At 37.4% G+C, this 72089-nt stretch overlaps 3 protein-coding genes across 3 annotated transcripts in view; all 3 read left to right on the forward strand.

Annotated features, from left to right (window-relative positions):
• The first annotated feature begins 4122 nt into the window (after positions 1-4122).
• On the forward strand, positions 4123-28058 carry CSDE1 (cold shock domain containing E1). Its single transcript, XM_007948844.2, has 19 exons — positions 4123-4260; positions 5784-5982; positions 7227-7336; positions 7738-7830; positions 8477-8574; positions 11840-11921; positions 12274-12402; positions 12693-12818; positions 13420-13632; positions 15362-15502; positions 15594-15758; positions 20048-20155; positions 20784-20959; positions 21575-21687; positions 22752-22871; positions 25507-25685; positions 26613-26776; positions 27528-27660; positions 28011-28058. Exons 1-19 carry the CDS (start codon positions 4123-4125, stop codon positions 28056-28058), a joined length of 2535 nt encoding a protein of 844 aa, XP_007947035.1.
• Positions 28059-30118: 2060 nt separating this feature from the next.
• On the forward strand, positions 30119-36948 carry NRAS (NRAS proto-oncogene, GTPase). The gene is made up of 4 exons (XM_007948879.1): positions 30119-30229; positions 33776-33954; positions 35907-36066; positions 36829-36948. The coding sequence occupies exons 1-4, from the start codon at positions 30119-30121 to the stop codon at positions 36946-36948; spliced, it is 570 nt and encodes a 189-aa protein (XP_007947070.1).
• A 27298-nt stretch (positions 36949-64246) lies between these two features.
• AMPD1 (adenosine monophosphate deaminase 1) overlaps positions 64247-72089 on the forward strand; it is a 27122-nt gene continuing 19279 nt past the window's right edge. The window contains 4 exon segments of the mRNA XM_007948887.2: positions 64247-64346; positions 66099-66110; positions 69524-69704; positions 71274-71439. Coding sequence (XP_007947078.1) covers positions 64247-64346; positions 66099-66110; positions 69524-69704; positions 71274-71439 — 459 coding nt within the window.

Genomic DNA, 72089 nt, shown 5'->3' on the forward strand with positions numbered 1-72089 from the left:
GTCTCCTTCCTTGCTGTTTCCCATCCTAGTCATGGGCCACCAGCGCAGTTGTCCCTGAAGCCCTTGGTGACCAGGGCTGATCTTTAGGTCACTCCTTAGATCCCAACACCACTTGGAAATATTCAGGCTGTTGGTCCTGTCAGCTGACAGTCCGCAGCTCTGACCGTCTCTGTACTCAATTTTTTCGTTCAGATTTTTCCACTAGTTGGTGCCTAATCCACTTCTGTATAGTTCCTTTCAAAGCTCAGGGCTCCAGGATTATCTTCTGTATCTCTGTCAGTTGGTTTTTCTTTTCTTTGTTGAAGGGGGTCTGTCACTTGTCTGCCTATTCCTCCATCTTATCGGAAGTTCCCCAGGATGCCTTTTAAAAGGTAATTCCTTGTTAGAATAAATCAAGCAGAAAGTAGATTTAAAAGGAAAAATAAAAAAAATCTCAAGGTTTTTAAGAAGAAACTGCAAATCATGGAATTTTGATTTTCCAAGAAAACTTAGAAACCACTTAGGCCCTCACTTTTTTTTTAGAGGAAATTATCCCAGAGAAGTTAAAAGCTTAAGATCATACATCAATGGAAGAACCAGTTCAGGAAACTTTGGTTTTTTTTTTTCTAAGAAGAATAATTCAGATTTTACCTGGAATTCTTTCCAGTTCAGCTTTTATTAAAAGGCATTAGCTTTATTAATTACTTTCTTCCCCCTCAATTTTAAAAGTAAGTATGTAGGAAAAAAAGGAAACTCTAGTTAAAGTTCTGTGAGGTTACTGACTTTTGCCTGTTTTGTTCCCTACTATATCAGCAGAATCTAGAATAGTGATGAGATACAGTGGGCATGTGAGTACTAGTGAAATGAATAAGGCAATGATTATTATCATTGTGCGCATAGAATAAGAACTGGATTCCCTACCCATATTTACCATTTTAGCTGTGTGTCCCTACACACATTCTGAGTGTAAATTCTTATCTATTAGCATTAAATGAGACTTTTCTGGTCTGTTTAAAATAAGAGTTGAAATCATACTGTATAAATAATAATATTCTTTTTTATTTCACATTACAGTATAAGCATTTTCAAGCATCTTTCTAATGACTGCATAATATTGTATTTGTAACTTGTTAAGCCATGGTTAAATGTTAGGTTCCTGTTTCCAGAAATTTGTTATTAAAATGTTACTGTGAATATGTTGTGCATGGAGCCTTGCCCACATTGCCAGTTTCCCCAAGATAGATTTCCACCAGTGGAATTATTATGCAGAAGATTTACACATTTTGATACATGTTGGTAACTGCATTTCAGAAAGGTTGTACCGTACAGTTTACCATAGAAGTATATAAGGATATTGTTTTTATCGCACTTACTCAGTATTTTTTAAGTCTTTTATTGTTCCTTATTTGACATATGAGTAATACTGATCTAGTTTATATGTTTTATTATTGCCAAAATTTAATTTTTTCAAATGTTTTGTATTTAATGAATGATTTTAAAGACTAATTTGTTTACTTTTTCTCATCTGTGTCTTACTGTCTTTCAATAATTAAACAAATTCGTGCCTAGTATGTGCAGCTACTGTTCTATCTAGACTGTAGGGATTTAGCTTTGAACAAAAAGTCCTTGCCCTTATGTGACTTATATTCTGGTGATTTAGTTCTTACTGATTTACTTAAATTCTTTAATAATACACTGATGTATTTGTTTTCTTTAGGTTAAAGTAGAAAAGTTTGTACGTTTTATGTAATCAAATATTGATCCTTTCCTTTGAAGTTTTTTCAATTGAATTCAAACCTAGAAAGCTGCCCTTCAAAAATTTTTCTAAATATAAACATCTGTTTTTTAATATTTAAGAATTTAACTCAACCCATCTGGATTCTATTTTTTTATATTCTTTTTATTAAGGGGCTAAACTGACACCACCACTACCACCACCACCCTCCATTTTAAAAAAAAAAGGAAATTTATATGCTGGTCCTTCCCACCACCCCTTTTTTGGTATTACCTTCTTTATTTTAAGGAGCTCTGGTGGCACAGTGTTTAACGCATTTGCTAACCAGAAGGTTGTCAGTTTAAACCTACTAGCCACTCCACAGAAGGACGATGGGGTGATGTCCTTGTGTAAAGATTTACCTCCTCGGAAACCCAATGGGGGGGGGGTCACTATGAGTTGGAGTCAACTCAGTGACAGTTTCCTTATCTTAATTTTTTATAAATAGGGATCTTTGTTGAGCTGTCTGCTTTTTCTGTTGTACTTCTATTTTCATATTATTTTTGTAATAAACTTCTGTTTTGTTTAATACTGCTTAAAAGTTTTTTGGTACTGCTTTACTTAAAAATCACATGACATGTGACCATATGAAGTAATTGATAATATCACCAAAAAAAAACGTAGTTAATCCACATCATTAGGAATTCTTTAAATGAAAAGGTGTTAGTGTATTGTCTTACTTAAAGTTGAGTGGTATGTGTTTTTACTTTGGCTGTTAGGGAGGAACGCTCCAAATGGGTGAAGGCTGGGGAAAGAGTTCTTATGTCAGCAAAGTTTCTGAGAGAAGGGGGAAAATCTTTTTCAGCAGTGTTTTGATACATATTTAGGAATTGAGAGGCTCAAGAGCAGCAATACAGTTTATATTCCAGCACCTCTTTTAGGGAATAAATTAGAACCTTAGAAAGAAATGCTTGTTGTATTCCATTCTGATTCATTTTTCATTAAAAGTGAGAAAAACAGCATCCTTATTTCTTACTGCATGCATGTGTGATAGAACTGAATACTTGAGAATACAGGGTTTTTTGTTTTTTGTTTGTTTTATTTTTGCAGCTTTCTGGCTTATGTGTACTATATGTCATCCTGTGTTCTTGTTAGTACTCTTACAACTACAGTCTAAACCTGAAAGAATATAGCTTAAAAGTCAGCATCTAAGTGTTCTAGAATAGTAGCCTTCAAATTAATTTGATCGTACTGCTTGTCAGTAAAAAGTTGAGCATGTACTGCCACTATGTGTTTATAAATTATTTAATTACACTACTGCATTTGTATTGTGAAACTGGTGCAAATGAAGAGGATAAAGGTAAAATAAGCAATATTACAAAAATGGTTTACCTGTTAACAGTACAGAATCCACCCTCACTAGAAATATGTTCTGAATATTTAGTTTTTTAAAATGTTTAACAAAACTTCATACTACCATGAGTTAGTATCTCAAGGGACAGTATATTTAGTGTGGTTTATTTCTCTTAATAAAAAAATTCATATCATAGTCTTGAGCTTAACTTTTTGGCATACTTGTCATATCTGATTAGATGGTTGGTTATTTCATAATGTGGAAGTTGAATAACTAGTACTAGGGATAGAAGTGTCATCTCTCCCAGGCACTTCTTTACATGTGCTTAACATTACCAATCATTTAACGTTCTTCATGAGTCAGAATCAACTTGATGGCACACAACAAAAAAAAAGTTCTTCTGTGAAAACCTTTTTCAACCATTTGTCTGTGAGGAGTGTTGAGTTAAATTAGATAACTAATTTGTTACATACACTTAAAGTGGATATATCAACTAAAATATGTTGACAGCAAATGAATGAGGGCATCACAGTCAGCTTCTTGTGGAGTTTTCCACTCTTCCCTCCGAATACCTGAATATCATGTGACACATGATCATATGATACAATAATTAAGTGAGGCTGCTCCTATAAAAATTTATATATATTTGTAAAAGCTAGTTTTTATCTCTGGGTAAGAAAAAATAGTTGTAATGTTTACTTCCCACACTCATATGGATTCTTACATGTGTCCTCTACTTTAGGGAGACTACTGATCGAGAATTATTGAACTTTATTTAAGATTGCTACATATTGAGAAACAGTTGGGCCTTTCCCAAAGAGTCCTTGTTTTTGAAATTATAAATATTAAGGGTTAGGGATTGTATAAGGGCTTCACAAAATGTTTCAGTATGAACTTTTAATGTTAATGCCATAACATTTCCTATGTCAGTGGAAACCTGATTGAGTGGATCATATTTTGCTAAACTGACCTAATAGTAAATCTGAAAAGATTCACAGGTTGTCTCTAAAGTGTGTGTTAAATTGTTATTGATCATAGTTGTAAACATTATGCTATATTATCACAGCTGTTTGAGATGGAGAACATTTTTACTGTGTCATCAGATCCTCATCCCCCTTCTGCAGCCCCTCCTCCACTTTCTTTACCTTTATCTTCATCTTCTACCTCATCTGGAACTAAAAAACAAAAGAGGACCCCTGCGTATCAGAGATCTGTAAGTCAGGGAAGCAGTCATTCCAACTTAATTTGGTTTGTGTTACAAGCATGATTAACAAAGGTCATTCAGTTTGGTTGAAATACCCTGCAAACTCACTTTCTAACTTCCCTAAGCATTTCACCTTGAATCTTAAGAGGTAACATTAGTAATTTAGAGCCTTTGCCCCTTAAATTGTGTCCAATAATCAGAAGCATTGTTACCACTTTAGAGCTTCTTTATAAATAGAGAATCTCAGATTCCCGCACTTCAATTAACCATTTTAATTCCTTTGTCCAGATCTCCAGGTAACTTATTTTTGAGAAACCCTGGTTGAGAGCCCAGATTACAGATGCAAACCTTCTTGGTTTAAATCCTGGCTCTACCATTTGACTTTGGCAAGTCATTTGATCTTCTTGTTTCCTCCGTAGTGAAATGGAGATAATATTACTTCCTTTTGGGCTTTTGTGGAAATTAAATGAATCAATATATGTCAGATACAGAATAGTGTCTAACTTGACAGAACTAGAACGTAACAGACGTGGGTCTAATGTTCATAATTTGGCCATTTCACATATTGTTTAGCTACTCATATTTGGGTTTATCGATCTAAAATGTCCTCCCCCTGCAAATGAAATACTCTTTTTTTATAATATTCAAATTCTCACTTAAATGAAGATGCATATAAGTCACATTTTCAGTGAAAAGGTCTAAAACTAGTTGTAAAGACCTAGCGTTTGTGATAGATTTTGTCCTATTTTATGTTTCACTTAAGCTTATGAAACTTGGTTTACTCAGATAAAATGTGACACAATATTTGAAGACCTAAGCCCATTCCATTGCAGTGCATTTAAATGGCTTCCTCTTTCACCAAAGAGTAGGTTTTTGTGTGCTTTATCCGATTATGGAAACAACTGTTAAGAGATTTCATCAGTGTCTGAATTGGGTCAAAAGATTTCTTTTAATATACTTGTGTTGTTAGTGAAATTTTTTATTAAAGTGGAAGAGCTTTTGCTGTCTTGGAATTTTGTCTTAGAAAAGTATTGTTTTCTAAATAATTTATTTTGAATTGTCTTCCATTAAAAAACTTACATGTGTATCACTATGAAGTGTTCTCGTTTGAATTAAGTATTCATAAACAATTACTTTTGTTGTGGTAGTTTGGTTTCCCATCTCGTTAATATTGGTAACCTTTGCTCTGAAATTGCTGTTTCAGTAATTTAAACTTAACATAAAGGCAACTTTTCCTTATGTAATTGATTTATGTTTAATATTACACTCCAGAAATCCTATTTCATCTGGTAAGTGAAAATTTTACTTTAAATTAGCATTTCCCCCAAAATACTTTATTTTCTGTGAAATGACTTATTAGCTAAACTAACATTGCAGTAATAAAACCCTATAATCTTCCATTTGCCTATTTTGCCCTTTTTTTGGCCTTTTTATACTAATGATTTAGTGGTTTGTTAATTAACCTTACTGTGCTGGTGTTGTGGAGATAATGTTCAGGTATATATATTGAGTTCTTTTTCTTTTTAAAACAGATGAGCTTTGATCCAAACCTTCTCCACAACAATGGACACAATGGGTACCCCAATGGTACTTCAGCAGCACTGCGTGAAACTGGGGTTATTGAAAAACTGCTAACCTCTTATGGATTTATTCAGTGTTCAGAACGTCAAGCTAGACTTTTCTTCCACTGTTCACAGTATAATGGCAACCTGCAGGACTTAAAAGTAGGAGGTAATCTGTCAATTCCCCCTTTTCAAAAGAACCTCATAACAAGTTTCTCTTAACTTGTTCATGAAAGTGTTCTAGTTTTGGCCTCTGTCAGTTCTAAGCTACTGAAGTATGTCTGTGTAAACTAGCAGAATTCTAGTTTCTGTTGTGGTGGTATCTCTGAGAAATTAATAGACTGAAAGTTATCTTTGACCTTCAAGCCTGGAACCAAACTCAATCCCATGGCTCAACTTTCAGCCAAACAATAGACCTATAAAGGTGAATAGTAACACCAGGGATGTATGCACTCATTTGGACAATCAAGCATATGAGATCAAAAGGGCAACATTTGCCCCGGGATAAAGTTCAGAAAGCAGAAAGGGATAAGTTAGAAGGACAAATGGAAATGGTAAACACAGGGAAGAAGTGGAAAGGGTGCTGTTACATTGTGGGGATTGCAGTGAAGATATGAAACAAAATATGTATGAATTGTTGAATAGAAAACCAACTTGCTCTGTAAACTTTGACCCAAACCACAATAAAATGTAGTTATGATTATTTTACTACGTCCTGATTTTCGTACTTGAAAAAGGTAACTCTTAGAATGTCACCACTTAGACTCTATGCAAATTCATCTTGGATGACACCATAAGTAACATTTTCACACATGAAAATGTTTGGTTGTTAAAGGACTGAAGTTAGTAAGGTAGCATGTGTGTTTTTAGATTATCTTTGAGAAGGAAAATAGTGTAATAGCTAGTGTGTGCTTACTGTACACCAAATACTCTTAAGTACAATAGGAGCCACTGTTTTTTCCTCATAGCAGTCCTGTTAGGAAATCTCTTATATTACAGATGAGGAAATTGAGGTATAGGAAGGTTAAGAAAAAAACTTGCCAAAGGTCATGATTATTATATCACATCATTTGCAGTATCTATAAAATGTAAAAACTAAGATAAGGAGAGACTAAGTTGGTCATAAAGCAGTAGTTCTCAAACATTAGTGTGCATCAGAATTCTCTGGGAGGCCTGGTAAAGTTCAGATTGCTGTGCCTATTCCCCAGAGTTTCTCTTTGATCAGGCTTGAATGGAGTCCAAGAATTTGCATTTCTACTAAGTTCCCAAGTAATGCTGATGCTGCTGGTCCAGGGAGTACACTTTGAGAACCAGTGGTCTAAGGCAACTCAAATGGAACCTTAAGTTTAAGTTAGAAGTAAGATAATATTTTGCCAAAATTAGTCCCCAAAACATGCATGTTCTTTGTTTTAGATGATGTTGAATTTGAAGTATCATCTGATCGGCGGACTGGGAAACCCATTGCTGTTAAACTGGTGAAGATAAAACCAGAAATCCTCCCTGAAGAACGAATGAATGGACAGGTTAGTGACTTTAATGCTTTATGTTTTCTTAGGGCCCTGCATTTGCATATCTTTCACATTAGAAAAGGAAGATTTTCCCTATCACCTCAGTTTGCACGTAAGACAGCAATAGTGTATAAAGATTACTACTTTAAAATTATATCAGAAGCACTGGCATTTCTTGACCTGATACATAATTATGGTCAAGGCTCAATTTGGGTTTTTACATATAACCCTAAATCTGTGCTTACAGTCAGTTTATGTACTGTAAGTTTGAAACATGGCAGCATGACATCCTCTTGTGGATCATACTAAAATGCATCCCTATGTATAGTATAGAGGATATTAAAATTCAGTTTATATTGCACAGTGCTGCTCCTGAAATGATTAGCAATGGAAATTTTTTTTTTTTTGACTGGTAGGTTGTGTGCGCTGTTCCTCACAACTTAGAGAGTAAATCTCCAGCTGCCCCGGGTCAGAGTCCAACAGGGAGTGTATGCTACGAACGTAATGGGGTAAACTTGTGTATTTTTCTTAAACCTTTGCCTGATCCACCATGTGATCTATAAGCGTACTTTAAAACTCAAAATAGAAAACGTAAGCTGCAGTTGGTAAAATAGTTTTAAATTTGGTTTCTAAAAGACTTTGAGTGCAGCTTAAGAAAATTTAAAAAGAAAAAGAATCCTTAGGACTTCCAAGTGTCTTAGCTTGCCCAAGTGTGACCTTAGTTAGAATATTAAGGTAAAATGCTCCTTTAATCACTTTTTTTGGGGGGTGGGTGGTCTTTTTTTCTTTCTTTCTTTCTTTTTTATTCCCTCCCCCCCTTCTGATTCCTTTTAAGCACTAACTCCAGCTTTTTTGTTTGGAATGCCTTACATAAAAATGTTTTTTTGAAATGTAACTACAGTCTCTGGGCAAATGCTTCCACGTGTGTAAGCTTTTTGAAGTTGAATTTGCTGTTCAGCTGTGGGCTCGCAGAAGTCATCAGGACCATGGAGGGGAAGTGTGTGTTAATATGAATGAAATAACTTGTCATAAAGCATTTAATTTTAAGAAATTTGGCTTAAAATGCCCATATAAGAGTTATTTAAGTAAGTAAATCACAGTAAACAGTGAATATGCATCCTGCCAGTACAGTAATAATAACTTATTAATTCACAGGAGGTATTTTATCTGACTTACACCCCTGAAGATGTTGAAGGGAACGTTCAGCTGGAAACAGGAGATAAAATAAACTTTGTAATTGATAACAATAAACAGTAAGTTTTTTATTACATATTCCCACCTATGTGATTCGTTTTGGTATTTTTGCATTAAGAAATTTGAAGCTAGTTAAAAATCTAATTTGTAAATCTATATAGTTTTCAGAATCTTGTATGCTTTTCATCAGCTAAGCATTAGGGTCTCTTCTGTAACAGATACCGTTCAGGGTAGGGTATCAGAAAATAGGAAGATAAAATATGGTCACAGCTTTCAAGGGACTCTTGTAGAAATTATTGAAGGTTTTGCAAAAGCAGCAGTACTTGAGGTTAGTTTTGAAGGGTGGGTGTGAAATTCCTAGGGAGATTGAGGAAGTATCACAGCATGGTTAGAGAAATGGCGAAAAGTTTCAGTTCTTGAATTGACCAGATCTCAGGAATCTGATGTTTGAACTTTACCCTGTGGTCAAAGGAAACTTGGAAGGATTTCAAATTGGAGAGAAATGATGAGTTTAAATCTTTGCAAGTGGTAGAGATGGGTCTAAACTAGAAGATGTGATAACCAGTGTTTACATGAATGATGGGAGCCTAACATAGGTTGGCCAAGAGTGGTGGAATGGAGAAGTCTCATTGAGAAGATAAAATTATCAAGCTTCATAATAGTTTAGTAGATCCGTGTATGGTAATTTGAGAGAAGGAAATCCTAAAAGTTGTACTTTTGACTTCAGCCACCATTGTCTTCCTACTGGATGATGGTACCATTAACTCTACTAAGGAGATGTTGTAAAAGTATTAGGGATGGGAAAAGAATTGCAAACTTAGTTTGACTCTTTGAATGTAAGGTGTCTATGGTTGTATCTGGGAGCTCTGGTAGCATAGTGCCTAAGGCACTTGACTGCTGATCAGAAGGCTAGCGGTTCAAACCCACCAGCCACTCCTCGGAAGGAAGATGGGGCAATCTACTTCCGTAGTGATAACTGCCTCGGAAACCCAAGGAAGGGTCGCTATGAGTCGGGCCCAACTCGACGGCACATAACAACAACAACAACATGGTTGTATCTTGGTGGAGATACTGAATATGTAGTTAGTTGAATATAGGTCTGAGATGTAGAAGCTGTAATGGGCAGAAGCACAATGACCAAGGACCACGTAGTTATGAAAAGAAGACTTATTTTGGGATGGGAGAGACTGGAGGAATGGAAGTATAGAGAGGTTATAAACAGGAAGTTGGAAAGAGTACTAGGCATCATAAGAAAGGAAAAGAAACACAAAAAAGCAAATATTTCATGATGAACCTCTTGTAAAACTAGAAGGAAGCAGATTGAGGTGTTTTTCAATTGTCTTTGAGAAAGGAATCAGAACAATAACATGAGTGGTATTGGTTGGTTATGTTTGTTCACTCTTAAGGCCTCTATTTAATCTGAAGTAGGAAACTAGGGGATAAGGCTTGAGTTTGAGGGGGAAGCCACTGTGAAGGACTTTTATTTAACCTTTACTAAGTTGTTTTTTTATTGTGTTGTTTTTTAACTTTCTATTTTGATTTGGGTGAAAGTTTACAGAACAAATTCATTTTCCATTCAACAGTTCATATAAGTTTTGTTTCATGACATTGATTGCTATCCCCACAGTGTAAAAGTTATTTCCCTCCTTCTTGCCTGTGGTTACCTTTTTCCTTGCGTTCTTCTTTCCCATGCATTCCTGCCCTCTGAGCTATATCCCAGTGCAAATACTGCCCTTCTGATCTCCCATGGTTGATTGTTCTAAGGAGTGCACCTCCCTGGTATGATTGTTCACCTTGTATGCCTGTCTATTGTTTGCTGAAATGTTAAGCCATGAGAATGAGTTCAATTCCAGGTCAAAGCGTATCTAGGAGCCATAGTCTCAGAAGTTTCACCAGTCTCTGTCAGACTGATAAACCTGTTTTGTTCCACATTTTTCTCCCGCCCTCCAATTTTGGTCTCTTTCTGAGTGGTTGGTTGGCAGTGATAGCTGGGCACTATCTAGTTCTTCTGGTCTTGGGGTCTACTAGTCCCTTGAACTAATTGTTTCCATGCAGCTTTGATTTTCTTCACTCTTCTTTGCTCTGGATGAGGAGAGACCAGTTGTCCTTCATTAACTTTTTATATGTGCCAAGTACTTGTACTATATATATGGTTGCTACTCTTTAGAAGAGCTTTACCTGATAAGTTTCTTCATCTGTGAAATGAGGTATAAATTCTCACAGAGTAACTTCTCTAAAGTCATACAACTTTTTAAATAGACATTTAAATCCCAATCTGCTTCTTAAAGCCTTTTCATAACAAGTTGCAAAAGGCAAGTAATGTTTTTTCAGTGTCTTTGATAATAAACTAAACTTTTAAATTAAAAGAACACTGTTCCGCATACAGCAGTTAGGTTATCATCTGTCCATGAAGAACTAAGAAAAATAATGGATCTATAGATTTTCTCGTTAACAACTACAGTAATAATACTGCATCTTGTACAGTTTCATACTACCTTTAAAACAAAATTGAATTTACATTGCTGTTGCTCAAAGATGGAGACAGTGTAGCAACATGTAGTAACTCTAACTGATTTAAATTCTTCAGTGGAGGTGAATATTGATATTTTGAAAAGCATACCAGATTTTTCCTACAATCAGTACATTTACTCAGCTGTGTTTCATGGCTGTTAATCAGAAATAATTGACAGGATAGGTATCAAAGTCAGCACTCGTTGAAAATAGGATGATTTCTTCTTAATCTCTCTTTGCCCAGTACCTTAGTTTGTAGCACATAATAATATCTGTTCAAATGTTTGTTCAGTGAACGACCCCTCTAAAACTTTGATTTTCATTGTTAAAGCTGTTTTTCTTTTCATTCTTCAAGTAATACCTCTCTAACACTTTAGCATTCCTTACTTTTGGTTGCATTCACAGCTTTGATTTCGCAACTTTCGGTTCTTTTGTCAGACTAGACAAGGCCATATATAAGTTTGTGGGGGAAACAAAAAGAATTTCAACAGTTTAAGAGAAAACATGATCTATATTTGTCAGTTTAGAAACAAAAAGAATTTCAACAGTTTAAGAGAAAACATGATCTATATTTGTCAGTTTAGAAGGGGGGGGGTAGGGATTGAGTCATGAAAAAGATCAGGTGTCATAAACCTACATTTACTGTTAGTGATGGTGTAGGGTTCTTAAAGACCCCCCAAAATAGGGTGGGTGGGTTGGTTGGTTGGTTGGTTTATTCTAGATTCATATCTAATCGAGCCAATACATTTTTTCATCCTTTTTTGATCCTACCCCTCCTCTCACCCCCCACCAAATCCCTCTGTTCCTTTCTAGTACTGGTGCTGTAAGTGCTCGTAATATTATGCTGTTGAAAAAGAAACAAGCTCGCTGTCAGGGAGTGGTTTGTGCCATGAAGGTAAGAGTCATCAAATTTGAGGCACTTGAATTTATTCTTTGACAAAGTCTTAATGGTTCAAACCTAAGCATTTTGCTTTTCCGCTTTGTCTTCTCCTTTAAAATTACTTCAGTGTTAATAAATGTTAACCTTAAAAGTAATCTCTTAAAATTTCTTGGTTGCTAATTATGTTCTTTAAAATTAGCAATTTAATTGCTGATATTAATGTAATATTAGACTTTACCAAACTATATCATTTCCATTGCAGTATAATTTTTGGAAAAGCTTATTGATTATAAATTGTAATAAACAATGTTATGTACACTGAATGGTTTGTCATGTACCCACCTCCTCCTTTTTCTTCGGGTTTTAGGAGGCGTTTGGCTTTATTGAAAGAGGTGATGTTGTAAAAGAGATATTCTTTCACTACAGTGAATTTAAGGGTGACCTAGAAGCCTTACAGCCTGGAGATGACGTGGAGTTCACAATCAAGGACAGAAATGTAAGCTAGTTGACTAACTTGATCTTTGGTCTTTTGAAAACAAAACCCAGACCCACTGCCATTGAGTTGATTCTGACTAATAATGACCCCTATTGTTTCTGAGGCTATAAATTTTTTATAAAAGTAGATTGCCTTCATCTTCCTTCTGCAGATCAGCTGGTGGGTTTGAACCGCTGACCTGGTTAGCATCCAAATGCCTTATCCACTATGCCACCAGAGCTCCTCTTTGGACTTTAAGCATTTTTAGGAAACACTTAAAAGTTACATGACTTTATCCGCTTCTGATTCAGGGTAAAGAAGTTGCAACAGATGTCAGACTATTGCCTCAAGGGACAGTCATATTTGAAGATATCAGCATTGAACATTTTGAAGGAACTGTAACCAAAGTTATCCCAAAAGTACCCAGTAAAAACCAGGTAAATAGTCTTTTTTAGTAGTAGTGTTCTCTCTTCCCTCATCCATGGTAGAATAATACGGTGTGGTATTGAGAAATTTTATTCCATTTGATTAGTGCAGTTGTGTGATAGTGGAATAGTTCGTTATTTCTTTATGTGTATAATTAAACTAAATGAGAAACCACTGGCTAACATATACATAAATGTGTATTGAAAAAAAAAAGTGGTGATAGAGAAGACAGAAAAAATGCTGATTATATTGGAAAAAACTCATTTGGATTAGACTGTAGTTTGGGTGTGTGTTTGTACTCCCACCTCCATTTATTTCTGGATGGGGGATATAAAGAGACAAGTGACATCATTGCTGGGGAAATGTGAAACCTAAAAGACTGAAATTCTTTCTTTAAATAAAATCTCTTGATACCAGAGTACAGAGTTTTAATTGCAATGGTTCTATTATATGACCACAGACCCTGAAGCAGTTAAATTGGACTTACATTATTAACACCTTCAGGAAACTGTCTTACTATAAATAACATGGGTTTGGTGTGTGTTGTTCTTCTTTGACTTAGAACTAGGAAGGATGAGATCTCCAGCTAAAATCATTTTTCTTTCTCATCAGAATGACCCATTGCCAGGACGCATCAAAGTTGATTTTGTGATTCCTAAAGAACTTCCCTTTGGAGACAAAGATACAAAATCCAAGGTGACCCTACTGGAAGGTGACCATGTTAGGTTTAATATTTCAACAGACCGACGTGACAAATTAGAACGAGCAACCAATATAGAAGTTCTATCAAATACATTTCAGTTCACTAATGAAGCCAGAGAAATGGTAAGTGTTAGAAGGTACTAGATATATAGTCAACATGAAGGCAATGTTAATTCAAGATTGTGTTACTAAATTGAAAATCCTTAAATTTAAATTAATGACCAAGTTGCATATTTACCTTGTAAGGTGATTAAGAGCGTAAATATTTGAATAAATCTGGGTTTGATTGCTATCTGCAGGTTTTTTGCAAAAATGCAGTGTGAAAAAGATTTTTAGAATGGAAATTAGGACAGGATGAATTTTGAGGTCTGAGAGGCACTGGTTCTCTGGTGATCTTTAAATATTAAGAAGATTCGTGTCCATCATTCTGGAAAACAGATTTTCCCAAACTGCTTCATAAGAAGTTTAGTGAACACTAGAGTAAACTAAGTTAAAATTCTTAAAGATATATATCCAAGAGGGGCATGTACTAGAATTGCTAACCAAACATATTTTTCAAATTCAATTTCATGAGTTAACTCTATGTAAACTAACTTTCCCATAGTTTACATTTAGTTCTGCTTAGGATCTTAACATCTGTATATATCTTGGTGGAACTGGATGCAGTCCATGAAATTTTAACATTTTCAGACTTTTTTTTTTAACCTTTACCTTGAGAATTGATTGTATTTGATATTTGCATTATATTGTTAACTTTAAAAGTTTGGAATTATGAAAGTGTGATATTAAAAATAAACATTAAACTTCTTAGGCAGTCTTATTTTATAATACATAGAATGCAGTTTTGAATAGCTTGACCACCATCTACCATCAGGACTTGCAGTGAGTATCAGGATATTGTTTAGGCCATATTCATAACTGGATATAGAACAGTCATCTCTAAATATGTAATATGTAAGTCCTTGATAGGTTGAAAATTTGTTCATTGTTTCAGGAAACATTTGTTTGCCTACCCATGTGCCAAGTAATCTGGATTCAATGCCATCAGAGAGCTGATAATTTAATAGGAAGGGAAATACAGGATGGGGAAAAGGTTTTCAGTATTTATTCTTCAGACCTAAACTCACTTGAATTTTTGAGGTAGAGACTAGAGAATTACCTTTTGTTGAAGACTTCTGAAATGTTGGTTTGTAGATTTTTGAAATTTCCAGAAGTTACATTGCCATAAGGCTTGCACTTTAGAGCCTAACATAGTAGAATTCTGGTTCAACCAGTTATTAGCACTGTACTTTAGTCATGTTATTAACCTATCTCAGCCTCGGTGTCCTCATCTTATAAACCAGGGATAAATATTACCAAGTTAGCTGAATTCTGAATTAAATGAAATATAGTAAAACCTGGGAGAATTAAATGAAATATAGTAAAACCTGGGAGAGCCAGAACTTGACAAGACTGCCTTGCTTTGCCAGGTCTTGTAAGTTTTCCACTTTTGACAGGGTTTACTCTTACCGCTTTTCTGTTGCTCTCTATCAGAGTTTTCCTTCTCTGACAGGTTTCCACCATATATAGATTCTGCTTTTGCACATTTTGTTGTACATTATGTATGTGTGTTTCTGCTCAGATATGGTAATATATGCCGAGGAGTAGCATCTGGAAGGTCTCAGAAAATTGCTTTGCGGTTAAATTACTTTACTGAAAGCAGCAAATTCGTATTTTAATGAAGGAAAAGAATGAAAATGTGGATACAGTGTTTGGAAATTCCTAATGAATTTAGCTGGTATGATGCTTCCTAACTTGAGTGTTCTTTTACTTGCTAAGTTTCACAGCCAGTGAAAATACTCTTTGGTTTCAGGGTGTGATTGCTGCCATGAGAGATGGTTTTGGTTTCATCAAGTGTGTGGATCGTGATGCTCGTATGTTCTTCCACTTCAGTGAAATTTTGGATGGGAACCAGCTCCATATTGCAGATGAAGTAGAATTTACTGTAGTTCCTGTGAGTAGTTTTTAAGAAAAGTATGAGCTTTTTGTTTTTTTCCCAATGCTTCCTTTTTCAATTTAAAGTTAATATTGTTTATCATTTGTAGGATATGCTCTCTGCCCAAAGAAATCATGCTATTAGGATTAAAAAACTTCCCAAGGGCACGGTTTCATTCCATTCCCATTCAGATCATCGTTTTCTGGGCACTGTAGAAAAAGAAGCCACTTTTTCCAATCCCAAAACCACTAGCCCAAATAAAGGCAAAGAGAAGGTAAGTTTATATGATTAAAATTATTTTCTTGATCTGCTTAACAGCAACTACTGCCACGTAATAATACAGTATTGTCTCTTTCAAAAGAATATCCTGCTACTTTAATGGTGAATTTAATCTAAAGCACGATTTCTAAATGACAGCATTATTAACATTTTGGGCTGTATAAGGGTTGTCCTGTGCATTGCAGGATGTTTAGCAGCATCCCTGGCTTCTACTCACTGGATGACAGTATCAGCTCCCTCTTGCTTCCTGATTGTTGACTGCCAAAAGCATCTCCAGACATTGCCAAAAATCCCTTGGGGAACAAAATCACCCCTAATTGGGAACTGCTTATTTAAGATGAAAGTGCTTGTCTTTTAAACCATTAAAATGTTCAAAATTGGGTAGGCTCAGTTCATGCATTCGAAGGCTATTTATTAAAAGAATCTAATAGCTAAGAAATACAAAAATGTCTAAGATCACTTCTCTTAAGTAAACAGATTGAGAGTTGTGTAGAAATAATTTATAGAGAAGATAAAATGCTATAATAAAGGGTCAGTGAAAATGCTCTGGTGAAATGAATTCTTACTGCAGGATCTGGGATGATTTCACTGAAGCATTGCCATTTAATAGGGGAAGATAAGTGAAGAAAGAACATTTTTTACAGTGTAATGGTTACATATGAGAAAAAAAATTGTGAGGGAGCAGTGAGTTAAGTAGTTTGACAGGAACGAGGAATTTCCTTTTTTTGTAGGAGAAGTAGAGGAAATAGGGATGGAAAATCAAGGTGCAGCTAGATAAGGAGGGTGTTGATTGCCATGTTAAAGAGTTTAGATCTTCACTCTAGGTAGAGAAAAAAATTATTTTGGGAAGTAACATCAGGTATATGATTCAGGAGAATAATGGGAGTAGCATAAAGACTAAATGAAAGTGTTGAAAAACAAGGTGAAGAGTCTTGATAGGAATTTAATATTTTAGTAGTACTTGAACCTAGGGGCAGAGATAATGGATGTAGACAAGAAAAGAGGTACTTGAGAAACACTTTATAGCTTGAGAAAATTACTTCACCTCTGAGGCTCAGTTTTTAAACTTAGAAAGGATAGTTCTCTGTTTTGTGTCGTTGCACATTGTTGTTCTGTGCTGTCGAGTTGGCCCCGACTCACAGCGACCCCTCCTTGGGTTTCTGAGGTGGTATTACTACAGAAGTAGATTGCCCAACCTTCCTTCCAATGAGTGGCTGGTGGGTTTGAACCGCCAGGCTTCTGGATAGCAGTCAGATGCCTTAGGCACTATGCTACCACTTAGAAGACGAAGGTTCTCTGTTTGGCTTAGTTGCATAGAATTGTATTTAAAAAACCCTCATAGTGGCTAGCCCACACTAGTAATTTAATAAGTGGCAGATGATACTATTAACAACAATAATAAAACGGAAAGTTAAATGTAGCTTACTTAATAGTTTTTAGCTCCTGGAAAACTCTGCTTCCCATTGTTTTTGGCAAAACTAGCATTCATGTGATACTTTTCCTGCCCTTTATTTTTGTCAGAGGCCAACACTGTATACTATGGTATCCTCCTGTCATTGTGCTTATTTCTGTGTATTACATCTGTCTCTCTGAATTTATGACTTTCTCTCCCCTAATAGTCTGGGTTATTCAGGGGCTGTGTCTAAAATCTGTTTAATATGCTTGGTATATGGTATATTGTCAGATGTTGGCTGGATATTGAGTATTGAGGGTGAATAAAATTGAAAGCAAAAATGAATGCTGGGATTTGAGTTTAGTTGACTTGCAAAAGAGTTGATGCCATTGGGCTTAAGACTTTAATTCAGTGGTATGATTGCTTCAACCAAAGTCAACTCCTTAGGATCAACTTGTACCAGATGTGTGACCTTTATCAAGTTATTTGACCTTTAAGACTTTTTCTCTTGTTTGTAAAATGAAATCAGGAGTAACTATAGGTATAGTTATCATAACACTAAGTTTGATAATATAAAAGACCTAAAATACTGCCTAGCATGTAGCAAATCCTCAAAGAATATTTATTGTATAGTGGTTGTAGGCAGTCACCAAAGAGAATATACAAATAACCAACAAGCACATGAAAAGATGTTCAACATCTTTAGTCTTTAGGGAAGTGTGACTCAAGACCACAGTGAGATATCACTTCATACTCACTATCAAACCAAAACCAAACCTACCACCATTGAGTTGCCTCCAATTCATAGTGACCCTAAAGGACAGAATAGAACTGGCCCATGTGATTTCAAGATTGTAAATTTTACTGGAAGCAGACTGCCTTATCTTTGTTCTGTGGAGCAGATGGTGGGCTCAAACCACTAGGAAGAGCTAATTTTAAAAACAAATCAACAGGTGTTGGTGACGATATGGATACGAAATCCTCATCTGTTGTTGGTGGGATTGTAAAAGGGTACAGCTGCAGTAGAAAACAGTTTGATAGTTCCTCAAGAAGTTAAGCATAAAATTGCCATATATTCCAGCAATTCCATTCCTAGGTATATATCCAAAAGAGTTGAAAACAGGATCAGAAACAAATGCTTGTATCTCCATGTTCATCGTGGCACTGTTCACTGTAGCCGAAAGGGTGGAAACATCTCATTGCCCATCACCAGATGAATGAATTTAAAAACAAATGTGGTACATACATGCAATGGAATATTACTCAGCCATGAAGAAAAAGAAGTCCTGATACTTGCTGTAACATGGATGAGCCTTGAAAACGTGCTGAGTGAAATTGATTACAAAAGGACAGTTATTTTATGTTCCCAATTACCTGAAATATCTAGAATAGGCAATTGTATGGAGACCTAAGTTTATTAGTGGTTAGCAGGGGAGTACCTAGAGCTAGGGGAAAAGGGAAACTCACTGCTTAGGAGATACTGGGGAGCTCTGGTAGCATAGTGGCTAAAGCACTTGACTGCTAACCAGAAGGCTGGTGATTCAAACCCACCAGCCACTCCTCGGAAGGAAGATCGGGCAATCTACTTCCGTAGTGATACTGCCTTGGAAACCGAAGGAGGGGTTGCTATGAGTCGGGTCTGACTCAACGACACATAACAACAACAGGAGATACTGAGCTGCTTCTGTTAATGGCAGTGGTATAATTTGGCAATGTATAAAAGTGACAGTTGAACAACAGATGAACATAATTCATCTTACTGAACTGTACATTTGAATTGTTGGAAAGTATTTTGTTACATACATATTTACCACAATAAAATAATTTAAAATATAGTGGTTCTAGAAGAAGTATGAATGATGAAAAGGTAGAAATGGTTTTGAATATGGAATGCTTGATACTAAGATCTGGAGCTTCAGAAAGATGTCAGAACTAGATTAGGGCTCTGGGCATTATACACATAGAAATTCTAGTTGTAACCATGAAAATAGGCATTATAATTTATGTAGCTGCTCTACAGTGTCATTACTAAAATTTAACTTAACTGAAATTTTTTTATGGTTCTAAGGCCCTAATTTTTCTTGGATAAGGCAGTGGTTTGAAAGCTGATTGTAGAACTTCATAAGTTTTAATTTTCATGCATTAGTGAATGATTTAACATTAATTATGTACAAAACACTGTTGAGGGGCTATGGGACATTAAAAATAGGGGATACAAAAGCTTTCCCTACAGAATTTCCTTTTGGAGGTACATAGTTTAATTTCTGATTGGCTACAATGTGTATACGGAGTTCTGGTGGTGCAGTGCCTAAGGCATTTGACTGCTAACCAAAGGCTGGCATTCAAACCTACTAGCCACTCCACGGAAGATGTGACAGTTTGCGTCCATAAAGATTTACTGCCTTGGAAACCCAGTGAGGGTTGCTATGAGGTGGAATTGACTCGGTGGCAGTGGGTTTGTGTTTTTTTTTTGGTTTGTTTGTTTTTTTGATATGTGTATAAGGAGCCCTGGTGGTGCAGTGGTTGAGTGCTTGGGTACTTACCGAAAGGTTGGCATTTGGAACCCTAACTGCTCCATGAAGAAAGATGGGGCAGTTCTGCATAGTGTTACTATGTATGACATGTTTTAAATTTTCAGTAAGCTTTTGCTATTCAACAACAAAAGCTAAGCTCTTAAAACTAAAAGACCCTCTGCACCAGGCTGTCTGTACTATGTTAAGATGAAACTATTTTTTATTCATAGGGAAAATCTGTGATATTAAAAACCCTGGAGTTCTACAGCTATGCCAATTCTTTGGCTCAAGGATCTGTAGGAATTGTAGTTGCTAATTAATACTGCTTTTTTTTTGTGGTTGAATTTTTTTCATTGCATTTTGACTTTCTCTTTCTAGGAGGCTGAAGATGGCATTATTGCTTATGATGATTGTGGGGTGAAACTGACTATTGCTTTTCAAGCGAAGGATGTAGAAGGATCTACTTCTCCTCAAATAGGAGATAAGGCAAGATAATTCTGCTTATTTGATGAAGGGGTAGTGTAAAAGATTGTCATCTTAATCGTAAGTCTTCCAAATTGGTGTCTTTAAATTTTATCATGTTTGGTGGGCTATTTTTTTTGTGTCTAAAAAGTTAAATATTTGAAGATGTTTTTATTTAAAACAAACTTAATTCAGTTAGAACAAACCTTGGCAAATTCTTCCTTAAAGTTTTTTGAGGAATAAGTATGTAAGCATTAAATAAGATATACTTAAATCTGTTAGATTACATAAAATTGATAATATTGGTCAGAAAGTTAAAATGGTTACTGAAACATCATCAGAGTAAAATCACACCAAAGATGTCATATTGCTGTTTATTTTTTCCTTATACTTAGTATGTCTGGTTTCCTCCTAAGCCTACTTTAGAGGAATTAAGAATTACGCAGAACATACATTGAAGGACAAAACAAAGCATCCTTTGTAAAATGGAATAAAAATGAAAAGTGTTAGTTTTGGGTGAAAATCTATCTCATCAGCATAATTACAAAGGATGTTTGAAGTGGAAAACATATCTGGAGAAGTTGTACCTCTCATTCTCTTGCGTTTGGCCTGGAAATGGCATGATATTAACAAGCATCCTTGTTTTTCACAGGTTGAATTTAGTATTAGTGACAAACAGAGGCCTGGTCAGCAGATTGCAACTTGTGTGCGACTTTTAGGTCGTAATTCCAACTCCAAGAGGCTTTTGGGTTATGTGGCAACGTTAAAGGATAATTTTGGATTTATTGAAACAGCCAATCATGATAAGGAAATCTTCTTCCATTACAGGTGAGAAATGCGTTTTAAGCACTTAACAGCTCGTCAGACTTTTTGTTTTGAAGTTAAAACATTTAATGTTGGTTGATTATATTTTTTGAATCCCAGGTTCCATATTGGTAAAAATATGGCAAGGTATAAACTGAGGTTAATCATCTGTTGTAGAAAGCATATGGCCAGGCATTAAAGAAAGGCCTGTGCTTGCTTTGAACCTTGGTAGGAAACTTTCTGCTTCCGTGAAAGAATCTTGTTTAATTTTATATGTTGGTACCATGACACCAGAGAGTTGTACATTTGGTGTATAATACAACATTGTGGTAATAGGCTCTAGCATCACATGGTTTGGATTTGAATCCAAGCTCTACCATTTACCACCTGTGTATTTTTTATCATATAAATTAACCTCTTTGTATCTTGGTATCTTTCATTGTCTTGAAACTAGGCATAATGGTACTTTCTCTTTTCAGAGTATTCTTGAGAATTAAATGAGTCAATATGAAGTACTTAAAACTTTACAGCATAAGTAAGCACTTAATGAATGTTGTTATTGAAGAAATAAAGGCTACTTGCTACTGTTGATTTTTATGGTAGTGGTATATTCAAAATACCTTTTTCTTTCCTCCCCAGTGAGTTCTCTGGTGATGTTGATAGCCTAGAATTGGGGGACATGGTTGAGTATAGCTTGTCCAAAGGCAAAGGCAACAAAGTCAGCGCAGAAAAAGTGAATAAAACACACTCAGGTAATGAACTATGACTTCTACGTATTCAACCTATGTTTGGGGTGGGAAATGAAGGACAGGGTTGGAGAGGGAGAGAAGACCAAGTTATTCTTGATTGTTGATGCTCAAGGTGTGATCCCGGGATCAGCAGCATTACCTGCCATTTGTTCCAAATATAAATTCTTGGACCCTACCCCAGGCCTTTATTGAAACTCTGGGAGTGGGCAATCTCTTTTAACAAATTCTTCAAGTGACTCTGATAGACACTAAATTTTAAAATCTACTATTAGATGTATTTAGGTCATTTGCTTTAAGTTTTTTTTTTTTTTTTTTAATTCAGTATCTCTTTTTCAAAAGTAACCCCAAAATGTATATCCCATTGAGTTGAGAGACTACATCCCTAGAAGACTGTTTTGAAACAGATTGAGTTGAAATATGAAAAATAATTAGAAATCAAGAAAATCATTGCCACTTAAGATCTTCAATACTTTTGTTTGAGCCCTGAGGCATGATAGTTGAGACCATTAGTTTAAATTCAGTAAATATCTAAATGCATTATATGTTCTAGACATGAGGTGGTACAGCAGTTAACAAAACAGATCTCTGTCTTCATTGAGCTTATTTTTAGTGCTAACTATGGGCACACAGGTAAACTATTGTAGATAGTATGTTTCTTGAAGAGAGGAATACATGCTGTTGTGATTAACTCAATCAGGGAAGGGACATAAGGAATATTGAGGGTTGCTATTTTATAGACCAGGGAAGGCCTGGCTAAAAAAGTGACATTTGGTTACCTGGAAAAAATGACAGTCAAGACATATTTTAAATATGAATATTTTAATTCTTTAAACAAGGTGCATGTATTTCATGAAAGGAGATAATTTTCATGATAGTGTAGACGTATTCAAGATCAAGTGACAGACCTGGCAATAAATTTGACTTTAGGTTCCTTGCCTTATTTCAACAATAGCAGGCAACCAACCAACCCAGGAATAACTCTTTCCTCTTTTTTGCTCACTCTTTTCTTATGGTGTAGAGTTTACATAAGCTTTTTGAAGAGAGATGTCCTTGGTTTTGTTTTGCAGTGAATGGTATTACTGAGGAAGCTGATCCCACCATTTACTCTGGTAAAGTCATTCGCCCCCTGAGGAGTGTTGATCCAACACAGACTGAGTACCAAGGAATGATTGAGATTGTGGAAGAGGGTAAGAGCATCCCTATCAGATTGTTTCAGATTTGCCATACAAGTGACAAATCAGTCTTCAAACAATGGTTGGTTTTTACATTCCATGAAAATGCTGTCAGCCTGGGTTTAAGTTGTGAAAAAATGATTGCAGCGTGAGCATTATGACTGAGACAGAGCAGTAACTCTTTGAGTTATGTTGAAATTGATGGAGAAAAAAATCTTACACAAAAATAGTCATTTAATGCTGATAATCAAAATATTCTCAATTGAATGGGCTTAGTATAATCTTTGTAATTTTCCTATATTAACATTTTTTTTCTAATACCATTCAGTTCTGCAAATGGTCTTACATTCTGTAAAAGTTTACTACTACTATTTCTTAATAGCTAGGGTTCCACGGGAACCCTACGTTTCTACAGGCAAGGTTCCCTGTATTTTTCACTTTTCTACATTTTTCTCCCATCTTTGAAGTTCAGATGACACTCCTTTCCCCTTACAGTCAACATCAGAAAAAACAACTTTTTATGGTCTGTTTTTATAAAACAAGTTTGCAGTAGAAATGGACAGAGAGAACAGTGGGTGATTGGGGGAATAGAACTCCCCATAAGTAAGTGGGTAGATGAGAGAGTTTGAAATTCCAACCAAAGGTAATGGCTTGGCTTACCAAGATAGTAAGCCTTTGTGTCATCTAGGGCACGTAGGGTAAAAATCATGTGGCGAAAAAGGAGGGCATTTGAGAGAAGGAAAGAACTGTTCCTTTACCACATTAGGTTCTTAGAAATTTCTGTTTTACATAGAATTATGATCCCCCAGTTGCAAAGATCAACTTGACTTTGTAACAAATGAGTCTTTTAAAGTTATGCCATGATGATACCACACCACTAAAAGGGGAAGTATGGGCAACTAACTTTAACTGTTGAAAACTGAAACCAAACCAAACCTACTATCATCAAGTCATTTCTAATTCATAGCTGCCCCCATTGGGTTTCCAAAGCTATAAATCTTTATAGAAGTTGATTTCCTCATGTTCTTCCTGCGGATCAACTGGTGGGTTTGAACCACCAACCTTCTGGTTAGCAGCCAGATACCTTACCCACTGTGCTAGCAGAGCTCCTTTTAACCAGTGAAGTAGTATCAATTCTCCCCTCTTCTGTAACTGCCACTTTACTTTCTTTTGCACTCCCACCTCATAGTCCTCTTACTCAACATTGACTAGGATACAACCCAAAGCATAGACTTTATGGAAAAGGAAACTTTTTAGAAATCTCTAAGCCCATCTAGAGTTTTCAAGAACTAGATGGATGACATTTTCCCACCTGGTAGCAACAAGTACCATATCTTACACACACACACACACACACACAACACAATAACGTGAACATTATATAGCACACATAGGAAACTAATGCAGAGGACGGTTGAATGGTTTTCAAAAAAAAAGTATACTGCATGCATTTTGTGTTTTAAAAAGAAAGAAGTTACAGGAGCACAACTCCAGTGAATTTAAGAGCATGAGCTTTGGAGTTGGGCAGACCTAGATCTGCATGCCAGCTCTTGCAATTCCTAGCTTTATAACGTTGGACAAATATCTTAAATCTTTCCAAGCTCAATGTATTCATCTTTCAAATAGGGAGATTATTTTTACCCTTAGAAAGTTTTATGATGATTAAATGTGAATCAATATAAGTGCTTTAATAAATAGTAATTATTATCTGGCTAGGTCAGTCTAACTGTCTGTAATCACTCTTCTGAATGATTTAATCTGCTAGAAGGATCTCCCTTCACTTTTTGGTTCCTGTGGGGGGCAGGGGTGGAATTCCCTTACCCCTATCATCATTAGGAGGATGGTGGAAAGCATTTCCACTTCTGAAGCTTCCCACTTTGGCCTGATGTTTTTCTGCTCTTCCCCACGTTGAATGATTCAGTGGATTCCCATGGATACTGAACTGTTAAGCATGTGATGTCTTTGCTCCAGGTTTTAATTGTAGCCTGCCCTGACCTTCAACCAGCTTTTTACCTCTGAGTTAGGACTTGGCAAATACTATAGCCTGTTTTCATGGAAAACGGCCACAGCCAAATTGTCCTTGGCTGCTTTCTTACTACAACAGTATAGTTGAGTGGTTGTGACAGAGCTTAAAATATTTTTTCTGGCCCTTGAAAAAGTTTGCTGACCCCTGATGAAGAGGAATGGAGCCCTTTGGTTTATGGGAAGCACTTTCAGAACAAAGACGGGAGGTGGGATACCAAGGAAACGTAGCTACATTGTTTTTGCCTATATCTGTCTTGCTGTTTAACCAGGTAGGGTATGGGGCAGAAATATTTTTGGGTGGTTGGTTTACATTGTGAACTTGGTAAGAAGATAATTTAATGAGTAACATTAGCCACCCATAGTGCTTAAAATGCTCAATACTTAGAGTAGTAGGATTGTCAGTGATAGTGTTACTTTCTAAAATCATAAATACAGTTTAAAGCTCTTCATCAAGTAGGCCAGGTTCTAATGAGCTATCACATTCTCATTTGTTTCATGGTAAGTAGTTAGCATTCAGAATTATTTTCAAGGAACATCATGCATTTTAAGCAACTATATTTATAAACATAATAGGATAATCAGCAGAGCACTATGATGAAATATTTGTACCTGTTTTTCCTTACAGGGGATATGAAAGGTGAGGTGTATCCATTTGGCATAGTTGGAATGGCCAACAAAGGGGATTGCCTGCAGAAAGGGGAGAGTGTCAAGTTCCAGTTGTGTGTCCTGGGCCAAAATGCACAGACTATGGCCTATAACATCACACCACTGCGTAGGGCCACAGTGGAGTGTGTGAAAGATCAGGTGAGTGAAAATATTTTTAGATCTAAATTTGTTCTTTTTTGTGAGTTAAAAGACTTTCTTTATTTATTTATTTTGCCAAATAGTAACAAAACCCCCAAATTTTTTCAGGCAAGAGGGAACCATCAACATTAGTTTGATTTTTATTTCTGCTTTACCTTTTTCAGTAATTTGAGGTAGTTTATTAAAAAATACATGAAGAGCAAAAAAAGTAAGTGACGATATTGGCAAAGAGAAAATAAGAGTGCTATTAATAACTGGCATTACATGCTACGGGAAGGAAGTCTGGAGTGAGATTCCAGAATACAAAGGCTGTGGGGTTTTTTGTGCTTTAGTTCAGAGCTGCTTTTGCACATGACACAAGGAAAGGAACTATAATTGTGTAGGTGCTTATAAAGTAGGCTTAGGGCAAACAAAATGATCCCTGGTACCGAGACCTGAGGGAAATTTCCCTATGAGTCCTAAGAGAGGACATTTTCAACATAAAGATGGTGAATATAACATTTTATAGGGCTGTTTCTTAATATCAAAGCCCAGTTGAATAATTCTAGAAGGGGTCAAAATGATAACATGTTCGAGTAACAGCTCCCTGATGATTTTGATTAATTGTAAAACATAAACATAGTTCATAATATATGAAGGAACAAAACAATCTTTTCTTTGTTTCATTCCATCTTAGAGTGAATGGCAGTGATACCAAGGCAGTTTCTTCCTGACAAATTTTGCTGCCCCATAAATATTATTGATTAAAGAGCATCACCATAAGCTGCTCCAGGCAGCTGAAGTGAAGCATCAGTATTATTAGCATGCTTTATAAATACTCTGCTAGTTACTCAAGCATTGTGCTTCATTCATAGTGAGGTGCTTTCTCCTCCTGTTGTATGTCCCTTTTTTAGCTTTTTTTTTTTTTTTTATTTTTTTAAATTTCAGTTTGGCTTCATTAACTATGAAGTAGGAGATAGCAAGAAGCTTTTTTTCCACGTGAAAGAAGTTCAGGATGGCATTGAGCTACAGGCAGGAGATGAGGTGGAGTTCTCGGTGATTCTTAATCAACGCACTGGCAAGTGCAGTGCCTGTAATGTTTGGCGAGTCTGGTGAGTTTTATTTTTCTTGGATCAGTAACCACCCTGGACTGGCTCTTTTAACTTTTGGAGTGTTCTCTGCTTTATCACATTTCTTAGTTTTCCTTCGCTGTTTTTTCTTTCTTTCCTGTACTCTTTGGTGGTTTCTTGATACTTCCTATGTCTTTTTTATTTGTAATCTTCATTATCTAACCTTTAGTATCATAAACTTGTCCTGATGGAACATTATTTGGGTACTTTCTGTATGCAAGATCTTAAAAATAAAAAAAAAAACCTATATTATGTAGTTCGTATTCTGCCTAGCTCCTTTTCTTAAGCCTTTTCTAGGTTATATTCTACTTAAAATGTTAATTCTATAGCTTAGCAGTTAAAAGAAGTATCTCAGTAACTTTATTACTTTTAGAAGAGCTGAGAGTCCATAAAAATATTTCTTCATATTTAACTATTTGAAGATTTTTCATATCCACTACTTTGTTTTATTCATCTGTGGAACTGGTCTCTCTGGTTGCAGACAAGTCTAAGGATGACCCTCACCCAAATGACTTTTCCAGCTCCTACACAGTAATAAACTTTGAATTGAGGGGGTGGAAAAAAATACAAACAAACTTGTCTGTCCTGTCTTGCTAGCTGGCTGGGTAAGGCAGGAGTCCCCTCATTAAAAGTGAGTCATTTGAATAGTTAGATAGAAAACACACTCCTCTGCAAGTATTTGCTTCCTTCCCACCAGATTGTTGCTTCCTCTGACCTCCTGACTTTATTACAGTGAAGGCCCCAAGGCTGTTGCAGCTCCAAGACCTGATCGATTGGTCAATCGCTTGAAAAGCATCACTCTGGATGATGCCAGTGCTCCTCGCCTAATGGTTCTTCGTCAGCCAAGGGGACCAGATAACTCAATGGTATGAGGCCATACTAACCTTGGGGGAGACCAACTGACCATCAGATTGCTGAATTCTTATTTCAGCATAGATCAGAGAAATTAATGAAAAAAAAAATAAAACTATATTACTTGTATGTATTGGTTGAGCCCCTAACTTAATGGTTGTTCATATTTCTTACTTTCTGCTGATAGTTTGAACATGGGTAAGGTAATGGGACCAAAGGGATTACTACAGATTTTCTCCTCTAGGAAGAAATTGTTGGTTGCTAAGATGATTAAAAATAATGTTTTTGTACTCGTTTGAGAATTGTGACAGTGCTGTGATTGCCATGTATGCAGGTCATTAACTTCAATTTTATTTCTTCACAGGGATTTGGTGCCGAAAGAAAGATCCGTCAAGCTGGTGTCATTGACTAATCACATCCACAAAGCACATCATTAATCCACTATGATCAAGTTGGGGGGATTTTGGTGAAGGGTTCTGAATATCTCCCTCTTCATCCCTCCCAAAATCTGGAATACTTATTCTATTGAGCTATTACACCAGTTTTAACACCTTCCTCGTGTTATGTTTAAAAAAATAAAGAAATTTAAGAAAACCATTTTAAAATTATGCACAGTTGCAGCCTGGAAAACTTAAAGGTGGCGCCTTCTAGTATCAATTTTAGGAGCTTTATTTGGTGCATTTAACGCAACTGGTAATTGCAAAATCCACTTTGCCTGTGTGATAAATATAGACTGTTATCTTGTTGGCCCTGTGAAATTCTGCACTTGATATTTAGTGTCTACCTTTATTACTTCTGGCAAGATGTTCTGCCTTAGCACTCAGTTGCATTCTTTTCCTTTTCTTTCCTGTTCATTATGATTTAATTCTGAGGACCATATGAGGGGTAGACTTTAAAATTACAAAAATTTATATAGGCAAACCATTTCCTTAAGTTGATGGCCAAATGTTAAAATGTTATTTTTCATATCATTTATAATCTCGTCACAGTCCACTTTACAGAATTTGGTTAGATTTCCATGAAAATTATCTTCCAGAGTAGGTTTTTTTTTCCTTCTGGGATAGGGGGTAACTTACTATAATTAGTATATATGGTGCAGAATTTCATGCAAATGAGATTGCCAGCAGTGTGATAATTTAAACATATTTAAACAAAAACAAAAGGACAAATGCACAAACTTGCTGCTACTTAGATCACTGCAGCTTCTAGGACCCAGTTTCTTTTACTGATTTAAAAACAAAAAAAAAAAAAAAAAAAAAAGTTGTGCCTGAAATGAATCTTGGGTTTTTTTTTTTGTTTTTTTTTTTTCCTTTTAAATTTAAAAGGTAGCCACCTGGTTCCTGTGTCTTGTGAAATACAGGCACTGGAGCCTTGGTGTCTCCTGTTCAACCTTGTATCACGGGAATAGATTGGTCTGATTTCTTGGCCCTCATCTTGAATTGGCCACATACAGGGTCCCTGGCCAGTGGACTGAAAGCTTTGTCTAAGATGACAAGGGTCAGCTCAGGGGGAATGGGGGAGGGCACTCTATCTTCCCCGTTGTCGTTGGAGGTTTTGATCTCTGAGTAAAAAGGCCATTTATCTTTGTAAACACACATTTTTTGCTTTCTCCAGTTTTCTGTTAATGGCGAAAGAAGAAGCGAATAAAGTTTTACTGATTTTTGAGAACACTAGCACCCAGCGCTTTTCATTATCCGGACGTCCCGTGTGGGAGGGGCGGCTCTGGGTGGGGCCTGCCGCGTGACTACTGGGTCGGAGGCCCACGTGGCCGGGGCGGAGCTCGAGCGCCCGGGGCGCTAAGTGATTGCGTAGCGGGCGGGGCCGGAAGTGCCGCTCCCTGGTGGGGGCTGTTCATGGCGGTTCCGGGGTCTCTAACATTTTTTCCTCTGGTGGTTCTGAATCCGTCTGAAGCGGAGGCAGTAGAGCTTGAGGTGAGGCTTGGGCTTGTGTTGCTTTCGGCTTTTGAGCGTAGAGGCGTCTCAGTGTGGCCAGGGTTCGGGCGGAATCAGCGAGCTGGAGACAAAGGCCTTGGGTGGGGGTCCTTGGTTTTGAACTCTACGTGGGGAGTTCTTTGGAGACAGCGGGGGAGGGGGCTTGAAAAAAGGGGAGCGGCTTAAAGGCTGCCCCACCACAGGTAGAATTGGCGGGGAGAGTAGGAAGGGAGGGGGTTTCCTTTACCGTAGGCTGAGGGCGGGGCCCAAGGATTGTTGAAAAATAGACCTGGGTGGGGGTAGTTAAAGAACCAGAATCCAAAAATTCTGAGGCCCGGACCAACCTATAGGTGCTTTTGCTGTCCTGGGTCAGTTTAAAAAAAAAACAAAAAAAACAGCGGAGGGTCACATGTATGGAACCGATACATTTAAAACTCTGGTTTTAGTAACTATTGGTAATAAAAAGCTTTTGAAATACCGTGGTTGTGGCTCCCCAGTTAACACTGATTGTTGCTTTTCCACAGGTTCTTGCTGGTGTGAAATGACTGAGTACAAACTGGTGGTGGTTGGAGCAGGTGGTGTTGGGAAAAGTGCGCTCACAATCCAGCTAATCCAGAACCATTTTGTAGATGAGTATGATCCCACCATAGAGGTGAGGCCTAGTGATAATCTCTTAACCTTAGCTTTCATTTTCAGTTTACCAGTTAAAAGCTAAAGGAATTAGTAGAGAAAATATAGAGTTGTTTTGTATTCTCATTCAGTAATACACCATGTAAAGCTTTCTGTGCTTGTGGAGTTCATTTTTATTACCTGCTGAAAATTTTCTCAAAAGTTCACAATTTTTAAAAGCTCTGAAAAAGGTTGCAAATTCAATGTTGAACACACTCAATTTCTTCGTATATGACAGCTCTATCAAGTAGGATCTCAGGCCTAGCTAGAGCTATTGGCCTGCTTGTGTAGCAGAATAGAGGTGAAGGATTCAGAGATTTGGCTAGTTCTGGCAGCTGAGACTATAACGTGGAGTAGAAAGAACATAAGATTTTGAGTCAGTATGCCTAGGATTCGGGAGCTCTGGTAGCATAGTGGCTAAGACACTTGCCTGCTAACCAGCTGGCTGGCAGTTCAAACCCACCAGCCACTCCTCGGAAGGAAGGTTGGGCAATCCTACTTCCGTAGTGATACTGCCTCAGAAACCCAAGGAGGGGTCGCTAGGAGTCGGGTTTGACTCCACGGCACATAACAACAACAACATGCCTAGGATTCAGGTCTCTTGTTTTGTGGCTACTTTAGTTATGTGAGCAAGTCATTTAACCTCTCTGAGCCTCATTTTCCTCATCTGTTAAATTACCTAAACATATCCTGCTAGGGATGCTGTGAAAATCAAATAAGGGAATATGCTTAAATTTGTGTGTATGGTAATACTAATCAGTTGCTGTCAGACTCATGCATAAATAGTACCTATTCCAAAGATTCTGTTGCTGTTGTGGGAGTTCATGCTATAGATTGGCTTCTAGGAGTGACTTCTAAATCCCTTTAAATAAAAAGTTTTATAATTTTACTTAATTTAAAAATGGCTAGTTCTAGGGATTGTTTTGCATACTTTATTTCATTATTTCAATTACTTGTTTTACTTATTTTCTACAATCTGGCCTCCCTATAGGGAGCTCTGGTGGTACAGTGCCTAAGGCATTTGACTGCTAACCAGAAGGTTGATGGTTCAAACCCACCACGTGCTCTGTTAAAGGAAGATAGAGCAATCTACTTCTGTAAAAATTGACTGCCTGAGAACCCTAGTGGGGATTGCTGTGAGTCAGAATCAAGTTGATGACAGTGAATTTGGTTTTATTGGTTGGCCTCCCAGCCATCCAGCTACTCAAAAGTTTAATTGATGCAAACCAATTTTAATATAAAACAAAAAAACAAACTCATTGCCATAAGTCAATTCTAACTCTTAGTGAATTTAGCGTAGAGCTGCCCCATTGGGTTTCCAGGATTATGACTCTTTAGAGAAGCAGACTGCCATATCTTTCTCCCACAGAGCAGCTGGTGGGTTTGAACCACTGACCTTTCAGTTAGCAGCTAAGCACTTTAACTGTGTCACCAGGGCTCCTAACTGTAATACATCTGCTCTTAAAAATTGGTTATAATTCTTCACCAAATCTTTATTTCAGGCTTTACAACTTTAATAGCAATAATTAGAACATTTAAAATTTTTTATTTGTGAAGATGTAATTTATATAGAGTAAAATACATAAATCTTATGTGTAAGGTAGGTGACTTTTCATCTTTTTTTTTTTTACTTTTTTATACCAACTTTATTGATGTTTATTTTTTCAGTTTACTTACATCCCATACAATTCACACATTCAAAGTGTACAGTTCAATGGCATACTCAGGGTTGTATAACCATAACTACAATCAATTTTAGAACTTTTATCACCCCAAAAAGAAATCTCATATTAATTTACAGTCATTCTCCACCCCCTTCCCCCTTGGCCATTTCTTGTAAATGAAACCATACAATATGTGGCTGTTTTGTGTCTGGCTTCTTTCACTGGGCATAATGTTTTCAAGGTTCATTCATGTTGTAGCATGTTAATGATACTTTTTCCTTTTTAAGAGCAATTAAGATTTCATTAAGAAGACTTGCTGGCAGAGTAGTTAAGTGCTCAACCACTAACTGATAGGTTAGCTGTTTCAATTCATCAGCTGCACCTCAGGAGAAAGATGTGGCAGTTTGGGAAACTTTGTGGGACAGTTCTACCTTGTTCTAGGGTCTCTATGAATTGGAATTGACTAAATGACGGGTTAATATTTCATTGTCTGGATATACCACATTTCATTTATCCATTCATCAGTTGATGGAGATTTTGTTTCCATATTTTGGTTATTTTGAATACTACTTCTGTAAATGTGTACAAGTATTTGTGCAAGCATATGTTTTCATTTCTCTTGAGTATAACCTAGGAGTAGAATTTTTCTGGTTCCTGTGGTAACTCTCTGTTTAATCTTTGGAGGAACAGTTAGACTGTTTCCCAAATCAGCTGCACCATTTTACATTCCACATCTTCAACAACACTTATTAGTTGTCTTATAGCCATCCTACTGGGTCTTGACAATGTTCCTCTGTTATCCATAAGGTTTTAATTGGTCTTTTTTTTTTTTCCCAGAAGTAGATTGCTAGGTCCTTTTTGACTTCACATCTTTATGTACCCATATAACCACCACCCAGATCAAAGTAAAAAACATTTCCATTACCCCCAAAGAGTTCTTCCATGTCCTTCTTCAGTTAGTAACTTCCCCTTCCCCACTAGGAAATAACTACTTGTCTGATTTTTATTACTATAATTTGTTTTCCCTAGAATCTCTTTGTGTAATTATAATTTTGTTCATTTTCTCAGAACACTTAACCATCTTTCTTACTTGAAGAAAGCTTTGATAAAGTAAATTCTATATTGACTTGAGTGATAATATATATTAGAGTCCCATTTTGAAGTGAGTTACAGAGGAATGATCAATGGGCCAGGAAACTAGGTCACATTCTGTTCTTAGAGCCAGATCTTTACCAAATATGATATTATTTTTTTTTAACTGAATTCCCAGAATATAGGTAGCAAAATTTTTGTCTTAAAGAAGGAATTTTTGTTTGGAACCTTCAGAAATTTGATTCTGGAATATTTCCCCAAGGTACAATCTGGCATTATGAGAACAAAAGAAAAATTGGCCTTGAAACTGGGAACAAAAGGTATTTGTGTTATTTAGTCGTAAACATAAATAACAGTATAACCAAGACTAGGTTATCATTGGAGGTATATTTAAAACTTTTAAAGTAGAATAAATAGCTCGAATAAGAATAGTCAAGATAATACTTTAGTAAAATACGTTTGAACTTAATCTCTAGTTTGCTAACTGCAGTAGATCCCTCTTTTAAATTACCCTGTTTTTTCATTTTTCCAAAAACAAAATGACAATATTTACTTTCTACAGACATACAGGATTTGGGGCTTTTTTCCTAGGGTGATGTTAAGTGCTTTCTGTTTGTGAATATATATGAGCAGTTTGAGGAGCAACCCAGATAAATGGAAATGGACTTGCATATCAGGAGATTATTTAACCTTGTCAATAGCATTGCTTTCTCTGAGGTTCTTAATAAAATTTTATGTTCTCCTCTCCCCACCCCCTCCCTCCACAACCTCAGGATTCATACCGAAAACAAGTGGTTATAGATGGTGAAACCTGTCTGTTGGACATACTGGATACAGCTGGACAAGAGGAGTACAGTGCCATGAGAGACCAATACATGAGGACAGGCGAAGGTTTCCTCTGTGTGTTTGCCATCAATAATAGCAAATCATTTGCAGATATTAACCTCTACAGGTACTAGGAGCAATATTTTTTCCTGGAATGATGTTCCTTAAGTGCGTTCTGAAGCCTTGTGGGATATGAGGTTGCCACATGGGGAAAGCTAGAGCTTTGTTAATGGAGAGTTGGTTTTAAGTTGCTTGACATTGAGAATCAGGTTATTATTGAAAGTTAATATTGGAATTTATTTTATTTGATACATTGTTGCTAGGATGTGTGATAATGCATACATGAAGCTTGGTAGTGGGAAAGATTGAGAACTAGAGGTGTTGTAATGAGAGATCGTGAAGGAATTTCAGAGAGGAAAACATCTCTGAGAAACATTTTCAGTAAGTAATAGAAAAGATGGTAAGAAACAGATGGGGTGAAAGCAGGGCAAAGGAACATATAAATGGTCTCTCTCCATAGAGCCATCAAGTTTCAAAGCTAGATAGGGCCATAAAAAATTCTAGTATAATGTTATTTTACAGAATCAGAAACTAGAGTTCAGAAAGTGGTTTGTTAGATTTTTGGAGTTGTGATTGTTACTAGTAGCAGAGCCAGGACCAAAACCCACAGTGACCGTTTTCTTAGCTCAGAGCTCTTTTGCAGCGTATCATAATGTCTCAGAACATGACCTCTGCCTGGATTGAAACTTGGCTCCATCATTTACTAGCTGTTTGACTTCTGGGCAGAGTACTAAATCTTTGTACTTCAGTTTCCTTATCTCTAAAGCAGTCTATACATTCAGTGCATTCCCAATCCAGATCCCATCAACATTCTTTAAGGATATGGAAAAAGCAATCATTAACTTTATATGGAAAGGAAAGAGTCCTTGGATAACAAAAATACTATTGAAGAAGAACAAAGTAGGAGGTCTCATACTCCTGGATCTTAAAACCTAGTAGCATAGTGCCTAAGGCACTTGACTGCTAACCAGAAGGCTGGTGGTTCAAACCCACCAGCCACTCCTTGGAAGGAAGATGGGGCAATCTACTTCCATAGTGATACTGACTCGGAAACCCAGGGAGGGGTCGCTATGAGTCGGGTCCGACTCTGCGGCACTTAACACCACCACCACCACCACCAGTAACATGGTTCGAGTTCATTAGGACCTTTTGCAGTATCCCTTAACATAGCTTACTGCCATCATAACAAAGCATAGTTCAGCAGATGACCAATGTAGTGCAGTTCACGACATAGCTTTGTATGTAATCCAAGAGTAGAGTCTGGAACTGTGTTGTGCAGTGTAGTAACCACAAACTATATATGGCTATTTAAGGTCATTATAATTAAATAAAATGTAACAGTCATTTCCTCAGTTAGACTAGCAGCTTTTCTAGTGCTCAAATGCTAGATGCTACCCTATTGGACCACACAGATCTAAGACATTTCTTTCATCACAGAAAATTCTATTGGACAGTGCTGTTCTAGAGAATCTGGACATGCTCTGGGTTATGTCTTATATATTATTGAAGAGGGTGCTGATCATCTGGGAGTTCCTGATCCTTCTATCTCCCTATCCCCCCTTTTATTTCTAGTCCCCTTTTAGTTAGAACAGCTTTGATGTTTTATATCTTGGACTTCAAATTATAATTTTGTTTAAATAAATTATTGGATACCACCCTTCTGGAGAAGTGGGTAAACTGTGTTCTGTTAAATAACTATCACTTATTCTGAAAGGTTTTAGAGTTTTTTACTTTAATCTAGAGAACAATTTTAAGTTGCCAGTTAAATCCAGAGCTTTTTTTTTTTTTTTTTAAACCAATCCACTTCCATTAGGAGGTGAACTGACATTTGGCTTTGCTATGGCTGTTGTATCAAGTCTACACAGTCTCCTTACCTCTTCTATAACTAGTAGGAAAGTGAAATTCAATGCTAGAAGCTAGTAAGATTAGTTAAAATCTGTCTGTTTCTCTTTTCCGTAACTGTTAATCCTGAAAACTTGATTGTTCTTAAGTCCTTGATAACATTATTTTTTTTTTTAGGGAGCAGATTAAACGAGTAAAAGACTCAGATGATGTACCTATGGTGCTGGTAGGAAACAAGTGTGATTTGCCAACAAGGACAGTTGACACAAAACAAGCGCATGAACTAGCCAAGAGTTACGGGATTCCATTCATTGAAACCTCAGCCAAGACCAGACAGGTATCTTTTAGTATCTGAGCAGGCGTTTGTTTAAGGCAGAAAAGTGTGATTGACTCTTTGCTAGAAATATGACCAACACTCTTCTTACAGATTTTTAACAGTGTTCTGTTTCCCTCACTGTAACCTCAAAATGAACTTAATATTATTCAGGTGTGGCATTTTTTGCTTCCACATTAACAAACAAACATTTCTGCAATGAAAGCCATTGATTAAAAATGTTTATAAACATTAGTTATTTCTCCCGTTAACACAACTCACTGTTTAGGGTTTAAATCTTCCTGAATGGAATCTTTAGGTCTCATAGTTCTCTGTGACCCACATTACCCATTTTCCTTTGCTTGATTTTTTTTTTTTTAATATGCCATTTGTGTATCAATCTCTTAATGTAATTCAGTAGGATGCTAAACCTTGAGAGGCAGTGAGTTTTAGAGTTCCTATTTACTTAACTCTGATAGCGTAGTGCCTGAGGCACTTGACTGCTAACCAGAAGGTTGGTGGTTCAAACCCACCACCCACTCCTTGGAAGGAAGGTTGGACAATCTACTTCCGTAGTGATACCGCCTCGAAAACCCAAGGATGGGTCGCTATGAGTTGGTTCCGACTCGAAAGCACATTACAACATTTATTTAACAGTTTAGAATTCCTGTTAATTTAGTAATGAGAATTTAAAATCCACATGAAGAAGTACAAATGAGAGAGAACTTACAGCTTGTGTCAGTCGAGCTGTCTATTATTTTCTTTCTTTTGCTGATTTTTTTATAGGGTGTTGAAGATGCCTTTTACACACTGGTAAGAGAAATACGTCAGTACCGGATGAAAAAGCTCAACAGCAGTGATGATGGGACTCAAGGTTGTATGGGGTTGCCATGTGTGATGATGTAACAAAGGTGGGCATTGTGGTGTCTCGACATAAATCTTATCATTTAGTATCAGGCAATTTGGCAGTGTTGCCTATATTTTTATAGTGCTATTTAACTGACGATCTCACTTAGAACTATAAAATATTTTTCTTACGGAACCTTTTCTGAGAATAATGAAGCCTGAGCTATTTTTAAAATCATACAGTTAATCTACAGACATCTTTACATTTTTTATAATATTAGAAATTAAAAGAGATTATTTATGAAATATATGTATCCCATATTCTTCACACTGGCCAGGAATTTGAAGGATCACTACATCAAAACTAGATGACAATGACATGATGCGTTTGTTTTTTTACAGTTACATACAAAGTTCTGTCATCAGAAAAGAGCCACTTTCAAGGTAGGAAAAATTGGGAATGTATTATCATTCAGGTTGTGTTGTTTTTTAAACTTATTTTTCATGTACTCTGTCTGTGCCACTTACATGAATTCTATCTTTATTTCAGCTGCACTGACACCTGGTCCTGACTTCCCTGGAGGAGAAGTATTCCTGTTGCCTATCTTCAGTCTCACAGAGAAACTCATGTACTTCCCCCACTCTCAGTATATCAGAAAAAAAATTCTCTATTTGAGAAGTTCTCAGAATAACTACCTCCTCACGTGGTTGTCTGACCAGAGAAATGCACCTCTTGTTACTGCCCAGTATTTGTCCTCCCTGGGTTTTTTTTCCCCTTATACACATACACCTCCGCCACCCCAAGTTTTTCATCAGAAAAGCAATTCATGCTCTGAAACAGAGAACCAAACTGTAGATGTGAAATTCTGTTGAAAACTATCTTGAGCTCTAAAGTAGCAACTGCTGGTGATTTTTTTTTTTTTTCCTTTTTACTGTTGAACTTGGAACTATGTTGGTTTTTGGAGAAATGTCATAATTACCATTTCCAGAGAATATAGTTAATGTTGCTGTTTGGTTTGTAATGTCATTGGCTACATTCTATGAACTGGCATCTGCTCCGTATTTATAAATACAAAAATGAATACTGACCTTTGAGTCTATCCTAGTCTTCTCAACTTTCCTTTAATTAATTCCCATTCTCAGTGAAGTGCCTTTTTCCTGGAAGTGGTTTGTAGACTTTGTTTAACATACTTCAGTGATGTAGATGTTTCAAAAATCATTATATATGAAAATGAGTATCTAAAATATATCTACAGCCTCTCTACCTTTGAGAAAAAGATACACCTATGTAACAGCAGATGCCATTTCTTGCACGTATGAAGTTGGTTTTCCAGAGGCCTGTTTTTGGGCGCTACAAGGAGAAGGATGAAACAGAAAATAATTAGGATTAATTTCACTTAATTTTTACCTAATCACATTTTTGTGTAGGTTACTACCTATAAAATATATGTAATTTGTTTCTTACACTTAACTGATAATCTAGTGCTCAATGAACTTCCACTTGTATTCAAATTTGGGTCATACCAGAGAGCTCTGTATTTGCAAGGTTCAAATATTGTAAAAAAATTCTATTTAAGAGCTATTATCAATGATTTTCAAGCCTCATATACAGTATAATAACAGACATACTACATTTCATTGTATATTGTGATACTTTAATTATGTATATAATTATTGCTCTTAGTCCCTTCTCATCCCATCTTCTGCCCCTAATACTGCAGCAACAGGGGCTTGATGAGTTTCAGTTGGTCAGAGCATGGTGCTAAAAGACCATGGTCACAGTTTCAAAACTTGAATGAGCCAGTTAGCATCACACAGAGAGAGATTCTTCACATTTGCACATTGTGCCAGTAACTCCAGCTGGTAGTTTTGCCAGATGTGTGCTTTTGGTCCTGCAAGGAAAGAAGAGGTCAGCATCAATCTTCACCATGACTGGAAAAACTTGGTATCCTAAGGAGAATCAGGTTAGCAGTCTTTAAAGTATTTAGACATTTTTACGCCGCTTGAAACTAAGCCAATATGTTTTCTAGTTAGATATTCTTTGAGAATAAGGGTGCCTTGAATCCAAACTGAAAAGTTTTTCTTTATTCACAATGTTCTTTGAAGGATTTAAAATGGATTTTTATTAATTAGTCCATACACACCAGACAATAAGAAGAGCTGATGTGTTTGTTCAAGACGAGAGGTACTCTCTGAATTGAAATTACAGTTTGAGAAAAGAATAGAAAATAAAATTCATCATTAGTTACAAGGATTTGAAAGCTTAGCTGTTCCATTAGCAGATAATAATGCCCTGGTAATTGTAATGAAAAATAGATTTGGATAACTTTGGTAACAGGAGCTCTGGTAGCATAGTGCCTAAGGCACTCGACTGCTAACCAGAAGCTGGTGGTTCAAACCCACCAGCCACTCCTCGGAAGGAAGATGGGGCAATCTACTTCCGTAGTGATACTGTCTCAGAAACCCAAAGAGGGGTCACTATGAGTCGGGTTCTACTTGACGGCAAATAACAGCAACAACTTTGATAACAAGAATAATTCCAAAATGATCACTTTGTGTTGATCCTTAAATATCTTAATTATTTATGAGATAGGTCCTCCATCTTCTAGTATGAATTTTCATTTGTCAGGCAGACTCCACATTACCTTGAAAGGAGTTCACAAGTGGGGGAGAACCATATACCATGCCCTGTAAACCCAGAGACTTGTCCTCTTCAGCGCCAATTCGGGAGCTTTCCCAGTACTGTCATCACATGTAAACAAGCTCTTGCTGCTTTGTTTCTGCTCCTTTGGAGCACTGCTTTGTAACTTTTCTGAGGCTAGGTTTAGGCTTATCACCTCAGCCTGTCATTATCATCTAGAATTCTTTTTGTGTCTGTGACTGGCAGTGTGACTCTTAAAAAAGTCTGTTAAATTTAATGTTAATTTAGGGAGAAAAGATAATTACTCATCTCAGGCTCTTGTGCCCGTAGCCCTCTTATGTACCTATGGTTTTCTCAAGTATATTCTAAGCACAGAAGTATCTAAAAACAGGGCCAAAATTGAGTCTTGAAAATGTTCTTTTATTCATTTCTTAAGAAGTTAAACTTAGGTGTGAGTTTTGGTACAATAAGATAACAAACTTACAGTTTTTGAAAACTGAATAACTTAGTGTGGTATACAGTGTGGTTTTTAGAATATGTTTGTGAGTGCTGAAAATAATTCTAAGTTACCTCAAAATCTGAAAGTATCTTTTCCCAAGTTAAGTGCCTGGCCAGCTGTCATAAATTATATATTCCTTTATATTCGTATATTTTTTTTAATGTTGCAAGTTCAAGAGTGAAAATAAGGTGCTGTCTAAAGGCAGCCATGCATAATCTGTAAATGAATCTGTTAAATGCTATATTTGCTCAAACAGCTTACTATAGAATGTTACTATAGAATATATACTTAATACTTACACTTTAGGAGTGTAATAGTAAGATTAGTTACAGTTTTATTTTAATGGGCCCCATTCTTTAAAGTGCTGTGAATTTTTTTGTTTTGACTTGAAGACAGGACAGAGAAACACTTTAAAGAGTTTTTTTTTTTTTCTTTTTCTTTTTTTCCCGTTCCAGAACTTGTTAGCATAATCATACTTTGCTTTGTATTTTCCATCATGATCTCTTAAGCTGGCAGCTACAACCCAGAAACACCCCCCCCCCAAAAAAAAATAAATGGTGCATTTTGCTTCTTATGATTCACCTCTGCTAACAAATTATAAGAAGCCAGGATAATTGATTAGGGAAAATCTTTTATTTGGGTGGTTTCTATAAATAAGAGACTGTAATTTTTGTATATTATTTTTCATCCTTTGTTTCTTCAAGCTATCTAACATGCCACAAAATTATGTTAAGATATTTACTCTCTATGAGAATTGTTTTAAAAGTGTTCTCTTTATCAGAGTAGTTGCAGATATATTTCAAAATATAACTGGTGATTTTAAAAAGCCTTAGTACTGACCTAAGAAACAACTGCAAATTCTATTCTTGGGGGGAGAGAGGGTCTTAATGGAAGTTGTATGACTTGTATTTCTGTACCATCAAGTATAGGTAAAATATCAATTGTGCGATTCTGCTGTTTAAATGGGAACTTTGGCATCCTTGACCCTAAATAAAGGGGTTGTTATTTTAAGTTGACTATTTTATTGTAATTTAATCCCTCCTAATCTTTTTTTTTTTAATTTGGTTAAATATTTTTCTTGTTAAATGATTGTTAAAAAATAAAAACTGGAAGTTCTTTGCTTAGTCATAATTATTTTCTCTCCTGAAGTTCCTTTATTGAAAGTTAATATTAATTTTAGACATTTGAACGTGAAACATTTGAATATGACATTTGAAGATGTTGAAAGGTCTGAGTTCCTCAATTTATTGCAATAGAAAATATAGTGAAGACTACTTTAAACTATTGTTTTGGGGGTAATTAATAGTTATCTGTCAGATTCTCATACATTAATATGAAGTACCTGTCATTGGAAGTGGGAGCTCTGGTGGCGTAATGCCTAAGGCATTTGACTGCTAACCAGATGACTGGCAGTTCAAACCCACCAGCCACTCCTTGGAAGGGAGATCGGACAGTCTACTTCCGTAGAAATACCGCCTCAGAAACCCAAGGAGGGGTCAACTATGAGTCAGATTGACTTGATGGCAGGGAGTTTGGTTTTTGGTTTTGTCATTGAAAGTCTTCCTATTTTTGCATTACTGCACCACCAAGCATTCTCAATATAGTGAGAGACACGTTGGTATAGGAGCCAGAGAACCTGAGTTCCAACTATAATTTTACTACTCTGGCTCAGTTTCCTTGTTTGCAAAATAAGGTAGTTTAATTTAGAGGTCTCAGATTTCCTGACCCCAATTATGGATAGACAGTAGAGTGATTTTAAACATCAACTTTTCCATATAACTCTGGAATACTTTGATGATAGGGACCATCGTTTGTTCTACTGAGACTGAAAACTTACTAAATTTTTTTCTTAAAAGGGGCAAGGGCATCATTAATATTTGGCTGAATTGAGCCAAATTTAAGTGACAAAATACTGTTTGTAGATAGGACTACTACGAGTGTTTATGAATATTTTAGCTTGTAAAATGTGTATTCAAAAGAAACAATTGTGGGCTTGCTATATTGATAACATATTTTTTCCCTTAAAACTATCACCTAGGCCTCATGAGATATTTTGTTAGACTAATAATATTTGACTTTCCAATAAATGAGAAGTGGAAGGAGGAAAGGATGTCTTAGCCATTGCTACTTTGAGAATTAGCACAAGTGAATGACCTTAACATTTATTTTCTCACAGTTTAGGAGGCTACTCTGAATTCAGGTCACCATCTCAAGGAGAATGCTTTCTCTGTGGCTCTGGAGAAAGGTCCTGTCTCTTCAGCTTCTGCTTCCTGGTTCATTGGAAATTTCCATGTGTCTTGTCATCTGTCTTACCCCATCTCTCTTTGCTCCTTGTTTAATCTCTTCTCATACCTCAAAAGAGACTACCTCAAGATATGCCCTACATTAATCCTGCGTCATTAACATAAAGGCAGCCCATTCCCAAATAGGATTACACCTAGTCCTCACTATCATTATCCAACATTTCACTTTTACAACAATAGTTTAAAAACCTATCCAACTATTTATACATTAATAACGTACATCTGGCAGTTATGGATGCTGATACGCTGGGCATGATGGTTGTCTGTCCACTTGGCTGGGCCATGCTTCTCGGTAGTTTGGCAATTATGTAATGATGTAATTTGGCAGTGATGTAACAATGTAATCATCCTCCATTTTCTGATCTGATGTGGTCATCTTTCATTTTCACATAATGCCAATTTTCACATAATGACCTGGTCTTTGGAACCCAATGAAGTAGGTAAGTGAGGAATGGGTACATAACCACAGGCATAAAGGTTAGGATTTACAACACATTTTGGGGGGACATAATTCATAACATGTTTTCTTTCTTCTAGTAGTAACTGCTATTTAACAAAATGAATCTACAGAATGGCAAAGGATGAAAAAGTAGCTAAAGAAGCTTGCTTATTTGGAGTATGAAGGGACCCCTGTCCATCACTACTGTTAAGGTTTATGGTCTCATAACAAGCAGTACTCTAGGTTATTAAAAGGCCAACACATATAAATATATGTCAAAGGGCCTTTTATCATTTTGCAAAACTCATTAAAAGATGTTCTAGAGAATGTGCAGCTCCATGACTTGAAAGTGTGGAGAGAATCAATGTCCATTATCCAAAGGGAAGGGTATGACTTGTAAAATACCTCTTGGTGATGAAATGTAGTCCTATACCTTAATAATTAACAGGAACTCTAGAAACTTAGGAATACAGATAACAAATGCTTTTTCCAGTGCCAAAAAGGAGCATTAAAAGGTTCAGAGTCATGGACCTGAAGTAGATCTAGTGAACTGATAATCTTTATTTGGAGACTATATTTTACCACATGATTTATTTTGCACTTTAACCAAAATAGTTTATTAACCTACTGGTGGGTGGTGGTCAGGGAGAGTGAGATAAGAGGAAATAATGGCTTTATTCAATATAAAAGAATGTGCTTGGTATCTTAACTGGAATAAATAGAGTTTACCATCAACTTACAGAAGCCACATAAAAAAATGAAACCAAGGTACAGTGCCTGCAACATTACACTTTAAAGGACTATAAGTATTTCTAAAGATAGAGGCAGCTGCATGCCTGATGAGGGAGCATCTCGTTGGAATTGAGCAGTTGTCCACTGGAACCTGTAGAAGTAGGAGCCTGGAAATATTATCCAGGTTAGGAAAAGCAATCTCCCAGAATGGCTGCTGTTGAAGTTGGCATGATTCACACTTTCTGAAGGAGCTTGAGATGTGTGGAAATCTGAAGGAAAACTTGCACATTATTTAAAAAAAAAAAATTTTGTATAAATCAATTCTGTATATCCACAATTGAGACCCTATTATAATATGAATGCTTCTTTATCAATGCAATGAATTCCATATATCTTGAAGATTAGGTAAGAGATGTTTATGCCTTTGAATTTGAGGAGTTTGACATTTAATATAAAAGTTCAAAATGAAACTCTAGCATGGCATAGCACTTAAATTACCAAGACTGGTGCCACATCACCCATCATTCTGTAGCTGGTGTGACATTTCCTCTGAGCACCATATTGGGATCCCGCCGTGAGTTATAGCCACAAACCCTAACAAAATTTTTTACTAGATTAGCTCAATCTTAAGATGCCTGCCTAATTCATTTAGTAAGTTTTTTATCAAGCACCTACTATGTGCCTAGGCACTGACCTGCCCTGGGGACACGCAGATAACCAAACAAATGGGTTCCTGTCCTCATTAGTCATTTATACTCTGTTGGGGAGGAATCTCTAAAACAAAAACTTAATTGCAATTTGGTGAATGCAGCAAAGAAAGTGTTTATTATGAGATATGATTAGCTTAACTTCAACCTTCCAACTCTTTGTCTCTTGACAATGCCCACGTTCACCTCCTTCCCTGATTTTTCTGAGAATATTCCAGTTTACCCAAGATGCACCAGATTCTGTCCCATACCTCATTGTCACTTGGGTCTCTCTTTTTCAAGTCAATTTGTAGAAGCAAAAACTAATACTTGCATGTTGTTGTTGTTAAGTGCCGTTGAGTCGGACCCGACTCATAGCGACTCCTCCTTGGGTTTCCAAAGCAGTATCACTATGGAAGTAGATTGCCCCATCTTCCTTCCAAGGAGTGGCTGGTGGGTTTGAACCGCCAGCCTTCTGGTTAGCAGTCAAGTGCCTTAGGCACTAATCTACCAGAGTTCCCTAATACTTGCATATTGCTTCACAATTTCAAAATACTCTTACATATCATTTAATTCTCCATGTGAAGTTGTAATGATTTCCATTTTACTGATAAGAGAACTGAATCCCCTAAAAATTGATTGACTTCTAATATCTGTACTCAGGTCCTCTGATTCCAGATCCTGTGCTCTTTCTTGGTTTACTAATAGTTTTCCCCAAGCTGCTCAAAGCCCTTGAAGTATCATAAAACCTCCACCAGACCTACTGCTGTCAAATTGATTCTGACTCGGCAACCATATAGGACAGAGTAGAACTGCCCCCACAGAACCCAAGGCTGTAAATCTTTACCGGAGTAAACAGTTGCATCTTTCTCTTGCAGAGTAGTTAGTGGGTTTGAACTGCCAGCCTTTCCTTTAGCAGCCGAGTGCTTGACCATTGCATCCTCAGGGCTCCTGAAGTATCAGAAAGACTTGTGAAAAAGGCTCACTGGGTGAGTTTATGCTCTTCCTCCTCTCCTCACTACTTCAACCGGAGAGTTCCACCTGATTTGCATTGTAGGCTTCCATCCAAGATTTGGTTTGAAGAAATTTTCATAAGTAAAAGTTTGAAAAGCACTTGAACTTCATCAATCTACTACAACCACATAGCAAGCTGAGGATCTCTAGGTCATGTCTAGTCCAGACCCAGTATCCTCTGGATAAGCCATGCTTACTGCACAACTAGGCAAGAGTGAGGCAGTATATAACAGTCATTCAGAGCCTCCATTCTCAAGTCAGAATACCTGGCCTTAAATCTCACCACTACCACTTAGCTGTGTGACCTTGGGCAAGGCAACCTCTTTGTATCTCAATTTCTTCAACTGCAGAATGGAAGTAATACTAATTACTCAAAAGATTATTGTGAAAATTAAATCAGTGTTTATGTGTAAAAGAACTTAGAACAATACCTAGCACTGTGACTGTTGCAGGGACCCCATAGCATAGCCCCCTCTCTTCTCTAACAGAACACAGTTCACTGTTGAAATTCAGATTGGTTTTGTTAAAAACAAATTGCTGAATTTCAGTTCCACTCAAGAGACAGGAAATAAAGTCAGTTTTTCTCATGGAAAAGGATGAGTCTTGTAAATTTGATTTCTTTATTTTTAAGCTTGTATGGAAAATTATTACTGACAGGAAAATAAGACTGAATGCATTAAAATACCATGAAATTCCTCACCATTCTCCAGGTTTGGTTTTGCTCCAAACCAAAACACATTCCTTACGTATAAGGTAACTGTCATATGCCCCTCTCGGGTAACAAAGAAAGCCCATAGTTGCTGCTGGCAAAAAGGTTGTATTCCCACATTGGAAGTTGTAGTGAACTCAGAACTGCTCCCATTGAAACAATGTAACAAAAGATTAAGGCAGTTTGGAAAGTTGACTGCTGGTAACAGCCCCATAGAACCCTTTGGTATGCTGTGGTTTCTGAACCTCAAATCTCAGAGGCACCTTGGGCATCGTGAAGCATGGGGTGAAAAGCAGGTTACAAAGTGGTGGGAATTCCCAGCAAGCTTCTCGGCGGGAAGGGAGATCTGCTGGAGCAGAATGGAAAGAAGGGCTTTCTGGAGCCATGCAGCAGTGACCTCATAGGTATACTTCATTCCTGTAAAGTGTCTGTCATCTGATTCCCGTAGAGCATCAAGTTCCAGGTAGCTCTAACTCAATGAAATAGAAGAAATGTCCAGTTTAAAAAGATGTGTTTCAAAAGTACGTTTGTAAATTTGTTACTTGAAACTCAGCATGTTTTTCCAATGTTCTAAGCAATGGTTCTGCTTCCAGGTTAGCCTCTCAAACCAATGTAATCGATACATAGCTGAAAATATTGCACACTAACAATTTTTAAAAGACAGAAAATAGTACTTCCGTTTTGCTAAAAACTAAAGCAAAAAAAATTACATGAGACTATTTACCTTACATATTGCGGCTTAAAGAAAAAAAGCAGGCTCAATTAGAGAAAGAGGATGAGTAGGTAAGACACTTGCCTTATTGGGGGAAGTTTCTGGGTGGTTTACCTTAAAGGTTGTAGATGATGACAGGACTGGGATTTGTCTTACTTTAAATTCAAGGTGTTTTTTCCTTTTTCTATAGTAGAAATAATAACTTGTTCATGAGAAGAAAATACAAATAAGCCAGAAGTAAAAAATCACCCCTGTCCCAATATCCAGAAATAACACTGGTGTAAGTTGCTTAGGTTGGAAGCTATGCCACCAGTATTTCAAATACGGGCAGGTTCACCCATGGTGAACAGGTTCAGTGGAGCTTCCAGACTAACACAGACTTTCTTGTGACAGTCCACTTCTGAAAAATTGGCCAATGAAAGGAAACCTTATGAAAACAGTGAAACATAATCTCATGTATTACCAGAAAACTTTACAAATAGCAGGGAAACATTGTCTGATATAGTGCCAGAAGATGAGCCCCTCAGGTTGTAAGGCACTCAAAATACAACTGGGGAAGAGCTGCCTCCTCAAAGAAGAAAAAAACCAAAAACCAAACCCACTGACATCAAGTTGATTCTGACTCACAGCGACCCCCATTGGGCTTCCAAGGTGGTAAATCTTCAAAGAAGTAGATTGCCCAGACTTCCACAGAGTGGCTGGTGGATTTGAACCACCAATCTTCTGGTTAGCAGTCAAATGCCTTGGGCACTGCACCACCAGAACTCTTCCTCAAAGCAGAGTTGACCTTAATGATGTAGATGGAGTAAAGCTTTTGAGATCTTTATTTGCTTGTGCGGCATGATTCAAAATAAGAAAACAGCTGCAAACATCCATTAATAATCGGTACATGGAATGTATAAAGTATCAATCTAGGAAAATTAGAAGTTGTAAAAAATGATATGTAATACATAAAGACTAATATCCTAAGAATTAGTGAGCTGAAAAGGAGCTCTGGTAGCATAGTGCCTAAGGCACTTGACAGCTAAACAGAAGGCTGGCAGTTCAAATGCACCAGCCACTCCTCGGAAGGAAGATGGGGCAATCTACTTTCATAGTGATACTGCCTCGGAAACCCAAGGAGGGGTCGCTATGAGTCGGGTCTGACTCGACGGCATGTAACAACAACAGTGAGCTGAAATGGACTTATATTGGCCATTTTGAATCAGACAATCATATGGTCTACTATGGCAGGAATGACAAATTGAGGATGAGTTGGATCACATTCATCATCAAAAAGAACATTTCAAGATCGGTCCTGAAGTACAATGCTGTCAGTGATTGGATAATATCCAAACATCTACAAGGAAGACAAGTTAATATTACTATTATTCAAATTTATGCACCAACCACTAAAGCCAAGGATTAAGAAATTGAAGATTTTTACCAACTTCTGCAGTCCAAAATTGACCAAAAATGCAGTCAAGATATATTGATAATTATTGGTGATTGGAATGTGAAAGTTGGAAGTGAAGAAGTATTGGTAGCTGGGAAATATGGCCTTGGTAAAGAAATGACCCTGGAGACCACATGATGGAATTTTGTAAGACCAGCGACTTATTCATTGCAGATACCTTTATTCAACAACATAAATGGCAACTATACACATCAGCCTCCCAAATGGAATACACAGGAATCAACTTAACGACATGTGGAAAGAGACAATGGAGAAGGTCAAAATCATCAGTCAGAAAAAGGCCAAGGGCCAACAGTAAAACAGACAATCAACTGCTCATATGCAAGTTTAAGCTGAAGCTGAGTACAATTAAAACAAGTCCATGAGAGCTAAAATACAACCTTGATTATATCCCACCTGAATTTAGAGACCATCTGAAGAATAGATTTGACACACTGAGACCAAGTGAGTTGTGGGGTGACATCCAGGGCATAATACATGGAGAGAGCAGAAGGTCATCAAAAGGAAAGAAAGAAAAGACCAAATGGATATCGGAAGAGACTCTGAAACTTGCTCTTAAATGGAGAGTTGCAAAAGTGTCCATCCAAATGATGAAGTAAAAGAGCTGAACAGAAGATTTCAAAGGGCGGCTTGAGAACACAAAGCAAAGTATTGAAAGGTACAAAGACCTGGAATTAGAAAAACAAAAGGGAAGAACACATTCAGCATTTCTCAAGCTGAAAGAACTGAAGAAAAAATTCAAGCCTCGAGTTGCAATATTGAAGAATTCTATGGACAAAATATTGAACAATGCAGGAAGCATCAACAGAAGATGGAAGGAATACACAGAGTCACTGTACCAAAAAGAATTGGTCAATGTTTCAAACATTTCAGGGGGTAATATATGATCAAGAATTGATTGCATTGAAGGAAGAAGTCCAAGCTGCATTGAAGGCATTGGTGAAAAACAAGGCTTCAGGAATTGACTGAATACCTATTGAGCTGCTTCAACAAACGGGTGCAGTGTGCTGGAAGCACTCACCCATTTATGCCAAGACATTTGGAAGACAGCTAGCCAGCTAACTGACTGGAAGTGTTCCATATGTGTGCCCATTCCAAAGAAAGGTGATACAGCAGAATGCAGAAATTATTAAACAATATCATAATATCGTATGCAAGAAAAATTTTGCTGAAGGTAATTAAAAAGTGGTTGTCACAGTACATTAACAAGGAATGATCAGAAATTCAAGTTGGATTCAGAACAAGGTGTGGAATGAGGGATAGCATTGCTAATGTCAGATGGATCTTAGCTGAAAGTAAAGAATACTGAAAGATGTTTGTGTTTTATTGACTATGCAAAGGCATTCAACTGTTTGGATCATAACAAATTATGGATAACTTTGGGAAGAATGGGAATTCCAGAACACTTAATTTGCTCATGAGGAATGTGTACATAGATCAAGAGGCAGTCATTCAAACAAAACAAGGAGATACTACATGATTTCAAATCAGGAAAGATATGCATCAGGGATGTATCCTTTCACCATACTTGTTCAATCTGTATGCTGAGCAAATAATCCAAGAAGCTGCACTATATGAAGAAGCAGCATCAGGATTGGAGAAAGACTCATTAACAGCCTGCAATATGCAGATGACACAACTTTGCTTGCTGAAAGAGAAGATGACTAGAAGCACTTACTGATGAAGATCAAAGACTACAACATAGATTACAGTATAGATTGCACCTCAACATAAAGGAAACAAAAAGCCTTACAACTGGACCAATAAGCAACAACATGAATAAATAGAAAAAAGATTGAAATTGTCAAAGATTTCATTTACTTTATTCCACACTCGATGCCATAGAAGCAGCAGTCAAAAAATCAAACGACATATTGCATTGAGCAAATCTGCTGCAAAAGATCTCTTTAAAGTGTTAAAGAGCAAAGATGTCACTTTGAAGACTGCAGTGCGCCTGACCCAAGCTATTGTCTTTTCAATGGCCTCATATGTACATGAAAGCTGGACAATGAATAAGAAAGACTGCAGAAGAATCGATGCCTTTGAATTATGGTGTTGGCAAAGAATATTGAATATACCATGGACTGCCAGGAAAAAAAAAAAAAATCTGTCTTGGAAGAAGTACAGCTGGAATGCTCCTACTAAGTGAGAATGGCAAGATTTTGTCTCTTGTACTTTCTTTGGTCATGTTATCAGGAGGGACATTGTGGTTGGTAATGTAGAAGGTCAGTGAAAAAAGGGAAGACCTTCAACAAGATGGATTTACACAGTGGCTGCAACAATGGGCTGACACATACTCTGTGTGAGGATGGCCCAGGATCGGGCAGTGTTTCATTCTGTTGCACACTGGGTCATTATGAGTTGAAACCAATTCAACGGCACCTAACAACAACATATAGATATATAATATACTTTTTTTTTTTTTTAATTAGGATTTGGGTGAAGATTTACAGAGTAAATTCACTTTTCATACAGCAGTTCACATATACTTTGTCTCATGTCATTGACCAAAATTTACAATGCAGCAGCTCCCCTCCCACTTCCTCCCCATAGTTACCTCCTCCCAGTGTCCATCCCTTCATACTCTTCGAGAGGCCCATTGTCTGCCAACCCTGTATATGATCTTGGATACACTCTCCATTTAGACATACATAATTGTTTAGCTTGTTCACCCATCTATCCGTCCCTATACCCATGTTTGCTTTCATTGACAACTCAGTATTGTATTTACAAAGGGGTTCATATTTGTTGTTTGTACTGCCCATGTAACTCTCTCTGTCTTTCTCATCCTCAATGCTGCCATATTGGTCACTCACATTTGGTACATTGCCCTTCTCTTCACCCAAATCAATATTTATCTCTATCTATCTAACAGCATTCCCTCCCCTTCCCTCCCACCCCTGGTAACCAACAAAGAAAATGTCCTCCAATATATAAACCTTTCCTTAACTTTCACAATAACGGACTAATACAGTATTTGTCCTTTTGTGACTGACTTATTTCGCTCAGCATAATGTCCTCCAAGTTCATCCACGTTATGCGGTGTTTTGCAGATTCTACATTATTCTTTAGCGTTGCATAGTATTCCATTGTGTGAATGTACCAATAATATACTTTTTTATTTAATAAAATTTTGTGAATATTTCTCATGTTAATATGTACCCATCTATAATATCATTTTAATGACTACTTAGTATTCTTTTTATGGTTACTCTCACTAAAACTCACTGCCGTGAAGTCGAATCTGACTCATAGTGACTCCTCCTTGGGTTTCCGAGGCAGTATCTCTATGGAAGTAGATTTCCCAACCTTCCTTTTGAGGAGTGCCTGGTGGCTTTGAACCGCCAGCCTTCTGTATCATACTTAATTTAATCAATCATCTATTATAGGCATGTAGATTGTTCCTAATTTTTGGCTATTATAACTATACTGAACAACTGACATTCTTGAAATGCACCATTCAATATTTATATAATAAGTTTCTTAATACAAAGTTATAAAAATGAATTTGTTGAGTCAAATGATCAAAGCATATTTTAAGGCTATTGCCAAATTTCCTCCTAATATCTTATACTTCTGCCAACCACATACATGGAAAAGAGTACTTCCTTCCCCATAAACTATACATTGAATATTATCAAGCAATTGGCTCATTTTTATATTTAAATTCATATAAAGTTGTATGAGAAAGTAAAAATGGAAAATTCCGAATTATTAAAAAAAATGCTAAAAGTTAGAATACATGCAGTTTAAAAACTCTTTGTAGTATAGTCATCCATATATTTCTCCCTACATCTGGAATAATCCCCAAAAGAGTGAGCAAACTCTTTAAGATTTGTTCTCCACTTATCTCCTATAACTTAAACCTACCAATACTTTTCTGGACATCTCTGGATGCTAACAACTTTATATTCATTGATTCAGTCAATTATTTGGGTGAAAGTTTACTAGGCAAATTGGTCTCTGTTTTGGTTACTTGGTGCTGCTCTAACAGAAAAATACACAAACGGGTGGGTTGAATAAACAGGGATTTATTCTCTTACAGTTTTGAAGGCTAGAAGTCCAAGTTCAAAGTGCCAAGCTCTAGGGGCTGAGTGAAAGAAAGCCCCTTGACCTCAGCTTTCAGCTCTGCCTCTTGCTACCAGCCCACTCGTGCTAATATTTGACTTTCCAGTAACTGAGAAGTAGAAGGAGGAAAGGATGTTTTAGCCATTGCTGCTTTGAGAATTACCACAAGTGAATGACCTTAACATTTATTTTCTCACAGTTTAGGAGGTCAAATATTAGTCTTCACCCAAATAGCTGCTGGCTGATGAGGCTAACAAGCCCAAGGTCAACAAATAAAATGGCACAGTTCCTATATTATCAAACAACATGGCAGGCTACTAATTCTAGTCCAGAGAAGTCCCAAGATCAGCAGGAAACATGCCAGTCTGCTAAATGAAGACTCGGGTACACACAACGTGCAAGCGTGCCAAAAAGCTGCAGACCATTCCCAAGGCTTCTCCTTATATACTGGAAGCAGACCACATCCGTAAAGCAGCTACTCAGCTGCTCGCTGCAGATTCCACCATGGAGCTGATTGCCAGTCTCATCATGGGGAATAACTACAACCAGCTGCCCAGCCACTCAAAACCAGGCCCAGCCAGGTTGACACATAACCTTAACTACCAGAGTTTCCATTCAACAATCCATACACATTCTGTTTTGTGACATTTACTTCAATCCTCACATTGTTAATATCATTCTTTCCACTTCCTCCCTGTGTCCACCTCTTCCCTTAGTTCTTCCTTCCCATCCCCTCCTGCCTTCCTAACTATATCCCTGCTTGACTGTTTTAATGAGTGCATACCCTCCTGATATTATTGTTCACCTCACGGGCCTATGTTTGGCTGCCAGTTGAGTCACGGGGGTTAATGTGAGTCACGGGGTTAATGTCAGTTCTTAGCTTGAAGGGTGTATAAGGGCCTTAGTCTCGAGGTTTCCACCTGTTTTCATCAGACCAGTAAGCCTGGTCTTTTTTTATGGTTTTGAATTTTGTTCCACATTTTCCTCCACTTGATCCAGGATCTCTTATTGTGATCCCTTCCAGGGCGGTCAGCAGTAGGAGTCAGGCACCACCTGGTTCACCTGGTCTCAAGGTCATGGAGGCTGGAGTTCATGTGCCCCACTAGTTTTTGGACTAATTGTTTCCTGCTTCTTTGATTTTCTTCACTCTTTGCTCCAAATGGTTGCACTTTAGATGGTCACTTACAACTTTTTAAGACTCCGGTTGCTACTCACCAAAGTAAGATGAAGAATATTGTTTTGTGGACTATGTTATGCAACTAATGTTAGTGTTCTTTAAGACTATGGTCCTGGGCTTCCAGACCCAGTGTCTCATTCCCTTAAGGGATTTGGTTATGATTAAGACATTTTCATAACTTTGTGCCCTGTACACTCTATGACATTCATTAATAAATTTGCAGCACATATAAATGACAGAGATAGCCTCTGTCAAACCTATGTATATTCATGAGTGAAGTCCCATTCACCTTCCCACCCCTGTTCAGATTGTAAATTATTGTTACTATGATTCCAGGAATGTGTATGTATTAGTATTCACATTTGTTGCCTTTAATTCTTGTGCTCTTCCCTGTGTCTTCCACTGCCTTGTTCATTTTGCACAGACATTGCCCTTATTGTATACTGCCTTCCCCTTCTCCCAAGTTAGTATGCACTTACTCTAACTGTCCCTCCCTTGTCCTCCCACCCTGGATAACCTTCAAAGAACAATTCTTTCAGTGTATTTGTTATTGTTGTTGTTATGAGCCGTTGAGTCAGACCTGACTTGTAGCTACCCCTCCTCGGTTTCTGAGGCGGTATCACTATGGAACTAGATTGCCCAGCTTTCCTTCCGAGAAGTGGCTGGTGGGTTTGAACTGCCAGCCTTCTGGTTAGCAGTCAAGTGCCTTAGGCACTATGCCACCAGAGCTCCCTTCAGTGTATAAATCTATTCTTAACTTTTTACAGTAGTGATCTCATACAATAATTGTCCTTTTGTGATTGACTAATTTCACTCAGCACCAGGTCCTCTAGGTTTATCCATGTTATGAAGTGTTTTGCAGATTCATTGTTACTCTTTAACATTGGGTAGTATTCCATTGTGTGTATGTACTATGGTTTGTTTATCCATTCATCCATTGTTGGGCAGTTAGGTTGTTTCCATGCTTTTGGTATTGTGAATGAGGCTTCATGAACACGGTTGTGCATATATCTGTTCATGTCATGGTTCTTATTTTTCTAGGATATATACCTAGTAGTGGGATTGATGGATCATATGGTATTTCTATTTGCAACTTCATAAGGAAGTTCATATTGCTTTCCACAGTGGTTGTACCATCACACCACAATCACACCAGCAGTGTATGAGTTTTCTAGTCTCTCCACACCCTGGCCAGCATTTGTTTTCTGTTTTTGTGAAATCTGCTATTAATGCTGGGGTGATGATATCTCATTGTGGTTTTGATTTGCATCTCTCAAATAATGGCTAATGATCATCATAATTTCTTTGTGTGTTTTTTAGTCACCTGAATGTCTTCTTTGGTAAAGTGTCCATTCATGTCTTCTGCCCCTTTTTAAATTGGATTGTCTGTCTTTTTTTTGATGAAGTGTTGAAGTTTTCTATAAATTTTGGAAATCTGTCTCTTGTCAGATATATTGTTGCCCAAATTTTTTTCCTAGTCTGTAGGTTCTCTTTTGACAAACGCTTTTGAGGCACCTTCATTTTTAATTTTGGTGGATTATGTTTGTTTTTCTAATATTGAGCCATCCTTGCATACATGATATTAATCCCACTTGGTCATGATGTATTATTTCTTTGACATGTTGTTAGAGTCCTTTGGCTAGGATTTTGTTGAGAATTTTTGCATCCCTGTTCATGAACATTTGGTGGAATTCTCCAGTGAAGCTCTCTGGGCCAGGACTTTTTTTTGTTGGGAGTTTTTTTTTATGACTTGTTCACTTTCTTCTTTTGTGATGGGTCTATTCAAACTTTCTACCTCAGATTGTGTTAGTTTGGGTAGGTAGTGGTTTCTAGAAATTTGATCTTTTCTCCTTGGTTTTCAAATTTGTTGATGTATAGTTCTTCATAGTATTCTGTCATTATCCTTTTTATTTCAGTAAGCTCTTTTGTGACATTTCCTTTTTCATGTCTTATACTTGTTATTTGCATCTTCTCCTTCTTTTCCTTTGTTAAATTTTCCAGTGGTTTGTCAATTTTATTAGTCCTTTCAGAGAACCAATTTCTAGTCTTGTTGACTCTTTCCATTGTTTTTCTGTTTCATTTAGTTCTGCTTGAATCTTTATTATTTCCTTCTGGTAACTGTAGGTTTTTTTTTTTTTGTTGTTGTTGTTCTTTTTCTAATATTTGGAGATGTTGGGTTAAGATATTGATTTTGATTCTTTCTTCTTTTTTGATGTATGTGTCTATTGCTACAAATTTTCCTCTGAGCACTGCTTTTGCTGTGTCCCAAAGATTTTGGTATGTCATGTTTTCCATTTTGCTACTCTCTGTCTCTTGACTGGTGCATCTTGACTCTCTGTAAATGCATTAAATTTACATTCAATATAATTATTGATAGGTATGAATTTACTACTGCCATTTTGCTGTGTTTTGTGTGTGTGCTTGTGTATGTAGTGAAGATAGTTTCTTTGTTTCATGTATTTTTGTGTGCTGAGCTCATTTTATTTATAGGTTTTCTTATCATTTTCCTTCACTGCACTTGTTTCAGTGTTTTCTGAGGATTTTTTCTTTTTTCTTTTGAGTGAATATTTACTAATTTTCTTTGAGGTTCCACTGTAATTGATTATTACCTTCCTGAATTTAAAGCAGTCCATTCTATCTTCATATTGTCTTGACTTCCTCTCCATTTGTAAGTTCTGTAACTACTTGGTATATTCCCTTTTTGCTATCATAGTTTTAAAATTGGCATCTCTGCCTTCTTATTGGAGGAAACCTTAGAGGTTTTCTGGCTTATAGGTCTTGTAGAAACATACAGCAAGTGACAGCGACCAAATATGGCTGATGTGGAAATGTGGTACTTTCTCAGCGGAAGCACACACTACCAAACAAGGAGGGTTGGAGTGTTGTCACTCAATGTGGAGGTAGTAGAAGGCAAGGTACTCACTAAGCCAGATTAAAAAAAAAAAAAAAGGAAGAAGATGGAAAAGAAAAAAATTATGGTGTGGAGAAGTGGAAGGAAAAGGGAAAAAGCAAAGAGGGAAGAACTGAGAAGGGAAGAAAGAAAAAGACAAAAGAGAAGAGAGCAGAGGAAAAAAAATGAACTGGTGCAAGTGTTAGGTCTCAAGCACTGCTGCAGCAGGAATATGGAACTCACTCTGGGAGAGCTCACACTGCCATCCACGGAGGGGTGGGGCAGGCGCTGCTGACCACAGAGGTGGAAGTGGGAACAAAAAGAAAACAAAACAAAAAAGAAATATAGGGTGCAGAGGAAGAAAAAAAAGAAAAGGGAAACTGGGAGAGAAGAGGAAAAGACTAAGGAGAAGGAAACAAGGAGAAAAAGGAAGAAAGAAAAAAAGCAGCACAATACTGTCAAACATGCCAGCTACGAAATGCGAAATGTGCGCTTGAGCCAGAATGCGCACTTCTGACCAAGGAGTGGGGACAGGCGCTACTAACTGTGTCAATGTGGGGGAGGGGCTCCTGCTCTTCAGGGAAGATGGAAGGTCAGAAGAACTTAGCAGAAAGATTAGTAATAATAAGGTCCTGCACTGGCAGTGACGGGAGTTTGATCAGCTGCAGGGTGGGTGGGGTTGAGGAGAGTTGTGTTTCTGGTCACTAGGAGATTAAGCAAGGTAATGGGGAGGAGGATACACCTCTCTGGTCCCCTGATAACTGATGTCACTGCTGTAGGTGTAGTCCTGGACAAGTGGAGCCAGTTATCTGGTTCCTGCTCTGATCATAAGGCTGCTTACAATAATTCAGAATGGCTGGTTAGCAGTTTACCGCCTTTTTCTCTGTTTTCCTTCAGTCTCTTCCTCTCATCAGTATTTGATTTACTTCTTTATTCTTTCCTTTGAAGCTCTGGGATCCAGGGTTGTCATTGTAGCGGTTTCCCTCATTTTTTTGAGTCTTTGTTGTAAAGGCTCTGGAGAGTGTGTCTCCCTAGTCTGCCATTTTGACCCCGACCTGGTTTGATTTCTTGACTGCTGCTTGCATGGGCTTTGATTGTAGATCCAAGTAAAATGAAATCCTTGGCAACTTCAATCTTTTCTTTGTTTATCATGATGTTGTTTATTGATTCGGATGTGAGGATTTTTCTTTTCTTTATTGAGGTACAATCTATACTGAAGACTAGTCTTTGATCTTCATCAATAAGTGCTTCAAGTCATCATCACTTTCAGCAAGGGCTGTGTCATCTGCATGTCACAGGTTGTTAATGAGTCTTCCTCCAATTCTGATGCTGTGTTCTTCTTCAAGTACTACAGCTTCTCGGATTGTTTGCTCAGCATACAGATTGAATAAATGTGGCAAAAGGATACAATCCTGATGCACATCCTTTCTGATTTTTAACCATGCAGTGTCCCCTTGTTTTGTTCAAATGACCATTTCTTGGTCTATGTATGAATTCCTCATGAGCACAATTAAGTGTTCTGGAATTCCTATTCTTCCCAATGTTATCCATCATTTGTTATGATCCACACTGTCAAATGCCTTTTCATAGTCAATAAAACATAGGCAAACATCTTTCTGGTATTCTTCGCTTGCTGCCAACATTCATCTGCCATCAGCAATAATATCCCTCATTCCACGCCTTCTTCTGAATCTGGCTTGAATTTCTGGCAGTTGCTTGTCAATATACTGCTCCAATAGTTTTTAAATTATCTTCAGCAAAATTTTACTTTAATATTATTATGGGATATTCGTGATACTGTTCTATAATACCTGTATTCTGTTGGATCACCTTTCTTTGGAATAGGGACAAATATGGATCTCTTCCAGTCAGTTGGCCTGGTAGTTGTCTTCCAAATGTCTTGGTATAAATGAGCCTCCAGTACCGCATCCATTTTTTGAAACACCTTGATGGGTATTCCATCAATTCTTGGAGGCTGTTTTTTTTTTTTTTTTTCAAATTCCTTCAGTGCAGCTTGGACTTCTTCCTTCAGTTCCATCAGTTCTTGATCATATACTACTTCCTGAAATGTCTGAATGTCGACCAATTCTTTTTGGTACAATGACTTTGTATTCTTTCCATCTTCTTTTGATGCCTCCTGCATGATTCAATATTTTGCTCATAGAATCCAGTTGTCAAGAATTTCATTTTACTTGGATCTACAATCAACGTCCATGGAAGCAGCAGTCAAGAAATCAGATGGTGTATTGCAGTGGGCAAATCTGCTGCAAAAGACCTCTTTAAAGTGTTAAAGAGCAAAAATGTCATTTTGAAGACTAAGGTGTGCATCACTGAAGCCACGGTATCTTCAATAGGCTCCTGTGTGCGAAAGATGGACAATGAATAAGGAAGAGCACTGAAGAATTGATGCATTTGAATTGTGGTATTGGCACAGAATACTGAATGTACTGAATGTCTTGGAGGTAGTACAGCTTAGAAGCGAGAATGGCCAGATTTCGTCTCTCATATTTTGGCCGTGTTGTCAGAAGACACCAGTCCCTGGAGAAGGATATCATGCTTGGTAAAGTAGAGGGTCAGCAAAAAAGGAGAAAACTTTCAAGGAGATGGATTGACACAGTGGCTGCGATGATGTGTCAAGCATGGCAACAATTGTACAGATGATGCAGGACCAGGAAGTGTTTTGTTCTGTTGTACATAGGGTCACTATGAGTCAAAAGAGACTCAACAGCATCTAACAAGAGCAACATTTTCTCACAACATCATTAGGAAAGAGGTTGCCACTTCCTTATCTCCCATTTTCTCTTCAACTCACAACCATCAAGTCTCCAACCCATGGCTCCTCTAAAACTTCTCTAACAGTGGCCATGGAGGTGAGGAAAAAAAAAGGCTCTTGAACCACTATGAGGGGTGTCACTGACCAACAGCTTCCAAAATCTCTTTATCTGCAACCCTGAGGCCATGCTCAGTCCCTCCCCCACTGTCATCCCCTAGCCAGTGACTAAGCATGGTGACCAGAGCTGGGCCATTTCTGCCCTATGCAGGAATCCTGCAGTGGGCATTCTTTGCTGGGAATCTCCCTATTAGTCTGGCCAGAACTTTCTCAGAGCTGCACTGTAGTCTGAGGCTCTTCCTATTTAATGTTCCTTCCTTTTCTCTTTGCTTTCATAGAGGCAGATCTGTGTCACATTGCCATCTAAAGGATCTCCCTGGCCACTCCTGCTTTCTTCCCCCTCCCTTATCCTTCACAGGCATTACCCCAATGAATCTCTTCCATATTTGATTCCAATCTTCTTCTTGGAGGACCTGAATTGACTTGCCATAATTGCCAAAGACTGTTTTCTGTCCCCAGATGAAGCCTCACAGCATTTAACCCTGTGACTTAGTTTATGATTTTTTTTCTTCCCTAGTTTCCAACCAAAGTTCTAGTCACTTTACTCGAGCACACTCTGTGTGCCAAGTATTACATTTGGTGCAGAGCAATAGCACAGAAAAGAGCAAGGAGATATTGAGAGCTTAGTGCCTTTGGGGAGTTGTAGGAGCTCTGGTAGCATAGTGGCTAAAGCACTTGACTGCTAACCAGACGGCTGGCGGTTCAAACCCACCAGCCACTCCTCGGAAGGAAGGTTGGGCAATCCTACTTCCGTAGTGATACTGCCTCAGAAACCCAAGGAGGGGTCGCTATGAGTCGGGGCCGACTCGACGGCACATAACAACAACAACAACAACAGTTTCCATGATACAGTATCTTCTAGGTCTCCTCCTTCTTCCCTCATTATTTCATCTCTTTCTTTTTGTGGCTTCTTCTTTCTACATTAGCCCTCAAATACTGGTGATCCTTAAGAATCTGTTCATGGCCCTCTGTTCTTTTTTTCTCTACAAATTCCCTAAGTGACATAATTGATGATCAGAGTTTAAACCAATATCAATGTTGATGACTCAAATATATCTCCAGTTTAGGCCTCTTTCCTGAACTCCAGAGCCAAATATCCAACTGCCTACTTGACATTTCCACTATGATGTGTTAAATTGAAAACACTGGCTTTGGTCTTAATTCTGTTCCTCTTGTGTTCGCTTAGTGAATGGTACTACTCTTCTATAAATCACTCATGAGGAAACTTGAGTTATTCTCAACAACTCCTTTTACATTACTCCCCATATCCAGTTTATGAACTAATCCTGTCTTCAAAATATCTCATATTGCACTTGCACTGCAATTCTATAGGGATGGCCTAATTTGAGGCTTCATCTTTCACCAAAGCTTTCAAAACAATCTTTTAACTGGTGTTCCTGCTACCAACTTTGCTCCCCTCCTAACCATACTATTGCCAGAGTGATCTTGCTAAAATGCAAATCAGATGGTATGAGAGGTGATATGATGCAAAGGAGCTCTGGTAGCACAATGGCTAAAGCATTTGGCTGCTAGCCAAAAAAGGTCAACAGTTGAAACCCACAAACCACTCTGTGGGAGAAAGATGAGGCAGTATGCTTCTATAAAGATTTATAACTCTGGAAACCCTCTGGGGGCAGTTCTACTCTGTCCTATAGAGTCACTATGAGTTAGAATTGACTCAATGGCAATGGGCTTGCTTTGAGTTTTTGATAATGCAAAAGTAAAGAACGCAGGCTTCAGTTAAAGATGAATTTAGGTTCAAATCCTGACTCTTCTATTTATTGACTGTGAATAATTATTTAATATCTCTGAGCCTCAGTTACTGCATGTGAAAAATGAGGATAATAATAGTACCTATGGGAGCTCTGGTAGCATAGTGCCTCAGGCACTTGACTGCTAACCAGAAGGCTGGCGGTTCAAACCCACCAGCTACTCCTCGGAAGGAAGATGGGGCAATCTACTTCCGTAGTGTTAGTGCCTTGGAAACCCAAGGAAAGTTCGCTATGAGTCGGGTCTGACTCATAACAACAACAACAACAATAGTACCTACCACATAGAATTGTGGAAATTAAATGAGATAATAAATGTAAAGTGTTTGGTGTAAGATACATGGTCAAAATATAGTTTCTAATAATATTATTATTGTTAAAATTATTATCAATCCTTTCTTAACTCTTCAATGGTTCTCCAAAAATTTAAAAAAAATTTAAACCCATTATTATCAAAAATATTTAACTCATGGCACCCCATCAGTGTCAAAGTAGGACTGCACTCTATAGGGTTTTTAATGGCTGTGATCTCATGAAAAGTAGATCACCAGGCCTTTCTTCTGTGGCAGTACTGGGTGGATTTGAACTTCTAACCTTTTGGTTAGTAGCCAAGCACAAACCATTTACACTATCCAGAGACCTTCTCTAACATTACAATAATGAAAGTCAAAACTCTTAGCATAGTTTGATTTCTGCCTCTCTCTCTTCCCCGTCTCTTGCCACACATCTTCTCTGATCCTATTCTTTAGCCCCAACCATAATGAACTAACTGCAACTCCAAAAGTGGTCAAGTATTCTCAAAAATAGTGCATTTATGAGGACAGAGTTGGGTCTTAAAATGAGAATATGTAAAAGCATTTGAGTCTTGGTGGTGGGGGGATATTGGAGGCACTGATGAGGTAACGGCAAGAAGCAGTCAGGATGACCTCACAGGTTTGAAGAACTCTGTTTTCTCCATAATGTTCCACAGTCATATGAAAGTTTATTCAAGAAGTTCCCAAATGTTTTCCTGGAGGATAGATAAAATGAATAGATAGAGTCCTTGGTGTCCCAATAGAGACATGTGTATCTAAAATTTACTCTTTAGTCTAAAACAGTTTTGGGGAGAAAGCTACTCCTGAGCTCAGTCATAGAATGAGCTGAAAATCATCACTCAGCACTATAAATCACTTGGTTTTCCTCATAAAACCCACAGCTACCTAAAATTATCTCATTTCATATTATCCATTGGAATATAAGTAGGGCTTTGTCTTCTCATTCACTATCTGCCACTACCCAGGACAGTGTCTGATTAGGTTTTTAAAAATTGAACCTATACTACTAGGAAGGGGAGGATAGAATTAGAACTTAGTTCTGCCTGACCTAAATCACTGAAGCGTACTGTCTCTTTAAGTGCTCAAGAAATGTTTGTTGAAAAAATTAATGAGGAATCAGTCAACGCTTTTGAAATGGACATCAAAGTGGTATTTCAAGATGTGATCTAATAGTGTTATGCAATATGAATTGGAGGTAGGGTAAATAATTAGGAGTCTGTTGCAATCATCTGAATTTATGGTGACTATGAAGAAGAATGAGGCATCAACTTGCAATATGCAGATGACACAACCTTTCACTGTTAAAAGTGACGAGGACTCGAAGCACTTACTGATGAAAATCAAAGACTACAGCTTTTAGTATGGATTACACCTCAGCACAGAGAAAACAACTAGACCAATAAGCAACATAATGATAAATGGAGAAAAGATTGAAGTTGTCAAGGATTTCATTTTACTTGGATCCATAATCAATGCCTATGGAAGCAGCAGTTAGGAAATCAAATGATAGATTGCAGTGGGCAAATCTGCTTCAAAAGACCTCTTTAAAGTGTTAAATACAAAGATGTCACTTTGGGAACAACTTTTGTAAGTAAAAAAAGAAAGGGAAGATGGTGTTGGGCACACAACCAGGGTTTCTGCCACAAATGGAGTGGTAAAATTGGGAAGTAACTTATATAAAGATAAGAAACTTTTAAGGAAAAGCACATTTGTAGAGGAAGGCGTTGGGTTTGGGTATATAAATTAGCAGATACCATTAGGAAATCAAGGTGAAATGTTACCGAAAGGGGATGAAAATGAATGAACAAACATCTTGGTTCAATAATACCTTTGTAATGTGTCCCAGTATTGTTGATTGAAAGGAGATGATGGTTGTAAGGGTAAGCACCAAAATATTCAGCTTTTGCTAACAAAGATGTTTGTCCCAATTTTCAATAAACCTGTTGCCATTTAGTCAATTCAGACTCACAGTGACTCTATAAGACAGGGTAGAACTGCCCTATAGGGTTTCAAAGGCTATAAACTTTACAGAAGCTGACTGCCACAGCTTTCTCCTGCTCAGTGTAGTGGGTGGGTTTGAACCTCCAGATTTTTGGTTGCCAACCAAGCACTTAGCCACTGTGCCACCAGGGCTCAGGAAATATTTAGTAGTAAAAAGAGTATTCAGCCTATGTTCACCATTCTGTTCCTACTCTGAAGTTCCAAGCAGGTGCCTACTATTCTCAGGATAAAATGTTACAATGTATAAATTCTGCTGAGCTTAACAAAATACTTTCTTACCTAACAGTAATTATCATATATTAATTATAACTGAAACTGCATGTTATCACGAAAAGGGCATGGGATTTTGATCTGGAAAGTGCTGGCTTTGCCATTTATGAACAGAATGACTTTGGGCAATACACTTTGCAGAGCCCCAGTTTTTTCATTTGGAAAGCAAGAATAATGTGCTATTTGCCTTTTAAGTGGTAATTAGGATAAAATAGATAATGTGCTATACATAGAATAGAATGTTATACAAAGGAAAAATATTATTCTTCTAACAGTATATACAGTAGGGATAACTGAGCATTCTAGATAGCAATTGAGTCTGTAAGACTTAAAATGAATTTTCTATTTAGTTCATTAAATAAATTCTGTCAAGTGAATTTATACTGAGTCAAGGGTATTTGTAATTAAAAGTATATGTGTGTGTGTGTGTGTGTGTGTTCAGAGCTCAATGGATATACCAGCGTATTCACTAAGCTGTTCCCATGTCATAAAACTGAGTATCTTGACTTTTCAGAAACCTAGACAACTCCATTATATTTCACCAGGGTGGCGAATCATTTAAGAAAACTACACTTGAAAAGAATCCAATATGTAAGAAGATTTAGAGAGAACTGAAATGCAGTGCCTGGCCCATGACAGACCTCTTTTCTAAAATCCCAGAGTAGAGACTAAACATAGGCTTCACCTGTTCGCCATTGTCAATTGCCTAAAGCTACAAATAGGTCCAGAGCTCATCTCTCCCCTTTTAGAAAAGGGTCAGATTTCAAGGGGCAAAGCAAAATAACAAAATGAATGTCAGGATATTTTACAGTGTCAGTTAGCCATCCACACCTTCTCTTCTCCTAGAACCAAGGAACCCAGCAGCAATGCCTCTGTTCAAACTTCCAGGTAAGTGTGCAAAAGTGTTTGGAAAGCTCAACTGTTTTCATATACAACCACTTCTTTAACTATCTTAGCAGCTGTGATCATCTTTATTTAGGGTTCATAACAGCTTTAATAATACATTTCAGAATCAGATACTTTCAAGGTTTTGTTGTTTTTGGTTTTGGAGGGGGGCATGATTTTTTTTAAAATTACATCAGCATCTTTGATGAACCCAGTAAAAAAAAAAAAAACAGTGTGAGATATTAGTTAATTACTAGTCCTGGGAGCTCTGGTAGCGTAGTGCCTAAGACTCTTGACTGCTAACCAGAAGGCTGGTGGTTCAAACCCACCAGCCACTCCTCGGAAGGAAGATGCGGCAATCTACTTCTGTAGTGATACTGCCTCGGAAACCCAAGGAGGGGTCGCTATGAGTCGGGTCCGACGCCACGGCACATAACAACAACAACAACAACAAGGAGCTCTGGTGGTGCAGTGGTTAAAGCACTCATCAGCCAACTCAAAAGTTGGCAGTTGGAACCTACTAGTCGCTCCATAGGAGAGAGATGAAGCATTCTACTTTCATAAAGATTTACAGCCTTGGAAACCTATAGGACAGTTCTACTCTGTCCTATAGCATTGCTATGAGTTGGAATCCACTTGATGGCAGTGGATGGGTTTTTCTGCTAGCCTAACAAAATCTGTGCTACCACAGTTTTGAGAAGAGTCCTACACAATGTCTCTAGCTATAGTATTAGCTGAAAATCATAAACATGATGGGAATAGTAACCCAAATTTTACATCTGATGATTCTCAGTTCAGGTTTGTACACAGAGTAATAAAAAAAAGTAGGAAGTTATGTCTTTTCCAGTACAAAATCAATACACGTTCCACATGAAGTAAATAGGGAGAAATTGCACTGAAAAATAAAAGTGATAACCATTCATTTATAAAATGTGTGGAATTTAGGAAAGTAGTAGTAACCACAAAACTATCATAGTCCCATCATCCAAGGATACCCATTCAGAATATTTAGTGTTTTTCTTTTGAGTGTATTCTCTATGCAAAATTAAAGAGTTTTTAAACATTGTTGTGATTATATTATACATGTCATTAACATTTTTTTTTTCATTTTATAGTCTGCTTTTTATTTTTGTATAATTTAATCATTTCACCATAATATTCCAAACTCTTCCTAAACATCGTTTTAAATGGCTAATGTATAATAGTCTAAATTTCTTAACTAAACCCTTAGGTTGTTTACAAGTTTTTGTAAGTATAAATATGCTTTGACAATAATCTTTGCCTTAGAACTTTTTCCATTTTTAAGGATTTTCTAAGAATTATTTTTAAGGATTATTTCCATAGGATAGATTCTTAGGAATGACTGTTAGTAGGTGTTACTAAATGGTTTTCCAAATGAGCTGTCACAGTTTGACTGCTACTAGCACTGTATGATTGTTACCATCCCTTTTCATGAGGTGTGTGTTTGTTTTTTATAAATCACATTTTACAAAGGACCTTTTTAAGATTATAAGCATATAGTTAAAGTGACATATTAGAAATGAAAGAAAATGAAGACATGTACCATGAGTATATTCCCAGAGTTTTCTGATGGTGGCAAATTATAGACAAACTGGAAGAATGAAGTTGTTATAATGCATTCCACGACACCTCTTTCTTGCACAGTCTACACATTTTCATTCCAAAGCACTGACTAATAGCCACTATGATTTCTGAAAGTTGTTCACTTATTTTATTTTATTTTACTTCATACAGCTGAAGAAAAACGTGAGTAATTTGGATTATTTTTCCTGCCATTTGCCAAATTATCAATTAAATAACTGATCCTGTTCCCTAATTCAGAAGCATGGTTATTTTCCAGTGGTGTTTATTAAATGATACTGCTAAAAGTCAACAAGGATTAAAAATGACCATAGATACAAATATTCCATAGTATAGCAAACTTCAAAAGAATCTAGTTTTGAAAGAGAACCTCATGGGACACTTATTTGATATATTAAAATAAAATAATCTTCTCCATTGACATAAATAGCCAAAAGAACTTACTAAGTTTGGCTTTGGTTAACTCTCAATTTTAGTGCAAAAAATTTTTTTGTGAATTTTTGTGACCAGATAAAATGGAAACCTATTTTAGAAAGAAAACTGTAACTTTTCTTGTATGCTCCCCTTTATCACAAATCAGTCTTGTCCTTTAGCTGACTGATGTAAGTCTGCCTCTGAGTTCCTTTGTGAGATGGAATGTGGTATATTAAAGACCTACAACCTTGTCTTTCCCCATAAATCAATAAAGCACCACTGAGAAATAAGCATGTTTTTCTAGAAGTATTGTGTGAAGAAGCAAGCATGATATTTCTTTTCTGAAAAGTCTTGCATTTCCTCTGTTAATAATAATAACCCTCAACTTTTGGATAGTACTGTGTAGTTTTAAAAGTATTTATTATTTAATCTTTATAGCAATTCCCTCAAGTTGGAATTATTATTATTAACACTCTCTTCTTATGATGATGAAAACAGAGGTTTCTACTCATTATGTGGTTTGCCCAAGGCATCCCAAGTGACAACTACACCTTTTCTGATTCCTACTCCAATGCTCTTTCACTTCACCATTCTACTTCTTGTTCCTACTCTTTTGTCTATTCTCTATCCAAATGTAGATAGCCTATCATCAAGGCATTTCCACTGGATGCTCCATTATCTCAAACAGTAACATACTCAGAAAAGAACTCAGAAATTATCTACACAAACCTGAGGGGGTCTTTTTTTTTCTCCATGAATTTAGATTGTCATCCAGTCTTATCTACTCATCTGTTGAAATCCCAAGCTCAGTCTTTCCTTTCCATAACCATTACCACTCCCTGAATTATTTTTGAAAGGCTGAGCTCTTGAATTAGGAGTCAAATTTCAGCCTTGGCTGCATGAAGTCAAAACAACTGGTTGATGCAGTGGAAGGAAATATCAACCATGTAATTGTTGGTCATCATGTAAACTATTTCTTGAGAGTAGACTTTTTACTTTTCAACTGTTTATAGTGGTTTAGGTAGATACAACCTTAGTAAGAACAATAATGTTTAAAAATATGGAAGAAGTGGATATGGGCAGTCCCAGATAATGAATGCTTGTTCTGGAAGAGGCAGATCTCAAGCAAAAACTGGGTATCCATTTCCACATCATCCCTCTGGAGACCTTCAGCTGTATTGCCATGGGCTCAGCATAACAAGTCAGCTGCATCCTCATCCTCATCCTCATCCTCATCATCATAACCAACTGGCCTGTTTCCATCTGCATTTCATTGTGCCTGAAGCCTCTTCTAACTTCTGCTTGCCACTCATCCTTGAGGTGCATGTGCTTATTTGTGATGCTTAGAGAGGAGTGATACTATTTCTGGGGAACTTTTCACCTTTGGGTGGAGGAAGGAATTTTCAAAGTATCTACTTAATGTTTCATTTGTTTGTTAGTGAGTCATGATGCTTGCCAAAGAACTACTCACAACATCCAAAGATGGTTTTCAGTTTCAGGAATTGCTTGCGTTTAATGAGGCAAACAGACGCATGAAGTTTAGCCAACACAGTGGGATTCTCTATTAACTATGAAACTCGTTGACCTAGCTGTTAGTGATAGTGAAGTTATGAATCAATAGCTATCATTTCCAATATATGCCTCAGCTTGGGGTGGTGTAGCATTTAACTGCTAACCAGAAGGTTTGTGGTTCAAACCCACCAGTTACTCCACGGAAGGGAGACTGGGCAATCTTACCACCTCAGGAACCCAATGGTGGTTGCTAGGAGTCAGAATCGACTTGATGGCAGTGAGTTTGGTTTTGGTTTGGTACAAAGTCATACCATTTATCATTTCCTTAATAGGCCAAAACTAGCTAACCCCAAATATGAAATGTCTAGTTGACCAAAGCTACCATATTATATTATTCAATTCAATTAGGTGCTTTATTTTCTTAAAGCATTTCCACTTTATCTCATTTGAAGTCACAACAGTCTTGTGAGTGAAGTTAGGTAGGTATGAGAATTCCCACTTTACACATAAGGAAATGGAGACAGAAGAAGGTGAAGGAGTTGGTAAGTGCAGAGCAAAGACTTGAGCATATTACACTTACTTAAGTTAGAATTGAAAATGTGGCCTTTTGGAGATCTGTATAGACACTATGGGGAAAGAGGATCTTTCTCTGCATGCAGTTTGCTTTGTCATCTTATGGGAAATGTTTGCCATCTACTGTTGCACCAAATAACTAACTATGTGCCATTCTCATTATTGCTACCTGCTCTTTTCTGGAGATACCAGGGACTTTTAGAATTCAGAGATAATGACCATTCAGATGTAAACAACTAGGTATCTGGAGGACAAGTTGGAACTTAACAGAAAGCAGAGACTGCATGTCCATCATCACTATACATGTTGAAACTAGTTTCTTACTTCTCCTGAGGGGTTTGGGGTTACTCACTGTTGAGTTAATGCCATGCCTCATTTTAAGAATGTGAAAAGTAAGGCATATGAAAGTAAAATCGACTTTCATGAACATTCATTATAGAAGGCCACATGTCCACAAGAAATGGGACTCCCAGCATTACTAGGTAGTAAATTTTAGTAACTCCCTGGCCCCTACACACCAACATATCACAAAGTTGTCTGGATTGAAAAAATACAAGGTTGTGATAGGTGAGAGAAATGCACTATGTATCCTAAAATACATATTTATTTCTCAGAACAACTTAGATCACTTGTTCTCTCTAGGAAGAAAAGCTCCAGGGACAAGTAACACTATCCACATCTTCTAAAGCCATCAGAAAATCCCATCAGTCTAATGGGAAGAACTGGGCTGCATGGTTACTATCAAATCAAACATAGCCCTGCCAGAAACACGTGGTCTTCCATTAAATGTTAGTTCTGCCAGAGCCCAATCTCATTTTAAGGACCATCTTTAGGACCATCCTGAGAAGTACAGTGAGAGTCTCACCTGTCTTTCTGAGAGCAGAATTCCAAGCTACACACACAAGAACTACTAAAGGGAGAACAGGCATTGAGCTCCATCATGTCTCTGGGACCATACTATGGAGCAGGGGTGCCATGCACCCAGTGCAGTCCTTAGCATTGCACCTTACACATAACAGAAATGCTCACATGACTTTTGGGAAAGGGTTTATACACTAACATGCAAAAACCTCCTTTAGAAATTGATGAGGCATTGCGTAGCTTTGCTGAAAAAGTGTTTGCCTCTGAAGTCAAAGATGAGGGAGGCCGTCATGAGATTTCCCTCTTTGACGTGGATGAGATCTGCCCGATATCTCACCGTGAGATGCAAGCACACATTTTCCAGCAGGAAACTCTGTCCAGCGCCACAGTGGGCAAGAGGTAAGTAAGTGGTGAGTAAGGGGGATGTTTTGAACAGTTGACATGAGGAGTTGGAACGTCAGGCAGATATGATTCAGTCTACCTGAATGATGTTTCAACTCACTGGAAGAACTCTGCTAGGATTATAAATGTTCCCCCCCCCCCCACTATGGGAGCTCTGGTGGCATAGGGGCTAAGGCATTTGACTGCTAGCCAGAAGGCTGGTGGTTCAAACCCACAGGCCACTCTTCAGAGGGAAGATTGGGCCATCTACTTCCATAGATACCGCCTCAGAAACCCAAGGAGGGATCGCTATGAGTCAGATCAACTCGATGGCAATGAGTTTGGTTTTTTGATTATGTACGCTGAGAGGTACCAGAGTCTAAAAAAATAAGACAAGAGTGGACTTCCTAGTCTTATCCACATCTCCGCTTAGTCACAGTCTCTCTAGCCTCCTGAGCAAGAGGCTATACCTATACAATTGTTCTAAAGTGGGCTGATGGCTGCTGTGAACACACTCATCTTACACACAATAGTTATACACAATGGAACTCAAGGTCCTTCATCTTCAAACCCCTTCCGTAGACAACCTTAGTGTTGTGTTCCCTGACATGAATCCTCCCAGCCAGCCAGTTCGTCCTCCTCCTGGCCCCCAGGATACAGCTCTCCATTTCTGCCCTCAGGCTCCTCCCATACTAAGCCCTATCACATATACGTACTGCCTCCCTCACGCAGTCTTCATAGGCTCCTCTCCACAAAGTCTTTTTATTTTCCCTTATTCAAACTAAGAATCTTTATCTGTCACAGGTTAGTCCTCAAACCTGTATTGGGTTTGAACTGCTGACCTTTCAGTTAGCAGCCACGCATTGCATCACCAGGGCCCCCCTGGTATTGACCACTTACTTGCAACACCCTCCTCACAGCACCTTCTCCAGCCTCAGGAAAAGATGATTCTGCTGTCATTCTTTTGACTTTATGTTTTCAAGGAAAGAACAATGTTTCATCTTCTTTGGCACCCCCCACTGGACTTAACCTAGGACTCATGTCAAAGTAGAAAACAATAAATACTTGTTGATTTGAGGAAACAATACTGATTAAACTATCTATAAGATCCAGGTACTTTTCTAAGTATTAAATCTCACAGAAATCCTATATGGTAGGTATGATTATGCCTTTTTTTTTTTTTTTTTCCTGTGACATGAGGAGATGGAAGCTTTTTCAGGTTGGGAGATTGAGAGTTTAAGGAATAGCCACAAAAAATGGCACAGGTAGTAACTGATATAGCCTGGGTTATTGCAGCACCCAGACTGCATTTTCTGCTAGAAGACTGCCTGTGAGGAATGATGTCATGCTAAGTGTCTTCTAGCAGGTCCTGTAAGACCCATTGTTCTAAAGTATATTAAGAAAAAGGGGACACTGTCATGTGTCCTCAGTAATATCTTCTTCCACTATGGCTGGATCCTATTTCTGACATTAGCCCACATTTTAATTTTCACTTTTTGTCCTCAAATAACATTCTACAGTGAAAATCTATCACAATGGGACTTTTGATGAAAATAAAATTCATTTATTTTAAAATTTCAAACACAGAAAAAAGCGTTTCCAAGGGCGGAAGACTGTTAATTTGTCCATTCCACGAAGTGAAACATCTTCCACTGAATTGTCCCACATTGATGACTACATTTCTTCATCTCCAACCTACCAGAGTGTGCCTGATTTCCAGAGAGTGCAGATCACAGGCGATTATGCCTCTGGGGTGAGTTTCCTCTTGCCCCTCAGATGTACCTGCTGGGAAGGCACTCAGCTTGACTGTTCTAGCTTCTCCCCTTCCTCCCTGTTGAGGAAAGTGTTACTCCTTCACCTGTCCTTTGTTACACTTCATTATTGCATTCCAACTCTAATGCGTCACGTCTTGCATTTCTATATTGCTTTTATCATCCAACATAATTTCTCCTTCTTTGTTTCATTTGCTGCCACATGAAGAATATGTATGCATTACAGAATGCAGTAGACTGATTTTGAAAAAATGTCAAAGACAGCAGCAGGTCATCTAGTCTCACTGATGGCAGCACAAAGCAGGAACAAGAGCCTCGGGCAGGCACAGGGAGCTCTTGGGTAAAGAAAGACCCTATGAAATGCGGAACAGAGAGAAGGGCTGCAGGTAGCATGAACTGATCGAAGAAAACAAATCAGTAGAAAGAAAGGGAGAAGAAAGAAGGGAGGGGAGATCAGAGAAAAAAAGAAGGAAGATGCAAAAGAGGTTAGAAAATTCTAACAAGGCATTGTTTTCTTTCTGACTATTCTCTCCAGTTTCACTGCAGATGCCTACACAGTGGGTTATTGCTTGGAACAGACTCTTGCATGCCCCAGGGCTAGTAAACTCACGCCACAAACAACCTGACTTGC

The sequence above is a fragment of the Orycteropus afer genome, unplaced genomic scaffold (genome assembly GCF_000298275.1).
Source record: "Orycteropus afer afer isolate SDZICR_OR568_19922 unplaced genomic scaffold, OryAfe1.0 scaffold00010, whole genome shotgun sequence".
Classification (NCBI taxonomy): Eukaryota; Metazoa; Chordata; class Mammalia; order Tubulidentata; family Orycteropodidae; genus Orycteropus; species Orycteropus afer.

What these genes read in the sequence shown, in the direction of transcription:
- CSDE1 (XM_007948844.2), top strand. Translation starts at nt 4,123, where the DNA reads ATGGAGAACATTTTTACTGTGTCATCAGATCCTCATCCCCCTTCTGCA. An exon ending in CAAATAAAGGCAAAGAGAAG is followed by an intron (nt 15,759 to 20,047) that starts GTAAGTTTATAT and finishes TTCTCTTTCTAG; the next exon opens with GAGGCTGAAGATGGCATTAT. An exon ending in GAAATCTTCTTCCATTACAG is followed by an intron (nt 20,960 to 21,574) that starts GTGAGAAATGCG and finishes TTTCCTCCCCAG; the next exon opens with TGAGTTCTCTGGTGATGTTG.
- NRAS (XM_007948879.1), top strand. Translation starts at nt 30,119, where the DNA reads ATGACTGAGTACAAACTGGTGGTGGTTGGAGCAGGTGGTGTTGGGAAA. An exon ending in AGTATGATCCCACCATAGAG is followed by an intron (nt 30,230 to 33,775) that starts GTGAGGCCTAGT and finishes CCACAACCTCAG; the next exon opens with GATTCATACCGAAAACAAGT. An exon ending in CCTCAGCCAAGACCAGACAG is followed by an intron (nt 36,067 to 36,828) that starts GTATCTTTTAGT and finishes ATTTTTTTATAG; the next exon opens with GGTGTTGAAGATGCCTTTTA.